The sequence below is a fragment of the Chiloscyllium plagiosum genome, unplaced genomic scaffold, assembly GCF_037043375.1.
Source record: "Chiloscyllium plagiosum isolate Xiang-an unplaced genomic scaffold, Cpla_swu_hap1 HiC_scaffold_53X, whole genome shotgun sequence".
Taxonomy (NCBI): domain Eukaryota; kingdom Metazoa; phylum Chordata; class Chondrichthyes; order Orectolobiformes; family Hemiscylliidae; genus Chiloscyllium; species Chiloscyllium plagiosum.
This window is the reverse complement of record NW_028270191.1, coordinates 20,823,529-20,883,083: the sequence shown is the minus strand read 5'-3', so window position 1 is coordinate 20,883,083 and position 59,555 is coordinate 20,823,529. Positions and strand designations below refer to the sequence as shown.

Below are 59,555 nucleotides of genomic sequence, written 5' to 3'. Positions count from 1 at the left end.
GGTGTTATCCAGGAGAATGGCAGTGCAGGAGTCAGGGATGATAGTGACCTATTGTTCATGGGGGGAATTCATAGAAGGAATCCTTCCTATTCCTTTTCTCCAAATTTCATTCCGTCATCAGTGCCCAGCCCAAAACTGGGTCCTTCACTCGTGGTCTGCTGACGTCTCATCCTGAACCATTTTCTTGACAGTGAGTCAGTGGTGGTTTGCCACTGGCTTACATTGTCAGGGGCAGGATGAGTAGACAGGTGCAAACCCACCCCCAGCCCAAATGAAGTTGTGCTGTTGCTATTACTTGGCAGCACACAGTAGCCATCTCGCCAACTAGCACCCTGTCCCTTTGGAATTTCACCTTCTGCCAAAGTAACTTTGTCAGAAGAACTGCACGACATACTCGGGAAGAAATGTTCTGGAAAGTTCATCCCAATCTGCTCCAGCGCTGTCCAGGAAATCACATGCACGAAGTGGAAACCCATTCTGTATCATGCAATTTGGGTCCCGATTTCACAGGAAGGTCGGGAAAAGGAGAGCAGCCCAGCATTCAATCTTTTCTTCCTCTTTTCATGTTTAAACCTGTGCTCCTCTCCTCTGCCTCCCAATGACCCGTTCAAGTAGAATAAAGTCTGAACCTTTCAGTTCAGTTTCTATCTTTAGTGAGTCACTTGTGAGTCTTCTACCTCTGCAGGCCACCAAGGAAGTGTCAGTCTGCCAGCCGGAAATGAACGAACTCGCCGTTTTTATCAATCAATGAGATTGGAGCGCACTTGGTCGCTGAGTGCAGCTTGCAACAGAATCTGAACCGAGGAGTTTGGTGAACAACGGAGTTTATTGAGGGGTGAGGTGTTGCTTTGTGTCTGACTTGGTCAGCCTCTATGAGAATGAGCAGTGCAAAGTGCATGAGAGGGAACAGAGAGGCCGTGGTAATTGTGCGCTGTGAAACGTTGCACGCTCCCTCTCCCCCACCGCCAATCCCCCATGCAGCCTGAGTAAAATAAAAAGTGACATTGCAGTGAAATGGGTAAGTGATTCATTGTTGAGTATTTTGCTCACAGCTTTTTAAATACAAGAAGTACGATTTTGCAGATGAGACTAAAATAGGCGGGATGGTGGACACTGAGGAAGGTTATCAGAAATTGCAGCAGGACCTTGATCAGCTGGGGAAGTGGGCCCAGGTTAATGCAGATAAGTGTGAGTCTTGCATCTTAGAAAGTCAGATCAAGGTAGGAGTTTCGTGCTGAATGCTGGGGCCTTAAGGAGTGTAGTGGAAAAGAGGGACCTTGGAGTTCAGCTGCATGGTTCTCTGAAAGTGGAGACGTAGACTCATAGAGATGTACAGCACGGAAACAGACCCTTCGGTCCAACTCGGCCATGCCGGCCAGATATCCTAACCTCATCTGGGCCCATTTGCCAGCACTTGGCCCATATCCCTCTGAACCCTTCCTATTCATATACCCATCCAGATACCTTTTAAATGCTGTAATTATACCAGCCTCGACCACTTCCTGTGGCAGCTCGTTCCATACACGCACAACCCTCTGCATGAAAAAGCTGCCTCAGCCTGTTCAGCCTCTCCCTATAGCTCAAACTCTCCAACCCTGGCAACATCCTTCTTTTCTGAAGCCGTTCAAGTTTCACAACATCTTTCCGATAGGAGGAGACCAGAATTGGACACAGTATTCCAACAATGGCCTAACCACAGTCCTGCGCAGCTGCAACATGATCTCCCAACTCCTGTACTCAATACTCTGACCAATAAAGGAAAGCATACCAAACGCCTCCTTCACTATCCTATCTACCTGTGACTCTAATTTCAAGGAGCTATGAACCTGTACTCCAAGGTCTCTTTGCTCAGCTACTCTCCCCAGGACCTTACCATTAAGTGTATAAGTCCTGTTCTGATTTGCTTTCCAAAATGCAGCACCTCGCATTTATCTGAATTAATCTCCATCTGCCACTCCTCAGCCCATTGGCCCATCTGATCAAGATCCCATTGTGCTCCGAGATAACCTTCTTCACTGTCCACTGCACCTCCAATTTTGGTGTCATCTGCAAACTTACTAACTATAACACCAGTGTTAACATCCAAATCATTGCTATAAATGACAAAATGTAGTGGACCCAGCACCGATCTTTGTGGCACTCCACTGGTCACAGGCCTCCAGTATGAAAAGCAACCTTCCACCACCACCCTCTAACTACTACGTTTGAGCCAGTTCTGTATCCAAATGGCTAGTTCTCCCTGTATTTCATGAGATCTAACCTTGCTGACCAGTCTCCCATGGGGAACCTTATCGAGCGCCATATTGGAGTACATAGAGATCACATCCACCGCTCTTTCAATCCTCTTTGGAGTCACAGGCAGACAGATCAGTGAAGAAGGTCTTTGGTACACCGGTCTTCATCAGACATGGCTTTGAGTGTAGAAGTCGGGAGGTTAAGTTGCAGTTGTACAGGACGTCGGTGAGGACACACTTGGAGTATTATGTTCAGGTTTGGTCACCTTGCTATAGAAAGGATGTTATTAAACATTAAAGAGTGCAGAAGAATTTACAAGGATGTTGCCAGAACTCGGCAATCTGATTTATAGGGAGAGGTGGACAAGCTAGGACTCGCCTGTTCCTCGGATGCTGCCTGACAGGCTGTGCTTTTCCAGCACCACACTTTGTGACTGTGATCTGCAGCATCTGCAGTCCTCAGTTTCTCTCACCTGGCATGAGCTGCCAGCGGAAGTGCTCGAGGCAGGTACATTAACAACATTTAAAAGGCATTTGGACAAATACATGAATAGGAAAGGATTAGAAGGATATGGGCCAAGTGCAGGGAAATGGGGTCAGAGTGCATGCGCACTTTGGTCAGCATGGACCAGTTTGGGCCAAATGGCCTGTCTCCGCGCTGCACAACTCGATGAAGCTCTATAACTCTCAATGTGTCAGCAGTTGTAAGGCTTCAACAATGTTAGAGCACCTCGCTTCACAGTGGGCAGGAGTTTATTGGGAACAGTAGGGCTTATTATTTACAATAAAAATAAATAAATAAGATGTAATGAAGCTTGTGGGACTTCCTGGCTACCAGTGTGATTCAAGACAAGCACTTTCCCAAGAACAAAATTGTCTAATTGGAAGGTGTGTAATCTGGCTAAAATAATATCACCTTTGGAATTTGGCAAGTTCTGGGCAGTCTCTGATATCAGCCCAGGGGCTTGGGCAAGGTCTGAGCTGCTCAGAGTGGTCACGGTTTGGTTGACCATACTACTGCAGCCTGGAGAGTTGGCCATGGTCAGCCCTGTGAATCCATTGCCATCAATCCAGTGAGAGACAGGAACACGGGAGCAGAGTTGTACAGTACCAGTCACGATGCTGGTTACTCATTGTTCGGGGCTACCCAGCCACGTTGCTGAAGTGGTGCACCATGGTCAATGTGAGGTGTCCACCTACAGACAGTCAAGTGTGGGTGCGGGTATCCAGGGTCCAGTGCTGCAGGAAAAAGGCTCCGGAACATAATCATGGTGAGTCCAAACAGAAGAAAAGTGAAAAGGTAATGTGGGACAGCTCACGGTGTAAGTGGGGCGGAGATAGACCACGAAAGGGCTCAGGTCGAATTATCGATGGTGAGCAACAGCCTGACTTCCGAAGAAAATACCCTCGAAGCTGTCACCTACCAACTGGCTTCATTCCTCCCATTGACCAATCAGACCGTACCCTCTACCTGTGTTCACCTATCACTGCCTCACTACTGCCCCACTCTCTCCACCCAAACCCTCCACCACACAGACCCTCCCCTTGACCTGCAGCTCCCATTACCCTCACCCCCAGCTACATACCACTGCTGGCATGTTGACCAGATGGGCTTGATGCTAGCAGGCTCAGTGTGCAGATGAAGACTCAGATCGACTCACAGAACTCACGGCCCAAAGAGCTTCCACTCTCCTGAAAACCACAAGTGCTCAATGGAAATGAAAATGGATGTGGCCAGGGCCAATGTAGTTGGAGTAAGTACATTGTGCTGTGAGGGAGATTTCTCTGTGTCCAGGCCATGTGTGACTGTCCAAAGCATTGCACACACACACCCAGACATTGAAGGTGTCATGCAACTGTAACCTCACCTTACATTGTGACCCTGGGCATTTGCCCACTGGGTGCAGCCCAACGACTTACCACAAGCACTCTTGACCATTTCATGGCCGATGAGAAGTGAGCCCTAAAACACCCCATGATGTAAAAGCAACGTCAGTGCAGCAGGAGAGAAGCAGCAGAGCTGCCAAAGTGGCATGCAGCAGCAATTTCCCTATTGCCTGTATGTGATGCAGCAGTTCCTCACTGCACACCATTCAATATCATGTTGGGATAAGGATGGGTGCTTTCAGGTAGAGACAAAAATTACTGCAGATGTTGGAACCCAAGGTAGACAAGCAGGAGGCTGGAAGTGCACACAAAGCCAGGCAGCATCGGGAGGTGGAGAAATGAATGTTTTGGGTCTAACCCTCCCTCAGGACTGAGGGTGGGGATAATGGGAGCTGCAGGTAAAGGGGAGGGGGTGTGTGGGGGAAGGTTTGGGTGGAGAGAGGGGCTGAGTGGTGAGGCAGTGATAGGTGAACACAGGTAGAGGGTACGGCCTGATTGGTCAATGGGAGGAATGAACCCAGTTGGTAGCCTACAGCCTGGAGGACTCAACATTAAGTTCCTCAATTTCAAATAACCTCTCTCCCCATCCCCCGACTCCGTTCCCAGCCCCTCGCACTTCCTTCCAGTCCTCTGACCGACCCTTCCTTCCAGCTACCAACCGGACTCATTCCTCCCATTGACCAATCAGGGCATACCCTCTACCTGTCTTCACCTATCCTGACCTCGCCACTCTGTTCCTCACTCCACCCAAACCCTCCTCCACAGCCCTCTCTTTATCTGCAGCTCCCCTCACCCTCATGCCCACCCCTGAACAAGGCTTATACCCGAAATGTTGTCTTCTCCACCTCCTGATGCTGTCTGGCTTGCTGTGTTCTTCCAGCCTCCTAACTGTCTGCCTTGGCTGTTTTCAGCAGCAAACAGTTTCCTTTTCTGCCGCGACAGAGACTCGCACCAACAGGGAATTGTAAACATTGAATATGTCATTTCAAATCTGACCCAATGTGCGCTCAAAAGGTATTCTACATTCTTCCCCTCAAACTAGGTCTCACTGCAGTCTGTGTTTACACAGTTGGGATGGAGGCGACCTACCTACAGTGGAGCCCGTCAGCATCAGAGATTTGATCGAGAACATGTCTGGGACATGGTCCTGATCTGCCCTTTTGCCTTTCCTCCTTGTCGCACATTTCGCATGGTAACAGTACCATGTAAAAGTCATAGCCCCCTGATTCATCCGAGAAAAAGCTGGTTGTCAGCTTAACCACAGGGTCACCAAGCCCCAGGCAAGGCTTGAGAAGACAGCATCTTCATGGTAACTGCAGCCAGTGCGAGTCGTCGATGCGTGTTGTTGACATCAGTCCACATCACAAACTAAGTGCCCAATCGACTGAGCTAATTGACGCCCAAGTACTTTCAATAATGATATATTAAGTACCGTCAGTGATGGTGCACTGATTAGTGAATGCGTACTGAGTGGTTTCAGTGAGTGTGTACTGAGTGGTTTCAGTGATTGTGTACTGAGTGGTGTCAGTGAGAGTGTACTGCGCGGTGTCAGTCAGTGTGTACTGCATGGTGTCAGTGAGTGTGTACTGAGTGGTGTCAGTGACTGTGTACTGAGTGGTGTCAGTGATTGTGTACTAAGTGGTGTGAGTGAGTGTGTACTGAGTGGTGTGAGTGAGTGTGTGCTGAGTGGTGCCAGTGAGTGTGTACTGAGTAGTGTCAGTGAGTGCGCACTGAGTGGTGTCAGTGAGTGTGTACTGAGTGGTGTCGGTGATTGTGTACTGCATAGTGTCAGTGAGTGTATACTGAGTGGTGTCAGTGAGAGTGTACTGCGTGGTGTCAGTGAGTGTGTACTGAGTGGTGTCAGTGAGAGTGTACTGCATGGTGTCAGCCAGCATGGACTGAATGGTGTCAGTGAGTGTGTACTGAGTGGTGTCAGTGAGAGTGTACTGCGTGGTGTCAGCCAGCATGTACTGAATGGTGTCAGTGAGTGTGTACTGAATGGTGTCAGTGAGTGTGTACTGAGTGGTGTCAGTGACTGTGTACTGAGTGGTGTCAGTGATTGTGTACTAAGTGGTGTGAGTGAGTGTGTACTGAGTGGTGTGAGTGAGTGTGTACTGAGTGGTGCCAGTGAGTGTGTACTGAGTAGTGTCAGTGAGTGCGCACTGAGTGGTGTCAGTGAGTGTGTACTGAGTGGTGTCGGTGATTGTGTACTGCATAGTGTCAGTGAGTGTATACTGAGTGGTGTCAGTGAGAGTGTACTGCGTGGTGTCAGTGAGTGTGTACTGAGTGGTGTCAGTGAGAGTGTACTGCATGGTGTCAGCCAGCATGGACTGAATGGTGTCAGTGAGTGTGTACTGAATGGTGACAGCCAGCATGGACTGAATGGTGTCAGTGAGTGTGTACTGAGTGGTGTCAGTGAGAGTGTACTGCGTGGTGTCAGCCAGCATGTACTGAATGGTGTCAGTGAGTGTGTACTGAATGGTGTCAGTGAGTGTGTACTGAGTGGTGTCAGTGACTGTGTACTGAGTGGTGTCAGTGATTGTGTACTAAGTGGTGTGAGTGAGTGTGTACTGAGTGGTGTGAGTGAGTGTGTACTGAGTGGTGCCAGTGAGTGTGTACTGAGTAGTGTCAGTGAGTGCGCACTGAGTGGTGTCAGTGAGTGTGTACTGAGTGGTGTCGGTGATTGTGTACTGCATAGTGTCAGTGAGTGTATACTGAGTGGTGTCAGTGAGAGTGTACTGCGTGGTGTCAGTGAGTGTATACTGAGTGGTGTCAGTGAGAGTGTACTGCGTGGTGTCAGTGAGTGTGTACTGAGTACTGTCTGTGAGTGTGTACTGGGTGGCGTCAGTGAGTGTGTACTGAGTGGTGTCAGTGAGAGTGTACTGCATGGTGACAGCCAGCATGGACTGAATGGTGTCAGTGAGTGTGTACTGAGTGGTGTCAGTGAGAGTGTACTGCGTGGTGTCAGCCAGCATGTACTGAATGGTGTCAGTGAGTGTGTACTGAATGGTGTCAGTGAGTGTGTACTGAGTGGTGTCAGTGAGAAGGTGCTGACTGGTGTCAGTGATTGTGTACTGTGTGGTGTTCGTGAGTGTGTACTGAATGGTGTCAGTGAGCGTGTACTGAGTGGTGTCAGTGGGAGGGTGCTGACTGGTGTCAGTGATTGTGGACTGTGTGGTGTTCATGAGTGCGTACTGAATAGTGTCAGTGAGCGTGTACTGAGTGGTGTCAGTGAGAGGGTGCTGAGTGGTGTCAGTGAGTGTGTACTGAGTGGTGTCAGTGATTGTGTACTGCGTGGTCTCTGTGATTGTGTACTGAGTGGTGTCAGTGATTGTGTACTGAGTGGTGTCAGTGAGTGTGTACTGAGTGGTGTCAGTGAGAGTGTACTGCGCGGTGTCAGTCAGTGTGTACTGCATGGTGTCAGTGAGTGTGTACTGAGTGGTGTCAGTGACTGTGTACTGAGTGGTGTCAGTGATTGTGTTCGAAGTGGTGTGAGTGAGTGTGTACTGAGTGGTGTCAGTGAGTGTGTACTGAGTGGTGCCAGTGAGTGTGTACTGAGTGGTGTGAGTGAGTGTGTACTGAGTGGTGCCAGTGAGTGTGTACTGAGTAGTGTCAGTGAGTGCGCACTGAGTGGTGTCAGTGAGTGTGTACTGAGTGGTGTCGGTGATTGTGTACTGCGTGGTGTCAGTGAGTGTGTACTGAGTGGTGTCAGTGAGAGTGTACTGCGTGGTGTCAGTGAGTGTGTACTGAGTAGTGTCAGTGAGTGTGTACTGGGTGGTGTCAGTGAGTGTGTACTGAGTGGTGTCAGTGAGTGTGTACTGGGTGGTGCCTGAGTGTGTACTGTGTGGTGTCAGTGAATGTGTACTGAGTGGTGTCAGTGAGTGTGCACTGGGTGTTGTCAGTGAATGTGTACTGTGGTGTCAGTGAGTGTGCACTGAGTGGTGCCAGTGAATGTGTACTGTGGTGTCAGTGAGTGTGTACTAAATGGTGCCCATGAGTGTCTACTGAGTGGTTTCAGTGATTGTGCACTGCGTGGTCATTTTAAGAATTTATTTTGTTCTGTTTCATTTTGGCAAGGTGGGAAGGCAGAGGTTTCGAGCTGAGTATTGAAGATCACTTGAGTAATCAGCTTGGGAGGTTTTTTTTTCTGAAGAAAAGCCTGACTAGGTGTGTCCTGCTCTCACAGGTCCAGATATCTGGGTTATCGATTTTTTTTCAGTAATATCGGAACCTATTGTGTCCTGAACATAGTTGGAAGCTTCAGTGAATGTCTCCTGGCTGCCACTCTCTCTGAATTTCCCATTAATGTTTCTCTTCCTCCTGAGTTGCAGAAGTGCATGCGTGAATCAGTGTCTGATTTTTTCTATTTGCCAGGGAGTGCTGTTTGTGGGATGTTGCTATACCTGAACAGTTAATTAGTAATAGTTACTGTACCTATTATCCTATTAAGTTTTCCAATCAAGTTAAATCATTCTAAGTTTGTCTTTCTTTGATTGTATTTTAACTACAGCTTAACATTAAGTCGTTTGACAATTCGCATTGCATCTGGAACAGATGTTTTACATTCACCGTTATAATAAGAACAAGTTCGAGTCTAGGCTACCTTCTTCAAATATTTTGAGGGGAGCGGGTCGAGTCCATAACAATGGTTTCAGTGATGTTGTACTGAATAGTTTCAGTGATGATGTATTTGTGCTGTCAGTTGATGTACAAAATACAGTGTCATCTTTCTAAATATCGTAATATTTCTTGAAAGTTAATGGTATAGGAATGGATAGTTCTTGAATTTCACAACTAAGGATGAAAATTGTTCTTTTTGTGAACTTAATAATGTGCTGTTCAAAAAGCAATCCAGATGTGCTGATTAGACGTTTATTGAGTAGGACAGAAAAAGTAAATCCCCAATACAATGTTGTACATAATATCGAAACAGAGTTCAACAGCAAAAGCCTGGCTTTAGTTCCCCATTTTAAAGATACCAACAAAGATAGCATGAGTTACTTGACTGCTTTTCCCACAAACCCAAACCTTTACAAAGTTTACTTTCTTTGGTGCACTGGTTAAGATGTCAATGTTAACTTCATGTCAAAAAACTATGAAATGTGAACAGATGAACTAAGATGTTCTGAAGAGCAGACATGAAGTGAATCCAAACATATTAACCACTGCACTAAATGCAGTACTTAGGGGATGTATAACCTCTGACAATGAACTGCTTTGAGAGACTGTTGGTTTTAAATGAACCCTTGTTGACTCAGTCCTGTGCTCTTCATTTGATATGAAGTTTGTCCACTCGACATCGATCTGTTACTCACACCTAAATTCAGCGAGGTCTGAAAGGCAGATGATCCACCTCCAAAGCCCATGCCCTGCTGCATACCGCCTGGAAAAGGGGACAGAGTAAAAATAAACTTGTCGTATTATCTGGGTGTTACAATTTAAAAGAACAATTGCAACACGAAAGATGACTACAATTCACAGCGTATCTTTAGTGAAGTACGATAGCCCAAGATGTTTTGCAGGAGCTTAATCAAAGAAACAATTTCCACCTTGAAATCTACCAGGACAATGAGAAAAAGGTGGCGGAAAATCTAGTTTGTGGAGAAGGAGACAGAGAAGGGAGAGAGAAGGGAGGAGTGATGGAAGCTAGTCCTAAACATTGAAAGCTGGTGTGGTGATGTAAATCAGGGATGTTAAATAGGATGGCAAAGGGTGGAGATTCGGCACCATTTTGCAAAGTCAAATGGTGAAAGCATCAGGTTTGTGAGGTGGGGAGTGATGATGGCTGATTGGAATGGAGCTGGGCAGATACTGAGGAGAAAGAATCATCGACCTTCACTCAGAACAGACATTCTCTTACCTTGGCTCTGTACTTGCTGGATGTTGAGGGTTTTTACCCCACTTGCCATCCTGTTGAGAAAGGAAACATTCTCAGATTATAGCGGACAATGACAGGAAATCACAGTCAGACTTCCCTCTGTTTCCTCAGGTATCTCCCTCTCCCAGGGACACTGACATCTCCTGGGCTACACTTCTGAATGGGCACAGTCAGGCTCCTTGCCCTCGGGCAAAGTGCCCAGTCGTTACTGTTGCCACAGGTAGTAGGTGACAGCAAGCTATTGGAGGGTGAGGAGTGGGGGTCCTGACCTTTCAGTGGGACCTGGAGGTCAGTCACTGATTACAGAACCACCTTCACATTCACACTGCCTGTATTCCATCCCATTCCATTCTCAGGGATCACAGCTACCAGTCAACTGCAAGTGCAGACTGGAATTTGCCTGCACAGCACTCAATGTGATGGCTGCGATTAGCAACTAGCCCTTATCTTACCTCGTCTCTTCTGTCTCCAGTAGTTTCATGTAGGTGCCAATTTCAATGTCCAGTGCAAGCTTGATGCTCATCAGCCGTTCGTATTCCTTGCATTGTGCGGAAAGCTCTTGCTGAGCTTGGAGGAGGGCGTTTTCCAGATCCGAAATCCGACATTTACATTCTTTCAGAGACATCTCACCGCGGTCCTCCGCTTCCCGGATCGCTTCCTCCAGTCTCACACGCTGAGGAACATCAACATTCATTTGGTCAGTTCCTTCAGTGTTTGAGGCTCAGCCCCAGTGCTCCGAGCGAGACTTTGGCAAAACAAAAAGGCTCGCCCTCCTCCCCATGATTTGGGAAAAGCGGGACGGTGTGGATTGCAGACTGACCAGCAACACATTCCCATCGGGAAAGACAACAGGGAGCCCCCCAGGCGGTTAGAAATGGACCGCATTCAGCCGACCCTTCAATCGCTTCTGAACGAATTATTGCTTTTTGGATCGTGTGAGACAGGGAGAGAAGCCAGAAAAGACGGAGAGACAGACAGGGAGAGAGAGAGAGAGGTGTTTAAAAGTGTTTTTCAGTGTTCAGTTTGATTTTAGACTTGTGCGTACCTCTTTTTTCAGGTTATCAATGTCTGCATTCATTCTCCGGATCTGATCTGTTGTCTGCTTTATCTCTACCTTCAGCGCATTGATATCATCGCCACCTTGTCCAGCCGCCATGGACAGTTCCTGCATCTGCAAACAGATATTGAGAACGAGTTAGTCCCACAGTTCACGCTCCTGCCCGAGTCAGAAAGATGGGCCAAAGAATAGGAACCTTCACCTTGGTCCGTTTCCAAACTTCCGCATCTTCGCGGCTTTGCTGGGCACAAGCTTCATACTGTTTCCTGGCGATGTCCAACAGCTCCTGCACATTGAGCTTCGGCCCACCCTCCAATTGCACGTTGACACATGTATTCTGAATCTGGGCCTGGAGCTCCCGGAGTTCCTACAGGGCACGGGGAGAAAGATTGGAAGGTGATTGGAAACCATTCGGGCTACATTGCATGAGACTTGAATGGACAAAAGATTGGCAAAAGGACAGCTGGTGAGGCAAGGCACATATTTACCTCGTCATAGATAGTCCGCAGGAATTCAATTTCATCGGTCAGGGCTTCCAGCTTCGCTTCCAGCTCCACCTTGCTCATGTACGAGTCATCGACATCCTAAAGAGCACAGGGAGAAAATACTTGGATCAAACTGACCAAAGGTGCCCGCAAACGGAGAACTGGAGCGTGTGGCTTTGTAACATTCACCTTCTTGACCAGGACAAACTCATTTTCCATTTCTGTGCGCTTGTTGATTTCATCTTCGTATCTGGAATGAAAGAGATTGTTTTACCGAGGCTCAAGTCTTTCTGGCCCGTCCCTATCACAGTCCCTGTTTGTCTCAGTCTCCGTTATTCTTCGCCTCCCCCCTCCCGCCACCAACTAGACCCTGTCAAACCAGGTTCTGAGCTGGATCAGTCCCTCTGCCGGTGTTTCCCAGACAGTAACAGCCCGGCCGTGTGCAGTTCAGTGGCGCCGACAGAGCAACGCTGCGGCCCGTTCCCTCAGCTCACATTGTGGCCGTTTGTCAAAGTGATCTCATTCTGCAGCTGGGATTTGGTTTCGTTCCGATAGGAAACCGCCTCCGAAGCGATACGGGACCAAGTCCGGCAGCAGCTCACTGACCTGCCCTTGTAGTCCTCGACCAGCCCTTGCATTTGGAGCAGTTCAGCATCGAACCTCTCCTTCTCCTTGCGAAGCGTGTCCAGTTGGTTCCTCAGATTCTCAATGTAGGACTGGAACATGCTCTCGATGTTGGATTTGTATTCGCCTTGATCCTGCAGAAGTTTCAGTTTGATACTCAGCTGAGTATTGACCTGTTCCAAGTGCCGAACCTGGCGGGGTGAGATGGACAGACAGTTAAGACAAGAGAGGAAAGACACAGAGAACCCAGTTTAGAGACCCACCTGCCTGGACCCCACTGAGCATTACCCTGGGAAGGAAATCAACGAATTGGTCGTTGAGTCCCTGGAGCTGCTGGCTCTCCTGCAGGCGGACAACGTTCTGACTGGTGTCGATTTGGGGTAAAGGTGCGTTCAGGTCCAGGGCAGCGGTTCTCTGGATCAGCCCCTGAGAACTCATTCCCCCGAAGCCCATCCTGCCGGAGCCCCCTCCTATTAGACTCATTCTGCTGCTGCCGATGCCGGACATCCGAGAGCCAGTGGAGAATCTGGAGGCTGACATCCTCTGGGTTGGTCCCAGGACGACACTTTGGGCGCGCCGGGATGTCTGAAAACTACCTCCGCCTCCCAACCGATTGAAGCCGGCGGAAAACCCGGATCCATGCATGCTCCCTCTAGTTCCTATCCCTCCGCTCTTCCTGCTGCTGCTGCTGCTGGTGATGATGGTTTGCGATGTCATTTCGAGGTTGTTCAGGGGGTGGACACAAACAGAGACCCACACTCAGAGAGAGAGAGAGAGAGACAAAGACAGAGAGAGAGAGAGCGCACTCCGAAACTGAACGGCTCGGTGGGGCTGAGGGCTGACTCGGCTGCTTTTATGTCCCAGTGGATGTGTGAGGGGGCTGGCCAAGGGACTGACAGCTGACAAGGAGCCGCCCACAATAGAGCAGCCGACAGAGGGAAGGAACAAGCCTCCACCCTGTGCCCCCGGGGCTGGGAAGGGGGAGGGGGAACGGGTCCGCTTGGGGGGAGCCCAGCCCCTCTCACTCTCTCTCCTCCCAGACACGACGCCCACTCTGTGTCATCAGCTGTCTCAGGCCTTTCCTCAACTCGGCAGTGTGTGCTGCTAGCCCAGTCCCCTCCTGAACCGTCACCCATTCTCCCCCCGCCCCCCATTGCCCACATCCAACAGTCCGTGTTCACTCAATGCCCGGGACCACCCAGATCCAAGGGGGGCTCGCACTCCTCTCCATGTTATGACACTCCTTCTGGCCCAATACCCACTTTGGCCTCTCCCTGTCTGGGCTCCCTCCAACCCTCAGAGACTCTGTGCATCCCTCCACCTCCGCCCGCTTTGAACATTTGCAAGTTGATCCGCCCAACCAGTGGCTGCCTTTTAGCGACAAATGTGTCTTTATTGCTTAAAAAGTTGCCTCTTTGAGCGGATTTCTGATGTTATGTTGAAAGTATGAATTGAAGTTGAAGGTGAGCCTTGCTGACAAAGTTCTAGGACTGAGCTGTTTTGGTGCTTGTTCGGGTTGACAGGATGCAGAGAGAGCAGAGTGTGACAGGCGTTTGGAAGAATCCTCTTTCCACAGACACACAGTTCCTGAGGATTGTGTTCTAGAGGCTCCACCAACTGGTCAAATGGGCGAATTGACGAGAGCTTCCAGCGCCCATTGTTCCCCAACCAGCATCAATTGTAAACGTTGCAGTTCAGTGGTAATGTCCCTACCTCTGAGCCAGTCTCACTTGCTCTAGAGTTGCGTCACAATGTCTGCTAGAAGCTCGATTGATAGATTTGGGGAGCCAATACTTTCGAAAGGGTTCAAATGAAAACAAAAGCCTCCATTTTTGGTGATTCATTCACGAGGGAACGGAATCACCAGCAAGGCCAGCAGTTACTGGGTGCTGAGCTACTCCCTTGTAGTGCTTCAGACACCCCAGGTCGGAATGTATTTCTGGGTGATCTATTTACATTTCTAGACAATGGTGTTATCCAGGAGAATGGCAGTGCAGGAGTCAGGGATGATGGTGACCTATTGTTCATGGGGGGAATTCATAGAAGGAATCCTTCCTATTCTTTCTTTTCCAAATTTCATTCCGTCATCAGTGCCCAGCCCAAAACTGGGTCCTTCACTCGTGGTCTGCTGATGTCTCATCCTGAACCATTTTCTTGACAGTGAGTCAGTGGTGGTTTGCCACTGGCTTACATTGTCAGGGGCAGGATGAGTAGACAGGTGCAAACCCACCCCCAGCCCAAATGAAGTTGTGCTGTTGCTATTATTTTGCAGCACACAGTAGCCATCTCGCCAACTAGCACCCTGTCCCTTTGGGATTTCACCTTCAGCCAAAGTAACTTTGTCAGAAGAACTGCATGACATACTCGGGAAGAAATGTTCTGGAAAGTTCATCCCAATCTGCTCCAGCGCTGTCCAGGAAATCACATGCACGAAGTGGAAACCCATTCTGTATCATGCAATTTGGGTCCCGATTTCACAGGAAGGTCGGGAAAAGGCGAGCAGCCCAGCAATCAATCTTTTCTTCCTCTTTTCATGTTTAAACCTGTGCTCCTCTCCTCTGCCTCCCAATGACCCGTTCAAGTAGAATAAAGTCTGAACCTTTCAGTACAGTTTCTATCTTTAGTGAGTCACTTGTGAGTCTTCTACCTCTGCAGGCCACCAAGGAAGTGTCAGTCTGCCAGCCGGAAATGAACGAACTCGCCGTTTTTATCAATCAATGAGATTGGAGCGCACTTGGTCGCTGAGTGCAGCTTGCAACAGAATCTGAACCGAGGAGTTTGGTGAATAACGGAGTTTATTGAGGGGTGAGGTGTTGCTTTTTGTCTGATTTGGTCAGCCTCTATGAGAATGAGCAGTGCAAAGTGCATGAGAGGGAACAGAGAGGCAGTGGTAATTGTGCGCTGTGAAACGTTGCACGCTCCCTCTCCCCCACCGCCAATCCCCCATGCAGCCTGAGTAAAATAAAAAGTGACATTGCAGTGAAATGGGTAAGTGATTCATTGTTGAGTATTTTGCTCACAGCTTTTTAAATACAATAAGTACAATTTTGCAGATGAGACTAAAATAGGCGGGATGGTGGACACTGAGGAAGGTTATCAGAAATTGCAGCAGGACCTTGATCAGCTGGGGAAGTGGGCCCAGGTTAATGCAGATAAGTGTGAGTCTTGCATCTTGGAAAGTCAGATCAAGGTAGGAGTTTCGTGCTGAATGCTGGGGCCTTAAGGAGTGGAGTGGAACAGAGGGACCTTGGAGTTCAGCTGCATGGTTCTCTGAAAGTGGAGACGTAGACTCATAGAGATGTACAGCACGGAAACAGACCCTTCGGTCCAACTCGGCCATGCTGGCCAGATATCCTAACCTCATCTGGGCCCATTTGCCGGCACTTGGCCCATATCCCTCTGAACCCTTCCAATTCATATACCCATCCAGATACCTTTTAAATGCTGTAATTATACCAGCCTCGACCACTTCCTCTGGCAGCTCGTTCCATACACGCACAACCCTCTGCATGAAAAAGCTGCCTCAGCCTGTTCAGCCTCTCCCTATAGCTCAAACTCTCCAACCCTGGCAACATCCTTCTGTTCTGAAGCCGTTCAAGTTTCACAACATCTTTCCGATAGGAGGAGACCAGAATTGGACACAGTATTCCAACAATGGCCTAACCACAGTCCTGCGCAGCTGCAACATGATCTCCCAAATCCTGTACTCAATACTCTGACCAATACAGGAAGGCATACCAAACGCCTTCTTCACTATCCTATCTACCTGTGACTCTAATTTCAAGGAGCTATGAACCTGTACTCCAAGGTCTCTTTGCTCAGCTACTCTCCCCAGGTCCTTATCATTAAGTGTATAAGTCCTGCTCTGATTTGCTTTCCAAAATGCAGCACCTCGCATTTATCTGAATTAATCTCCATCTGCCACTCCTCAGCCCATTGGCCCATCTGATCAAGATCCCATTGTGCTCCGAGATAACCTGCTTAACTGTCCACTGCACCTCCAATTTTGGTGTCATCAGCAAACTTACTAACTATAACACCAGGGTTAACATCCAAATCATTGCTGTAAATGACAAAATGTAGTGGACCCAGCACCGATCCTTGTGGCACTCCACTGGTCACAGGCCTCCAGTATGAAAAGCAACCTTCCACCACCACCCTCTAACTACTACGTTTGAGCCAGTTCTGTATCCAAATGGCTAGTTCTCCCTGTATTCCATGAGATCTAACCTTGCTGACCAGTCTCCCATGGGGAACCTTATCGAGCGCCGTATTGGAGTACATAGAGATCACATCCACCGCTCTATCAATCCTCTTTGGAGCCACAGGCAGACAGGTCAGTGAAGAAGGTCTTTGGTACACCGGTCTTCATCAGACATGGCTTTGAGTGTAGAAGTCGGGAGGTTAAGTTGCAGTTGTACAGGACGTCGGTGAGGACACACTTGGAGTATTATGTTCAGGTTTGGTCACCTTGCTATAGAAAGGATGTTATTAAACTTTAAAGAGTGCAGAAGAATTTACAAGGATGTTGCCAGAACTCAGCAATCCGATTTATAGGGAGAGGTGGACAAGCTAGGACTCGCCTGTTCCTCGGATGCTGCCTGACAAGCTGTGCTTTTCCAGCACCACACTTTGTGACTGTGATCTCCAGCATCTGCAGTCCTCAGTTTCTCTCACCTGGCATGAGCTGCCAGCGGAAGTGGTTGAGGTAGGTACATTAACAACATTTCAAAGGCATTTGGACAAATACATGAATAGGAAAGGATTAGAAGGATATGGGCCAAGTGCAGGGAAATGGGGTAAGAGTGCATGCGCATTTTGGTCAGCATGGACCAGTTTGGGCCAAATGGCCTGACTCCGCGCTGCACGACCCGATGAAGCTCTATAACTCTCAATGTGTCAGCAGTTGTAAGGCTTCAACAATGTTAGAGTACCTCGCTTCACAGTAGGCAGGAGTTTATTGGGAACAGTAGGGCTTATTATTTACAATAAAAATAAATAAATAAGATGTAATGAAGCTTGTGGGACTTCCTGGCTACCAGTGTGATTCAAGACAAGCACTTTCCCAAGAACAAAATTGTCTAATTGGAAGGTGTGTAATCTGGCTAAAATAATATCACCTTTGGAATTTGGCAAGTTCTGGGCAGTCTCTGATACCAGCCCAGGGGCTTGGGCAAGGTCTGAGCTGCTCAGAGTGGTCACGGTTTGGTTGACCATACTACTGCAGCCTGGAGAGTTGGCCATGGTCAGCCCTGTGAATCCATTGCCATCAATCCAGTGAGAGACAGGAACACAGGAGCAGAGTTGTACAGTATCAGTCACGATGCTGGTTACTCATTGTTCGGGGCTACCCAGCCACGTTGCTGAAGTGGTGCACCATGGTCAATGTGAGGTGTCCATCTACAGACAGTCAAGGGTGGGTGCGGGTATCCAGGGTCCAGTGCTGCAGGAAAAAGGCTCTGGAACATAATCATGGTGAGTGCAAACAGAAGAAAAGTGAAAAGGTTATGTGGGACAGCTCACGGTGTAAGTGGGGCGGAGATAGACCACGAAAGGGCTCAGGTCGAATTATCGATGGTGAGCAACAGCCTGACTTCCAAAGAAAGTACCCTTGAAGCTGTCACCTACCAACTGGCTTCATTCCTCCCATTGACCAATCATACCGTACCCTCTACCTGTGTTCACCTATCACTGCCTCACTACTGCCCCACTCTCTCCACCCAAACCCTCCACCACACAGACCCTCCCCTTGACCTGCAGCTCCCATTACCCTCACCCCCAGCTACATACCACTGCTGGCATGTTGACCAGATGGGTTTGATGCTAGCAGGCTCAGTGTGCAGATGAAGACTCAGATCGACTCACAGAACCCACGGCCCAAAGAGCTTCCACTCTCCTGAAAACCACAAGTGCTCAATGGAAATGAAAATGGTTGTGGCCAGGGCCAATGTAGTTGGAGTAAGTACATTGTGCTGTGAGGGAGATTTCTCTGTGTCCAGGCCATGTGTGACTGTCCAAAGCATTGCACACACACACCCAGACAATGAAGGTGTCATGCAACTGTAACCTCACCTTACATTGTGACCCTGGGCATTTGCCCACTGGGTGCAGCCCAATGACTTACCACAAGCACTCTTGACCATTTCATGGCCGATGAGAAGTGAGCCCTAAAACACCCCATGATGTAAAAGCAACGTCAGTGCAGCAGGGGAGAAGCAGCAGAGCTGCCAAAGTGGCATGCAGCAGCGATTTCCCTATTGCCTGTATATGATGCAGCAGTTCCTCACTGCACACCATTCAATATCATGTCGGGATAAGGATGGGTGCTTTCAGGTAGAGACAAAAATACTGCAGATGCTGGAACCCAAGGTAGACAAGCAGGAGGCTGGAAGTGCACACCAAGCCAGGCAGCATCGGGAGGTGGAGAAATGAATGTTTTGGGTCTCACCCTCCCTCAGGACTGAGGGTGGGGATAATGGGAGCTGCAGGTAAAGGGGTGGGGGTGTTTGGGGGAAGGTTTGGGTGGAGAGAGGGGCTGAGTGGTGAGGCAGTGATAGGTGAACACAGGTAGTGGGTACGGCCTGATTGATCAATGGGAGGAATGAACCCAGTTGGTAGCCTACAGCCTGAAGGACTCAACATTAAGTTCCTCAATTTCAAATAACCTCCCTCCCCATCCCCCGACTCCGTTCCCAGCCCCTCGCACTTCCTTCCAGTCCTCTAACCGACCTTTCCTTTCAGCTACCAACCGGACTCATTCCTCCCATTGACCAATCAGGGCATACCCTCTACCTGTCTTCACCTATCCTGACCTCACCACTCTGTTCCTCACTCCACCCAAACCCTCCTCCACAGCCCCCTCTTTATCTGCAGCTCCCCTCACCCTCAGGCCCACCCCTGAAGAAGGCTTACACCCGAAATGTTGTCTTCTCCACCTCCTGATGCTGCCTGGCTTGCTGTGTTCTTCCAGCCTCCTAACTGTCTGCCTTGGCTGTTTTCAGCAGCAAACAGTTTCCTTTTCTGCCGCGACAGAGACTCGTACCAACAGAGAATTGTAAACATTGAATAGGTCATTTCAAATCTGACCCAATGTGCGCTCAAAAGATATTCTACATTCTTCCCCTCAAACTAGGTCTCACTGCAGTCCGTGTTTGCACAGTTGGGATGGAGGGGACAGTGAGTGTGTACTGAGTGGTGAGAGTGAGTGTGTTCTGAGTAGTGCCAGTGAGTGTGTACTGAGTAGTGTCAGCGAGTGCGCACTGAGTGGTGTCAGTGAGTGTGTCCTGAGTGGTGTCGGTGATTGTGTACTGCGTGGTGTCAGTGAGCGTGTACTGAGTGGTGTTCGTGAGAGTGTACTGAGTGGTGTCAGTGAGCGTGTACTGAGTAGTGTCAGTGAGTGTGTACTGGGTGGTGTCAGTGAGTTTGTACTGAGTGGTGTCAGTGATTGTGAACTGCGTGGTGTCATTGATTGTGTACTGAGTGATGTCAGTGAGTGTATACTGAATTGTCTCAGTGACTGTGTACTGAGTGGTTTGAGTGAGTGTGTACTGTGTTGTGCCAGTGATTGTGTACTGAGTGGTGTCCGTGAGCGTATACTGAGTGGTGTCAGTGAGTGTGTACTGCGTGGTTTTCAGTGAGAGTGTACTGTATGGTGTCAGTGATCGTGTACTGGGTGGTGTCAGTGAGTATGTACTGAGTGGTGTCAGTGAGGGTGTATTGCGTGGTGTCAGCCAGCATGTACTGAATGGTGTCAGTGAGTGTGTACTGAATGGTGTCAGTGAGTGTGTACTGAGTGGTGTCAGTGAGAAGGTGCTGACTGGTGTCAGTGATTGTGTACTGTGTGGTGTTAGTGAGTGTGTACTGAATGGTGTCAGTGAGCGTGTACTGAGTGGTGTCAGTGGGAGGGTGCTGACTGGTGTCAGTGATTGTGTACTGTGTGGTGTTCATGAGTGTGTACTGAATGGTGTCAGTGAGTGTGTACTGACTGGTGTCAGTGATTGTGTACTGAGTGGTGTCAGTGAGAGGGTGCAGAGTGGTGTCAGTGAGTGTGTACTGGGTGGTGTCAGTGAGTGTGTACTGAGTGGTGTCAGTGAGTGTGTACTGGGTGGTGCCTGTGAGTGTGTACTGTGTGGTGTCAGTGAATGTGTACTGAGTGGTGTCAATGAGTGTGCACTGGGTGTTGTCAGTGAATGTGCACTGTGGTGTCAGTGAGTGTGTACTAAATGGTGCCCGTGAGTGTGTACTGAGTGGTTTCAGTGATTGTGCACTGCGTGGTCATTTTAAGAATTTATTTTGTTCTGTTTCATTTTGGCGAGGTGGGAAGGCAGAGGTCTCGAGCTGAGTATTGAAGATCACTTGAGTAATCAGCTTGGGAGGTTTTTTTTTCTGAAGAAAAGCCTGAATAGGTGTGTCCTGCTCTCACAGGTCCAGATATCTGGGTTATCGATTTTTTTTCAGTAATATCGGAACCTATTGTGTCCTGAACATAGTTGGAAGCTTCAGTGAATGTCTCCTGGCTGCCACTCTCTCTGAATTTCCCATTAATGTTTCTCTTCCTCCTGAGTTGCAGAAGTGCATGCGTGAATCAGTGTCTGATTTTCTCTTTTTGCCAGGGAGTGCTGTGTGTGGGATGTTGCTATACCTGAACAGTTAATTAGTAATAGTTACTGTACCTATTATCCTATTAAGTTTTCCAATCAAGTTAAATCATTCTAAGTTTGTCTTTCTTTGATTGTATTTTAACTACAGCTTAACATTAAGTCGTTTGACAATTCGCATTGCATCTGGAACAGATGTTTTACATTCACCGTTATAATAAGAACAAGTTCGAGTCTAGGCTACCTTCTTAAAATATTTTGAGGGGAGCGGGTCGAGTCCATAACAATAGTTTCAGTGATGATGTATTTGTGCTGTCAGTTGATGTACAAAATACAGTGTCATCTTTCTAAATATCGTAATATTTCTTGAAAGTTAATGGTATAGGAATGGATAGTTCTTGAATTTCACAACTAAGGATGAAAATTGTTCTTTTTGTGAACTTAATAATGTGCTGTTCAAAAAGCAATCCAGATGTGCTGATTAGACGTTTATTGAGTAGGACAGAAAAAGTAAATCCCCAATACAATGTTGTACATAATATCGAAACAGAGTTCAACAGCAAAAGCCTGGCTTTAGTTCCCCATTTTAAAGATACCAACAAAGATAGCATGAGTTACTTGACTGCTTTTCCCACAAACCCAAACCTTTACAAAGTTTACTTTCTTTGGTGCACTGGTTAAGATGTCAATGTTAACTTCATGTCAAAAAACTATGAAATGTGAACAGATGAACTAAGATGTTCTGAAGAGCAGACATGAAGTGAATCCAAACATATTAACCACTGCACTAAATGCAGTACTTAGGGGATGTATAACCTCTGACAATGAACTGCTTTGAGAGACTGTTGGTTTTAAATGAACCCTTGTTGACTCAGTCCTGTGCTCTTCATTTGATATGAAGTTTGTCCACTCGACATCGATCTGTTACTCACACCTAAATTCAGCGAGGTCTGAAAGGCAGATGATCCACCTCCAAAGCCCATGCCCTGCTGCATACCGCCTGGAAAAGGGGACAGAGTAAAAATAAACTTGTCGTATTATCTGGGTGTTACAATTTAAAAGAACAATTGCAACACGAAAGATGACTACAATTCACAGCGTATCTTTAGTGAAGTACGATAGCCCAAGATGTTTTGCAGGAGCTTAATCAAAGAAACAATTTCCACCTTGAAATCTACCAGGACGATGAGAAAAAGGTGGCGGAAAATCTAGTTTGTGGAGAAGGAGACAGAGAAGGGAGAGAGAAGGGAGGAGTGATGGAAGCTAGTCCTACACATTGAAAGCTGGTGTGGTGATGTAAATCAGGGATGTTAAATAGGATGGCAAAGGGTGGAGATTCGGCACCATTTTGCAAAGTCAAATGGTGAAAGCATCAGGTTTGTGAGGTGGGGAGTGATGATGGCTGATTGGAATGGAGCTGGGCAGATACTGAGGAGAAAGAATCATCGACCTTCACTCAGAACAGACATTCTCTTACCTTGGCTCTGTACTTGCTGGATGTTGAGGGTTTTTACCCCACTTGCCATCCTGTTGAGAAAGGAAACATTCTCAGATTATAGCGGACAATGACATGAAATCACAGTCAGACTTCCCTCTGTTTCCTCAGGTATCTCCCTCTCCCAGGGACACTGACATCTCCAGGGCTACACTTCTGAATGGGCACAGTCAGGCTCCTTGCCCTCGGGCAAAGTGCCCAGTCGTTACTGTTGCCACAGGTAGTAGGTGACAGCAAGCTATTGGAGGGTGAGGAGTGGGGGTCCTGACCTTTCAGTGGGACCTGGAGGTCAGTCACTGATTGCAGAACCACCTTCACATTCACACTGCCTGTATTCCATCCCATTCCATTCTCAGGGATCACAGCTACCAGTCAACTGCAAGTGCAGACTGGAATTTGCCTGCACAGCACTCAATGTGATGGCTGCGATTAGCAACTAGCCCTTATCTTACCTCGTCTCTTCTGTCTCCAGTAGTTTCATGTAGGTGCCAATTTCAATGTCCAGTGCAAGCTTGATGCTCATCAGCCGTTCGTATTCCTTGCATTGTGCGGAAAGCTCTTGCTGAGCTTGGAGGATGGCGTTTTCCAGATCCGAAATCCGACATTTACATTCTTTCAGAGACATCTCACCGCGGTCCTCCGCTTCCCGGATCGCTTCCTCCAGTCTCACACGCTGAGGAACATCAACATTCATTTGGTCAGTTCCTTCAGTGTTTGAGGCTCAGCCCCAGTGCTCCGAGCGAGACTTTGGCAAAAAAAAAAGGCTCACCCTCCTCCCCATGATTTGGGAAAAGCGGGACGGTGTGGATTGCAGACTGACCAGCAACACATTCCCATCGGGAAAGACAACAGGGAGCCCCCCAGGCGGTTAGAAATGGACCGCATTCAGCCGACCCTTCAATCGCTTCTGAACGAATTATTGCTTTTTGGATCGTGTGAGACAGGGAGAGAAGCCAGAAAAGACGGAGAGACAGACAGGGAGAGAGAGAGAGAGAGAGGTGTTTAAAAGTGTTTTTCAGTGTTCAGTTTGATTTTAGACTTGTGCGTACCTCTTTTTTCAGGTTATCAATGTCTGCATTCATTCTCCGGATCTGATCTGTTGTCTGCTTTATCTCTACCTTCAGCGCATTGATATCATCGCCACCTTGTCCAGCCGCCATGGACAGTTCCTGCATCTGCAAACAGATATTGAGAACGAGTTAGTCCCACAGTTCACGCTCCTGCCCGAGTCAGAAAGATGGGCCAAAGAATAGGAACCTTCACCTTGGTCCGTTTCCAAACTTCCGCATCTTCGCGGCTTTGCTGGGCACAAGCTTCATACTGTTTCCTGGCGATGTCCAACAGCTCCTGCACATTGAGCTTCGGCCCACCCTCCAATTGCACGTTGACACATGTATTCTGAATCTGGGCCTGGAGCTCCCGGAGTTCCTACAGGGCACGGGGAGAAAGATTGGAAGGTGATTGGAAACCATTCGGGCTACATTGCATGAGACTTGAATGGACAAAAGATTGGCAAAAGGACAGCTGGTGAGGCAAGGCACATATTTACCTCGTCATAGATAGTCCGCAGGAATTCAATTTCATCGGTCAGGGCTTCCAGCTTCGCTTCCAGCTCCACCTTGCTCATGTACGAGTCATCGACATCCTAAAGAGCACAGGGAGAAAATACTTGGATCAAACTGACCAAAGGTGCCCGCAAACGGAGAACTGGAGCGTGTGGCTTTGTAACATTCACCTTCTTGACCAGGACAAACTCATTTTCCATTTCTGTGCGCTTGTTGATTTCATCTTCGTATCTGGAATGAAAGAGATTGTTTTACCGAGGCTCAAGTCTTTCTGGCCCGTCCCTATCACAGTCCCTGTTTGTCTCAGTCTCCGTTATTCTTCGCCTCCCCCCTCCCGCCACCAACTAGACCCTGTCAAACCAGGTTCTGAGCTGGATCAGTCCCTCTGCCGGTGTTTCCCAGACAGTAACAGCCCGGCCGTGTGCAGTTCAGTGGCGCCGACAGAGCAACGCTGCGGCCCGTTCCCTCAGCTCACATTGTGGCCGTTTGTCAAAGTGATCTCATTCTGCAGCTGGGATTTGGTTTCGTTCCGATAGGAAACCGCCTCCGAACCGATACGGGACCAAGTCCGGCAGCAGCTCACTGACCTGCCCTTGTAGTCCTCGACCAGCCCTTGCATTTGGAGCAGTTCAGCATCGAACATCTCCTTCTCCTTGCGAAGCGTGTCCAGTTGGTTCCTCAGATTCTCAATGTAGGACTGGAACATGCTCTCGATGTTGGATTTGTATTCGCCTTGATCCTGCAGAAGTTTCAGTTTGATACTCAGCTGAGTATTGACCTGTTCCAAGTGCCGAACCTGGCGGGGTGAGATGGAGAGACAGTTAAGACAAGAGAGGAAAGACACAGAGAACCCAGTTTAGAGACCCACCTGCCTGGACCCCACTGAGCATTACCCTGGGAAGGAAATCAACGAATTGGTCGTTGAGTCCCTGGAGCTGCTGGCTCTCCTGCAGGCGGACAACGTTCTGACTGGTGTCGATTTGGGGTAAAGGCGCGTTCAGGTCCAGGGCAGCGGTTCTCTGGATCAGCCCCTGAGAACTCATTCCCCCGAAGCCCATCCTGCCGGAGCCCCCTCCTATTAGACTCATTCTGCTGCTGCCGATGCCGGACATCCGAGAGCCAGTGGAGAATCTGGAGGCTGACATCCTCTGGGTTGGTCCCAGGACGACACTTTGGGCGCGCCGGGATGTCTGAAAACTCCCTCCGCCTCCCAACCGATTGAAGCCGGCGGAAAACCCGGATCCATGCATGCTCCCTCTAGTTCCTATCCCTCCGCTCTTCCTGCTGCTGCTGCTGGTGGTGGTGATGATGGTTTGCGATGTCATTTCGAGGTTGTTCAGGGGGTGGACAGAAACAGAGACCCACACTCAGAGAGAGAGAGACAGAGAGAGAGAGAGAGAGAGCACTCCGAAACTGAACGGCTCGGTGGGGCTGAGGGCTGACTCGGCTGCTTTTATGTCCCAGTGGATGTGTGAGGGGGCTGGCCAAGGGACTGACAGCTGACAAGGAGCCGCCCACAATGGAGCAGCCGACAGAGGGGAGGAACAAGCCGCCACCCTGTGCCCCCGGGGCTGGGAAGGGGGAGGGGGAACGGGTCCGCTTGGGGAGAGCCCAGCCCCTCTCTCTCTCTCTCTCTCCTCCCAGACACGACGCCCACTCTGTGTCTTCAGCTGTCTCAGGCCTTTCCTCAACTCGGCAGTGTGTGCTGCTAGCCCACTCCCCTCCTGAACGGTCACCCATTCTCCCCCCGCCCCCCATTGCCCACATCCACCAGTCCGTGTTCACTCAATGCCCGGGACCACCCAGATCCAAGGGGGGCTCGCACTCCTCTCCATGTTATGACACTCCTTCTGGCCCAATACCCACTTTGGCCTCTCCCTGTCTGGGCTCCCTCCAACCCTCAGAGACTCTGTGCATCCCTCCACCTCCGCCCGCTTTGAACATTTGCAAGTTGATCCGCCCAACCAGTGGCTGCCTTTTAGCGACAAATGTGTCTTTATTGCTTAAAAAGTTGCGTCTTTGAGCGGATTTCTGATGTTGAAAGTATGAATTGAAGTTGAAGGTGAGCCTTGCTGACAAAGTTCGAGGACTGAGCTGTTTTGGTGCTTGTTCGGGTGGACAGGATGCAGAGAGAGCAGAGTGTGACAGGCGTTTGGAAGAATCCTCTTTCCACAGACACACAGTTCCTGAGGATTGTGTTCTAGAGGCTCCACCAACTGGTCAAATGGGCGAATTGACGAGAGCTTCCAGCGCCCATTGTTCCCCAACCAGCATCAATTGTAAACGTTGCAGTTCAGTGGTAATGTCCCTACCTCTGAGCCAGTCTCACTTGCTCTAGAGTTGCGTCACAATGTCTGCTAGAAGCTCGATTGATAGATTTGGGGAACCAATACTTTCGAAAGGGTTCAAATGAAAACAAAAGCCTCCATTTTTGGTGATTCATTCACGAGGGAACGGAATCACCAGCAAGGCCAGCAGTTACTGGGTGCTGAGCTACTCCCTTGTAGTGCTTCAGACACCCCAGGTCGGAATGTATTTCTGGGTGATCTATTTACATTTCTAGACAATGGTGTTATCCAGGAGAATGGCAGTGCAGGAGTCAGGGATGATAGTGACCTATTGTTCATGGGGGGAATTCATAGAAGGAATCCTTCCTATTCCTTTTCTCCAAATTTCATTCCGTCATCAGTGCCCAGCCCAAAACTGGGTCCTTCACTCGTGGTCTGTTGACGTCTCATCCTGAACCATTTTCTTGACAGTGAGTCAGTGGTGGTTTGCCACTGGCTTATATTGTCAGGGGCAGGATGAGTAGACAGGTGCAAACCCACCCCCAGCCCAAATGAAGTTGTGCTGTTGCTATTACTTGGCAGCACACAGTAGCCATCTCGCCAACTAGCACCCTGTCCCTTTGGAATTTCACCTTCTGCCAAAGTAACTTTGTCAGAAGAACTGCACGACATACTCGGGAAGAAATGTTCTGGAAAGTTCATCCCAATCTGCTCCAGCGCTGTCCAGGAAATCACATGCACGAAGTGGAAACCCATTCTGTATCATGCAATTTGGGTCCCGATTTCACAGGAAGGTCGGGAAAAGGAGAGCAGCCCAGCATTCAATCTTTTCTTCCTCTTTTCATGTTTAAACCCCTGCTCCTCTCCTCTGCCTCCCAATGACCCGTTCAAGTAGAATAAAGTCTGAACCTTTCAGTACAGTTTCTATCTTTAGTGAGTCACTTGTGAGTCTTCTACCTCTGCAGGCCACCAAGGAAGTGTCAGTCTGCCAGCCGGAAATGAACGAACTCGCCGTTTTTATCAATCAATGAGATTGGAGCGCACTTGGTCGCTGAGTGCAGCTTGCAACAGAATCTGAACCGAGGAGTTTGGTGAATAACGGAGTTTATTGAGGGGTGAGGTGTTGCTTTGTGTCTGACTTGGTCAGCCTCTATGAGAATGAGCAGTGCAAAGTGCATGAGAGGGAACAGAGAGGCCGTGGTAATTGTGCGCTGTGAAACGTTGCACGCTCCCTCTCCCCACCGCCAATCCCCCATGCAGCCTGAGTAAAATAAAAAGTGACATTGCAGTGAAATGGGTAAGTGATTCATTGTTGAGTATTTTGCTCACAGCTTTTTAAATACAAGAAGTACGATTTTGCAGATGAGACTAAAATAGGCGGGATGGTGGACACTGAGGAAGGTTATCAGAAATTGCAGCAGGACCTTGATCAGCTGGGGAAGTGGGCCCAGGTTAATGCAGATAAGTGTGAGTCTTGCATCTTAGAAAGTCAGATCAAGGTAGGAGTTTCGTGCTGAATGCTGGGGCCTTAAGGAGTGTAGTGGAAAAGAGGGACCTTGGAGTTCAGCTGCATGGTTCTCTGAAAGTGGAGACGTAGACTCATAGAGATGTACAGCACGGAAACAGACCCTTCGGTCCAACTCGGCCATGCCGGCCAGATATCCTAACCTCATCTGGGCCCATTTGCCAGCACTTGGCCCATATCCCTCTGCACCCTTCCTATTCATATACCCATCCAGATACCTTTTAAATGCTGTAATTATACCAGCCTCGACCACTTCCTGTGGCAGCTCGTTCCATACACGCACAACCCTCTGCATGAAAAAGCTGCCTCAGCCTGTTCAGCCTCTCCCTATAGCTCAAACTCTCCAACCCTGGCAACATCCTTCTTTTCTGAAGCCGTTCAAGTTTCACAACATCTTTCCGATAGGAGGAGACCAGAATTGGACACAGTATTCCAACAATGGCCTAACCACAGTCCTGCGCAGCTGCAACATGATCTCCCAACTCCTGTACTCAATACTCTGACCAATAAAGGAAAGCATACCAAACGCCTCCTTCACTATCCTATCTACCTGTGACTCTAATTTCAAGGAGCTATGAACCTGTACTCCAAGGTCTCTTTGCTCAGCTACTCTCCCCAGGACCTTACCATTAAGTGTATAAGTCCTGCTCTGATTTGCTTTCCAAAATGCAGCACCTCGCATTTATCTGAATTAATCTCCATCTGCCACTCCTCAGCCCATTGGCCCATCTGATCAAGATCCCATTGTGCTCCGAGATAACCTTCTTCACTGTCCACTGCACCTCCAATTTTGGTGTCATCTGCAAACTTACTAACTATAACACCAGTGTTAACATCCAAATCATTGCTATAAATGACAAAATGTAGTGGACCCAGCACCGATCTTTGTGGCACTCCACTGGTCACAGGCCTCCAGTATGAAAAGCAACCTTCCACCACCACCCTCTAACTACTACGTTTGAGCCAGTTCTGTATCCAAATGGCTAGTTCTCCCTGTATTTCATGAGATCTAACCTTGCTGACCAGTCTCCCATGGGGAACCTTATCGAGCGCCATATTGGAGTACATAGAGATCACATCCACCGCTCTATCAATCCTGTTTGGAGTCACAGGCAGACAGATCAGTGAAGAAGGTCTTTGGTACACCGGTCTTCATCAGACATGGCTTTGAGTGTAGAAGTCAGGAGGTTAAGTTGCAGTTGTACAGGACGTCGGTGAGGACACACTTGGAGTATTATGTTCAGGTTTGGTCACCTTGCTATAGAAAGGATGTTATTAAACTTTAAAGAGTGCAGAAGAATTTACAAGGATGTTGCCAGAACTCGGCAATCTGATTTATAGGGAGAGGTGGACAAGCTAGGACTCGCCTGTTCCTCGGATGCTGCCTGACAGGCTGTGCTTTTCCAGCACCACACTTTGTGACTGTGATCTGCAGCATCTGCAGTCCTCAGTTTCTCTCACCTGGCATGAGCTGCCAGCGGAAGTGCTCGAGGCAGGTACATTAACAACATTTAAAAGGCATTTGGACAAATACATGAATAGGAAAGGATTAGAAGGATATGGGCCAAGTGCAGGGAAATGGGGTCAGAGTGCATGCGCACTTTGGTCAGCATGGACCAGTTTGGGCCAAATGGCCTGTCTCCGCGCTGCACAACTCGATGAAGCTCTATAACTCTCAATGTGTCAGCAGTTGTAAGGCTTCAACAATGTTAGAGCACCTCGCTTCACAGTGGGCAGGAGTTTATTGGGAACAGTAGGGCTTATTATTTACAATAAAAATAAATAAATAAGATGTAATGAAGCTTGTGGGACTTCCTGGCTACCAGTGTGATTCAAGACAAGCACTTTCCCAAGAACAAAATTGTCTAATTGGAAGGTGTGTAATCTGGCTAAAATAATATCACCTTTGGAATTTGGCAAGTTCTGGGCAGTCTCTGATATCAGCCCAGGGGCTTGGGCAAGGTCTGAGCTGCTCAGAGTGGTCACGGTTTGGTTGACCATACTACTGCAGCCTGGAGAGTTGGCCATGGTCAGCCCTGTGAATCCATTGCCATCAATCCAGTGAGAGACAGGAACACGGGAGCAGAGTTGTACAGTACCAGTCACGATGCTGGTTACTCATTGTTCGGGGCTACCCAGCCACGTTGCTGAAGTGGTGCACCATGGTCAATGTGAGGTGTCCATCTACAGACAGTCAAGGGTGGGTGCGGGTATCCAGGGTCCAGTGCTGCAGGAAAAAGGCTCTGGAACATAATCATGGTGAGTCCAAACAGAAGAAAAGTGAAAAGGTAATGTGGGACAGCTCACGGTGTAAGTGGGGCGGAGATAGACCACGAAAGGGCTCAGGTCGAATTATCGATGGTGAGCAACAGCCTGACTTCCGAAGAAAATACCCTCGAAGCTGTCACCTACCAACTGGCTTCATTCCTCCCATTGACCAATCAGACCGTACCCTCTACCTGTGTTCACCTATCACTGCCTCACTACTGCCCCACTCTCTCCACCCAAACCCTCCACCACACAGACCCTCCCCTTGACCTGCAGCTCCCATTACCCTCACCCCCAGCTACATACCACTGCTGGCATGTTGACCAGATGGGCTTGATGCTATCAGGCTCAGTGTGCAGATGAAGACTCAGATCGACTCACAGAACTCACGGCCCAAAGAGCTTCCACTCTCCTGAAAACCACAAGTGCTCAATGGAAATGAAAATGGTTGTGGCCAGGGCCAATGTAGTTGGAGTAAGTACATTGTGCTGTGAGGGAGATTTCTCTGTGTCCAGGCCATGTGTGACTGTCCAAAGCATTGCACACACACACCCAGACATTGAAGGTGTCATGCAACTGTAACCTCACCTTACATTGTGACCCTGGGCATTTGCCCACTGGGTGCAGCCCAACGACTTACCACAAGCACTCTTGACCATTTCATGACCGATGAGAAGTGAGCCCTAAAACACCCCATGATGTAAAAGCAACGTCAGTGCAGCAGGAGAGAAGCAGCAGAGCTGCCAAAGTGGCATGCAGCAGCGATTTCCCTATTGCCTGTATGTGATGCAGCAGTTCCTCACTGCACACCATTCAATATCATGTTGGGATAAGGATGGGTGCTTTCAGGTAGAGACAAAAATTACTGCAGATGTTGGAACCCAAGGTGGACAAGCAGGAGGCTGGAAGTGCACACCAAGCCAGGCAGCATCGGGAGGTGGAGAAATGAATGTTTTGGGTCTAACCCTCCCTCAGGACTGAGGGTGGGGATAATGGGAGCTGCAGGTAAAGGGGAGGGGGTGTGTGGGGGAAGGTTTGGGTGGAGAGAGGGGCTGAGTGGTGAGGCAGTGATAGGTGAACACAGGTAGAGGGTACGGCCTGATTGGTCAATGGGAGGAATGAACCCAGTTGGTAGCCTACAGCCTGGAGGACTCAACATTAAGTTCCTCAATTTCAAATAACCTCTCTCCCCATCCCCCGACTCCGTTCCCAGCCCCTCGCACTTCCTTCCAGTCCTCTGACCGACCCTTCCTTCCAGCTACCAACCGGACTCATTCCTCCCATTGACCAATCAGGGCATACCCTCTACCTGTCTTCACCTATCCTGACCTCGCCACTCTGTTCCTCACTCCACCCAAACCCTCCTCCACAGCCCTCTCTTTATCTGCAGCTCCCCTCACCCTCATGCCCACCCCTGAACAAGGCTTATACCCGAAATGTTGTCTTCTCCACCTCCTGATGCTGTCTGGCTTGCTGTGTTCTTCCAGCCTCCTAACTGTCTGCCTTGGCTGTTTTCAGCAGCAAACAGTTTCCTTTTCTGCCGCGACAGAGACTCGCACCAACAGGGAATTGTAAACATTGAATATGTCATTTCAAATCTGACCCAATGTGCGCTCAAAAGGTATTCTACATTCTTCCCCTCAAACTAGGTCTCACTGCAGTCCATGTTTACACAGTTGGGATGGAGGCGACCTACCTACAGTGGAGCCCGTCAGCATCAGAGATTTGATCGAGAACATGTCTGGGACATGGTCCTGATCTGCCCTTTTGCCTTTCCTCCTTGTCGCACATTTCGCATGGTAACAGTACCATGTAAAAGTCATAGCCCCCTGATTCATCCGAGAAAAAGCTGGTTGTCAGCTTAACCACAGGGTCACCAAGCCCCAGGCAAGGCTTGAGAAGACAGCATCTTCATGGTAACTGCAGCCAGTGCGAGTAGTCGATGCGTGTTGTTGACATCAGTCCACATCACAAACTAAGTGCCCAATCGACTGAGCTAATTGACGCCCAAGTACTTTCAATAATGATATATTAAGTACCGTCAGTGATGGTGCACTGATTAGTGAATGCGTACTGAGTGGTTTCAGTGATTGTGTACTGAGTGGTGTCAGTGACTATGTACTGAGTGGTGTCAGTGATTGTGTACTAAGTGGTGTGAGTGAGTGTGTACTGAGTGGTGTGAGTGAGTGTGTGCTGAGTGGTGCCAGTGAGTGTGTACTGAGTAGTGTCAGTGAGTGCGCACTGAGTGGTGTCAGTGAGTGTGTACTGAGTGGTGTCGGTGATTGTGTACTGCATAGTGTCAGTGAGTGTATACTGAGTGGTGTCAGTGAGAGTGTACTGCGTGGTGTCAGTGAGTGTGTACTGAGTACTGTCTGTGAGTGTGTACTGGGTGGTGTCAGTGAGTGTGTACTGAGTGGTGTCAGTGAGAGTGTACTGCATGGTGTCAGCCAGCATGGACTGAATGGTGTCAGTGAGTGTGTACTGAGTGGTGTCAGTGAGAGTGTACTGCGTGGTGTCAGTGAGTGTGTACTGAGTGGTGTCAGTGATTGTGTACTAAGTGGTGTGAGTGAGTGTGTACTGAGTGGTGTGAGTGAGTATGTACTGAGTGGTGTCAGTGAGAGTGTACTGCGTGGTGTCAGCCAGCATGGACTGAATGGTGTCAGTGAGTGTGTACTGAATGGTGTCAGTGAGTGTGTACTGAGTGGTGTCAGTGACTGTGTACTGAGTGGTGTCAGTGATTGTGTACTAAGTGGTGTGAGTGAGTGTGTACTGAGTGGTGTGAGTGAGTGTGTACTGAGTGGTGCCAGTGAGTGTGTACTGAGTAGTGTCAGTGAGTGCGCACTGAGTGGTGTCAGTGAGTGTGTACTGAGTGGTGTCGGTGATTGTGTACTGCATAGTGTCAGTGAGTGTATACTGAGTGGTGTCAGTGAGAGTGTACTGCGTGGTGTCAGTGAGTGTGTACTGAGTACTGTCTGTGAGTGTGTACTGGGTGGTGTCAGTGAGTGTGTACTGAGTGGTGTCAGTGAGAGTGTACTGCATGGTGTCAGCCAGCATGGACTGAATGGTGTCAGTGAGTGTGTACTGAGTGGTGTCAGTGAGTGTGTACTGAGTGGTGTCAGTGAGAGTGTACTGCGTGGTGTCAGCCAGCATGTACTGAATGGTGTCAGTGAGTGTGTACTGAATGGTGTCAGTGAGTGTGTACTGAGTGGTGTCAGTGAGAAGGTGCTGACTGGTGTCAGTGATTGTGTACTGTGTGGTGTTCGTGAGTGTGTACTGAATGGTGTCAGTGAGCGTGTACTGAGTGGTGTCAGTGGGAGGGTGCTGACTGGTGTCAGTGATTGTGTTCTGTGTGGTGTTCATGAGTGCGTACTGAATAGTGTCAGTGAGCGTGTACTGAGTGGTGTCAGTGAGAGGGTGCTGAGTGGTGTCAGTGAGTGTGTACTGAGTGGTGTCAGTGATTGTGTACTGCGTGGTCTCTGTGATTGTGTACTGAGTGGTGTCAGTGATTGTGTACTGAGTGGTGTCAGTGAGTGTGTACTGAGTGGTGTCAGTGAGAGTGTACTGCGCGGTGTCAGTCAGTGTGTACTGCATGGTGTCAGTGAGTGTGTACTGAGTGGTGTCAGTGACTGTGTACTGAGTGGTGTCAGTGATTGTGTTCGAAGTGGTGTGAGTGAGTGTGTACTGAGTGGTGTCAGTGAGTGTGTACTGAGTGGTGCCAGTGAGTGTGTACTGAGTGGTGTCAGTGAGTGTGTACTGAGTGGTGCCAGTGAGTGTGTACTGAGTAGTGTCAGTGAGTGCGCACTGAGTGGTGTCAGTGAGTGTGTACTGAGTGGTGTCGGTGATTGTGTACTGCGTGGTGTCAGTGAGTGTGTACTGAGTGGTGTCAGTGAGAGTGTACTGCGTGGTGTCAGTGAGTGTGTACTGAGTAGTGTCAGTGAGTGTGTACTGGGTGGTGTCAGTGAGTGTGTACTGAGTGGTGTCAGTGAGTGTGTACTGGGTGGTGCCTGTGAGTGTGTACTGTGTGGTGTCAGTGAATGTGTACTGAGTGGTGTCAGTGAGTGTGCACTGGGTGTTGTCAGTGAATGTGTACTGTGGTGTCAGTGAGTGTGCACTGAGTGGTGCCAGTGAATGTGCACTGTGGTGTCAGTGAGTGTGTACTAAATGGTGCCCGTGAGTGTCTACTGAGTGGTTTCAGTGATTGTGCACTGCGTGGTCATTTTAAGAATTTATTTTGTTCTGTTTCATTTTGGCAAGGTGGGAAGGCAGAGGTTTCGAGCTGAGTATTGAAGATCACTTGAGTAATCAGCTTGGGAGGTTTTTTTTTCTGAAGAAAAGCCTGAATAGGTGTGTCCTGCTCTCACAGGTCCAGATATCTGGGTTATCGATTTTTTTTCAGTAATATCGGAACCTATTGTGTCCTGAACATAGTTGGAAGCTTCAGTGAATGTCTCCTGGCTGCCACTCTCTCTGAATTTCCCATTAATGTTTCTCTTCCTCCTGAGTTGCAGAAGTGCATGCGTGAATCAGTGTCTGATTTTTTCTATTTGCCAGGGAGTGCTGTTTGTGGGATGTTGCTATACCTGAACAGTTAATTAGTAATAGTTACTGTACCTATTATCCTATCAAGTTTTCCAATCAAGTTAAATCATTCTAAGTTTGTCTTTCTTTGATTGTATTTTAACTACAGCTTAACATTAAGTCGTTTGACAATTCGCATTGCATCTGGAACAGATGTTTTACATTCACCGTTATAATAAGAACAAGTTCGAGTCTAGGCTACCTTCTTCAAATATTTTGAGGGGAGCGGGTCGAGTCCATAACAATGGTTTCAGTGATGTTGTACTGAATAGTTTCAGTGATGATGTATTTGTGCTGTCAGTTGATGTACAAAATACAGTGTCATCTTTCTAAATATCGTAATATTTCTTGAAAGTTAATGGTATAGGAATGGATAGTTCTTGAATTTCACAACTAAGAATGAAAATTGTTCTTTTTGTGAACTTAATAATGTGCTGTTCAAAAAGCAATCCAGATGTGCTGATTAGACGTTTATTGAGTAGGACAGAAAAAGTAAATCCCCAATACAATGTTGTACATAATATCGAAAGAGTGTTCAACAGCAAAAGCCTGGCTTTAGTTCCCCATTTTAAAGATACCAACAAAGATAGCATGAGTTACTTGACTGCTTTTCCCACAAACCCAAACCTTTACAAAGTTTACTTTCTTTGGTGCACTGGTTAAGATGTCAATGTTAACTTCATGTCAAAAAACTATGAAATGTGAACAGATGAACTAAGATGTTCTGAAGAGCAGACATGAAGTGAATCCAAACATATTAACCACTGCACTAAATGCAGTACTTAGGGGATGTATAACCTCTGACAATGAACTGCTTCGAGAGACTGTTGGTTTTAAATGAACCCTTGTTGACTCAGTCCTGTGCTCTTCATTTGATATGAAGTTTGTCCACTCGACATCGATCTGTTACTCACACCTAAATTCAGCGAGGTCTGAAAGGCAGATGATCCACCTCCAAAGCCCATGCCCTGCTGCATACCGCCTGGAAAAGGGGACAGAGTAAAAATAAACTTGTCGTATTATCTGGGTGTTACAATTTAAAAGAACAATTGCAACATGAAAGATGACTACAATTCACAGCGTATCTTTAGTGAAGTACGATAGCCCAAGATGTTTTGCAGGAGCTTAATCAAAGAAACAATTTCCACCTTGAAATCTACCAGGACGATGAGAAAAAGGTGGCGGAAAATCTAGTTTGTGGAGAAGGAGACAGAGAAGGGAGAGAGAAGGGAGGAGTGATGGAAGCTAGTCCTAAACATTGAAAGCTGGTGTGGTGATGTAAATCAGGGATGTTAAATAGGATGGCAAAGGGTGGAGATTCGGCACCATTTTGCAAAGTCAAATGGTGAAAGCATCAGGTTTGTGAGGTGGGGAGTGATGATGGCTGATTGGAATGGAGCTGGGCAGATACTGAGGAGAAAGAATCATCGACCTTCACTCAGAACAGACATTCTCTTACCTTGGCTCTGTACTTGCTGGATGTTGAGGGTTTTTACCCCACTTGCCATCCTGTTGAGAAAGGAAACATTCTCAGATTATAGCGGACAATGACAGGAAATCACAGTCAGACTTCCCTCTGTTTCCTCAGGTATCTCCCTCTCCCAGGGACACTGACATCTCCAGGGCTACACTTCTGAATGGGCACAGTCAGGCTCCTTGCCCTCGGGCAAAGTGCCCAGTCGTTACTGTTGCCACAGGTAGTAGGTGACAGCAAGCTATTGGAGGGTGAGGAGTGGGGGTCCTGACCTTTCAGTGGGACCTGGAGGTCAGTCACTGATTACAGAACCACCTTCACATTCACACTGCCTGTATTCCATCCCATTCCATTCTCAGGGATCACAGCTACCAGTCAACTGCAAGTGCAGACTGGAATTTGCCTGCACAGCACTCAATGTGATGGCTGCGTTTAGCAACTAGCCCTTATCTTACCTCGTCTCTTCTGTCTCCAGTAGTTTCATGTAGGTGCCAATTTCAATGTCCAGTGCAAGCTTGATGCTCATCAGCCGTTCGTATTCCTTGCATTGTGCGGAAAGCTCTTGCTGAGCTTGGAGGAGGGCGTTTTCCAGATCCGAAATCCGACATTTACATTCTTTCAGAGACATCTCACCGCGGTCCTCCGCTTCCCGGATCGCTTCCTCCAGTCTCACACGCTGAGGAACATCAATATTCATTTGGTCAGTTCCTTCAGTGTTTGAGGCTCAGCCCCAGTGCTCCGAGCGAGACTTTGGCAAAAAAAAACAGGCTTGCCCTCCTCCCCATGATTTGGGAAAAGCGGGACGGTGTGGATTGCAGACTGACCAGCAACACATTCCCATCGGGAAAGACAACAGGGAGCCCCCCAGGCGGTTAGAAATGGACCGCATTCAGCCGACCCTTCAATCGCTTCTGAACGAATTATTGCTTTTTGGATCGTGTGAGACAGGGAGAGAAGCCAGAAAAGACGGAGAGACAGACAGGGAGAGAGAGAGAGAGGTGTTTAAAAGTGTTTTTCAGTGTTCAGTTTGATTTTAGACTTGTGCGTACCTCTTTTTTCAGGTTATCAATGTCTGCATTCATTCTCCGGATCTGATCTGTTGTCTGCTTTATCTCTACCTTCAGCGCATTGATATCATCGCCACCTTGTCCAGCCGCCATGGACAGTTCCTGCATCTGCAAACAGATATTGAGAACGAGTTAGTCCCACAGTTCACGCTCCTGCCCGAGTCAGAAAGATGGGCCAAAGAATAGGAACCTTCACCTTGGTCCGTTTCCAAACTTCCGCATCTTCGCGGCTTTGCTGGGCACAAGCTTCATACTGTTTCCTGGCGATGTCCAACAGCTCCTGCACATTGAGCTTCGGCCCACCCTCCAATTGCACGTTGACACATGTATTCTGAATCTGGGCCTGGAGCTCCCGGAGTTCCTACAGGGCACGGGGAGAAAGATTGGAAGGTGATTGGAAACCATTCGGGCTACATTGCATGAGACTTGAATGGACAAAAGATTGGCAAAAGGACAGCTGGTGAGGCAAGGCACATATTTACCTCGTCATAGATAGTCCGCAGGAATTCAATTTCATCGGTCAGGGCTTCCAGCTTCGCTTCCAGCTCCACCTTGCTCATGTACGAGTCATCGACATCCTAAAGAGCACAGGGAGAAAATACTTGGATCAAACTGACCAAAGGTGCCCGCAAACGGAGAACTGGAGCGTGTGGCTTTGTAACATTCACCTTCTTGACCAGGACAAACTCATTTTCCATTTCTGTGCGCTTGTTGATTTCATCTTCGTATCTGGAATGAAAGAGATTGTTTTACCGAGGCTCAAGTCTTTCTGGCCCGTCCCTATCACAGTCCCTGTTTGTCTCAGTCTCCGTTATTCTTCGCCTCCCCCCTCCCGCCACCAACTAGACCCTGTCAAACCAGGTTCTGAGCTGGATCAGTCCCTCTGCCGGTGTTTCCCAGACAGTAACAGCCCGGCCGTGTGCAGTTCAGTGGCGCCGACAGAGCAACGCTGCGGCCCGTTCCCTCAGCTCACATTGTGGCCGTTTGTCAAAGTGATCTCATTCTGCAGCTGGGATTTGGTTTCGTTCCGATAGGAAACCGCCTCCGAAGCGATACGGGACCAAGTCCGGCAGCAGCTCACTGACCTGCCCTTGTAGTCCTCGACCAGCCCTTGCATTTGGAGCAGTTCAGCATCGAACCTCTCCTTCTCCTTGCGAAGCGTGTCCAGTTGGTTCCTCAGATTCTCAATGTAGGACTGGAACATGCTCTCGATGTTGGATTTGTATTCGCCTTGATCCTGCAGAAGTTTCAGTTTGATACTCAGCTGAGTATTGACCTGTTCCAAGTGCCGAACCTGGCGGGGTGAGATGGAGAGACAGTTAAGACAAGAGAGGAAAGACACAGAGAACCCAGTTTAGAGACCCACCTGCCTGGACCCCACTGAGCATTACCCTGGGAAGGAAATCAACGAATTGGTCGTTGAGTCCCTGGAGCTGCTGGCTCTCCTGCAGGCGGACAACGTTCTGACTGGTGTCGATTTGGGGTAAAGGCGCGTTCAGGTCCAGGGCAGCGGTTCTCTGGATCAGCCCCTGAGAACTCATTCCCCCGAAGCCCATCCTGCCGGAGCCCCCTCCTATTAGACTCATTCTGCTGCTGCCGATGCCGGACATCCGAGAGCCAGTGGAGAATCTGGAGGCTGACATCCTCTGGGTTGGTCCCAGGACGACACTTTGGGCGCGCCGGGATGTCTGAAAACTCCCTCCGCCTCCCAACCGATTGAAGCCGGCGGAAAACCCGGATCCATGCATGCTCCCTCTAGTTCCTATCCCTCCGCTCTTCCTGCTGCTGCTGCTGCTGGTGGTGATGATGGTTTGCGATGTCATTTCGAGGTTGTTCAGGGGGTGGACAGAAACAGAGACCCACACTCAGAGAGAGATAGACAGAGAGAGAGAGAGAGCACTCCGAAACTGAACGGCTCGGTGGGGCTGAGGGCTGACTCGGCTGCTTTTATGTCCCAGTGGATGTGTGAGGGGGCTGGCCAAGGGACTGACAGCTGACAAGGAGCCGCCCACAATGGAGCAGCCGACAGAGGGGAGGAACAAGCCGCCACCCTGTGCCCCCGGGGCTGGGAAGGGGGAGGGGGAACGGGTCCGCTTGGGGAGAGCCCAGCCCCTCTCTCTCTCTCTCTCTCTCCTCCCAGACACGACGCCCACTCTGTGTCTTCAGCTGTCTCAGGCCTTTCCTCAACTCGGCAGTGTGTGCTGCTAGCCCAGTCCCCTCCTGAACGGTCACCCATTCTCCCCCCGCCCCCCATTGCCCACATCCAACAGTCCGTGTTCACTCAATGCCCGGGACCACCCAGATCCAAGGGGGGCTCGCACTCCTCTCCATGTTATGACACTCCTTCTGGCCCAATACCCACTTTGGCCTCTCCCTGTCTGGGCTCCCTCCAACCCTCAGAGACTCTGTGCATCCCTCCACCTCCGCCCGCTTTGAACATTTGCAAGTTGATCCGCCCAACCAGTGGCTGCCTTTTAGCGACAAATGTGTCTTTATTGCTTAAAAAGTTGCCTGTTTGAGCGGATTTCTGATGTTGAAAGTATGAATTGAAGTTGAAGGTGAGCCTTGCTGACAAAGTTCGAGGACTGAGCTGTTTTGGTGCTTGTTCGGGTTGACAGGATGCAGAGAGAGCAGAGTGTGACAGGCGTTTGGAAGAATCCTCTTTCCACAGACACACAGTTCCTGAGGATTGTGTTCTAGAGGCTCCACCAACTGGTCAAATGGGCGAATTGACGAGAGCTTCCAGCGCCCATTGTTCCCCAACCAGCATCAATTGTAAACGTTGCAGTTCAGTGGTAATGTCCCTACCTCTGAGCCAGTCTCACTTGCTCTAGAGTTGCGTCACAATGTCTGCTAGAAGCTCGATTGATAGATTTGGGGAACCAATACTTTCGAAAGGGTTCAAATGAAAACAAAAGCGTCCATTTTTGGTGATTCATTCACGAGGGAACGGAATCACCAGCAAGGCCAGCAGTTACTGGGTGCTGAGCTACTCCCTTGTAGTGCTTCAGACACCCCAGGTCGGAATGTATTTCTGGGTGCTCTATTTACATTTCTAGACAATGGTGTTATCCAGGAGAATGGCAGTGCAGGAGTCAGGGATGATAGTGACCTATTGTTCATGGGGGGAATTCATAGAAGGAATCCTTCCTATTCCTTTTCTCCAAATTTCATTCCGTCATCAGTGCCCAGCCCAAAACTGGGTCCTTCACTCGTGGTCTGCTGACGTCTCATCCTGAACCATTTTCTTGACAGTGAGTCAGTGGTGGTTTGCCACTGGCTTACATTGTCAGGGGCAGGATGAGTAGACAGGTGCAAACCCACCCCCAGCCCAAATGAAGTTGTGCTGTTGCTATTACTTGGCAGCACACAGTAGCCATCTCGCCAACTAGCACCCTGTCCCTTTGGAATTTCACCTTCTGCCAAAGTAACTTTGTCAGAAGAACTGCACGACATACTCGGGAAGAAATGTTCTGGAAAGTTCATCCCAATCTGCTCCAGCGCTGTCCAGGAAATCACATGCACGAAGTGGAAACCCATTCTGTATCATGCAATTTGGGTCCCGATTTCACAGGAAGGTCGGGAAAAGGAGAGCAGCCCAGCATTCAATCTTTTCTTCCTCTATTCATGTTTAAACCTGTGCTCCTCTCCTCTGCCTCCCAATGACCCGTTCAAGTAGAATAAAGTCTGAACCTTTCAGTACAGATTCTATCTTTAGTGAGTCACTTGTGAGTCTTCTACCTCTGCAGGCCACCAAGGAAGTGTCAGTCTGCCAGCCGGAAATGAACGAACTCGCCGTTTTTATCAATCAATGAGATTGGAGCGCACTTGGTCGCTGAGTGCAGCTTGCAACAGAATCTGAACCGAGGAGTTTGGTGAATAACGGAGTTTATTGAGGGGTGAGGTGTTGCTTTTTGTCTGACTTGGTCAGCCTCTATGAGAATGAGCAGTGCAAAGTGCATGAGAGGGAACAGAGAGGCCGTGGTAATTGTGCGCTGTGAAACGTTGCACGCTCCCTCTCCCCCACCGCCAATCCCCCATGCAGCCTGAGTAAAATAAAAAGTGACATTGCAGTGAAATGGGTAAGTGATTCATTGTTGAGTATTTTGCTCACAGCTTTTTAAATACAAGAAGTACGATTTTGCAGATGAGACTAAAATAGGCGGGATGGTGGACACTGAGGAAGGTTATCAGAAATTGCAGCAGGACCTTGATCAGCTGGGGAAGTGGGCCCAGGTTAATGCAGATAAGTGTGAGTCTTGCATCTTAGAAAGTCAGATCAAGGTAGGAGTTTCGTGCTGAATGCTGGGGCCTTAAGGAGTGTAGTGGAACAGAGGGACCTTGGAGTTCAGCTGCATGGTTCTCTGAAAGTGGAGACGTAGACTCATAGAGATGTACAACACGGAAACAGACCCTTCGGTCCAACTCGGCCATGCCGGCCAGATATCCTAACCTCATCTGGGCCCATTTGCCAGCACTTGGCCCATATCCCTCTGAACCCTTCCTATTCATATACCCATCCAGATACCTTTTAAATGCTGTAATTATACCAGCCTCGACCACTTCCTCTGGCAGCTCGTTCCATACACGCACAACCCTCTGCATGAAAAAGCTGCCTCAGCCTGTTCAGCCTCTCCCTATAGTTCAAACTCTCCAACCCAGGCAACATCCTTCTTTTCTGAAGCCGTTCAAGTTTCACAACATCTTTCCGATAGGAGGAGACCAGAATTGGACACAGTATTCCAACAATGGCCTAACCACAGTCCTGTGCAGCTGCAACATGATCTCCCAACTCCTGTACTCAATACTCTGACCAATAAAGGAAAGCATACCAAACGCCTTCTTCACTATCCTATCTACCTGTGACTCTAATTTCAAGGAGCTATGAGCCTGTACTCCAAGGTCTCTTTGCTCAGCTACTCTCCCCAGGACCTTACCATTAAGTGTATAAGTCCTGCTCTGATTTGCTTTCCAAAATGCAGCACCTCACATTTATCTGAATTGATCTCCATCTGCCACTCCTCAGCCCATTGGCCCATCTGATCAAGATCCCATTGTGCTCTGAGATAACCTGCTTAACTGTCCACTGCACCTCCAATTTTGGTGTCATCAGCAAACTTACTAACTATAACACCAGGGTTAACATCCAAATCATTGCTTTAAATGACAAAATGTAGTGGACCCACCACCGATCCTTGTGGCACTCCACTGGTCACAGGCCTCCAGTATGAAAAGCAACCTTCCACCACCACCCTCTAACTACTACGTTTGAGCCAGTTCTGTATCCAAATGGCTAGTTCTCCCTGTATTCCATGAGATCTAACCTTGCTGACCAGTCTCCCATGGGGAACCTTATCGAGCGCCGTATTGGAGTACATAGAGATCACATCCACCGCTCTATCAATCCTCTTTGGAGTCACAGGCAGACAGGTCAGTGAAGAAGGTCTTTGGTACACCGGTCTTCATCAGACATGGCTTTGAGTGTAGAAGTCGGGAGGTTAAGTTGCAGTTGTACAGGACGTCGGTGAGGACACACTTGGAGTATTATGTTCAGGTTTGGTCACCTTGCTATAGAAAGGATGTTATTAAACTTTAAAGAGTGCAGAAGAATTTACAAGGATGTTGCCAGAACTCGGCAATTTGATTTCTAGGGAGAGGTGGACAAGCTAGGACTCGCCTGTTCCTCGGATGCTGCCTGACAAGCTGTGCTTTTCCAGCACCACACTTTGTGACTGTGATCTCCAGCATCTGCAGTCCTCAGTTTCTCTCACCTGGCATGAGCTGCCAGCGGAAGTGGTTGAGGTAGGTACATTAACAACATTTAAAAGGCATTTGGACAAATACTTGAATAGGAAAGGATTAGAAGGATATGGGCCAAGTGCAGGGAAATGGGGTAAGAGTGCATGCGCATTTTGGTCAGCATGGACCAGTTTGGGCCAAATGGCCTGTCTCCGCGCTGCACGACTCGATGAAGCTCTATAACTCTCAATGTGTCAGCAGTTGTAAGGCTTCAACAATGTTAGAGTACCTCGCTTCACAGTGGGCAAGAGTTTATTGGGAACAGTAGGGCTTATTATTTACAATAAAAATAAATAAATAAGATGTAATGAAGCCTGTGGGACTTCCTGGCTACCAGTGTGATTCAAGACAAGCACTTTCCTAAAAACAAAATTGTCTAATTGGAAGGTGTGTAATCTGGCTAAAATAATATCACCTTTGGAATTTGGCTTGTTCTGGGCAGTCTCTGATATCAGCCCAGGGGCTTGGGCAAGGTCTGAGCTGCTCAGAGTGGTCACGGTTTGGTTGACCATACTACTGCAGCCTGGAGAGTTGGCCATGGTCAGCCCTGTGAATCCATTGTCATCAATCCAGTGAGAGACAGGAACACGGGAGCAGAGTTGTACAGTATCAGTCACGATGCTGGTTACTCATTGTTCGGGGCTACGCAGCCACGTTGCTGAAGTGGTGCACCATGGTCAATGTGAGGTGTCCATCCACAGACAGTCAAGTGTAGTTGCGGGTATCCAGGGTCCAGTGCCGCAGGAAAAAGGCTCTGGAACATAATCATGATGAGTCCAAACAGAAGAAAAGTGAAAAGGTAATGTGGGACAGCTCACGGTGAAAGTGGGGCGGAGATAGACCACGAAAGGGCTCAGGTCGAATTATCGATGGTGAGCAACAGCCTGACTTCCGAAGAAAGTACCCTCGAAGCTGTCACCTACCAACTGGCTTCATTCCTCCCATTGACCAATCAGACCGTACCCTCTACCTGTGTTCACCTATCACTGCCTCACTACTGCCCCACTCTCTCCACCCAAACCCTCCACCACACAGACCCTCCCCTTGACCTGCAGCTCCCATTACCCTCACCCCAAGCTACATACCACTGCTGGCATGTTGACCAGATGGGCTTGATGCTAGCAGGCTCAGTGTGCAGATGAAGACTCAGATCGACTCACAGAACTCACGGCCCAAAGAGCTTCCACTCTCCTGAAAACCACAAGTGCTCAATGGAAATGAAAATGGTTGTGGCCAGGGCCAATGTAGTTGGAGTAAGTACATTGTGCTGTGAGGGAGATTTCTCTGTGTCCAGGCCATGTGTGACTGTCCAAAGCATTGCACACACACACCCAGACATTGAAGGTGTCATGCAACTGTAACCTCACCTTACATTGTGACCCTGGGCATTTGCCCACTGGGTGCAGCCCAACGACTTACCACAAGCACTCTTGACCATTTCATGACCGATGAGAAGTGAGCCCTAAAACACCCCATGATGTAAAAGCAACGTTAGTGCGGCAGGAGAGAAGCAGCAGAGCTGCCAAAGTGGCATGCAGCAGCGATTTCCCTATTGCCTGTATATGATGCAGCAGTTCCTCACTGCACACCATTCAATATCATGTCGGGATAAGGATGGGTGCTTTCAGGTAGAGACAAAAAATACTGCAGATGCTGGAACCCAAGGTAGACAAGCAGGAGGCTGGAAGTGCACACCAAGCCAGGCAGCATCGGGAGGTGGAGAAATGAATGTTTTGGGTCTCACCCTCCCTCAGGACTGAGGGTGGGGATAATGGGAGCTGCAGGTAAAGGGGTGGGGGTGTTTGGGGGAAGGTTTGGGTGGAGAGAGGGGCTGAGTGGTGAGGCAGTGATAGGTGAACACAGGTAGAGGGTACGGCCTGATTGATCAATGGGAGGAATGAACCCAGTTGGTAGCCTACAGCCTGGAGGACTCAACATTAAGTTCCTCAATTTCAAATAACCTCCCTCCCCATCCCCCGACTCCGTTCCCAGCCCCTCGCACTTCCTTCCAGTCCTCTAACCGACCTTTCCTTTCAGCTACCAACCGGACTCATTCCTCCCATTGACCAATCAGGGCATACCCTCTACCTGTCTTCACCTATCCTGACCTCACCACTCTGTTCCTCACTCCACCCAAACCCTCCTCCACAGCCCCCTCTTTATCTGCAGCTCCCCTCACCCTCAGGCCCACCCCTGAAGAAGGCTTACACCCGAAATGTTGTCTTCTCCAACTCCTGATGCTGCCTGGCTTGCTGTGTTCTTCCAGCCTCCTAACTGTCTGCCTTGGCTGTTTTCAGCAGCAAACAGTTTCCTTTTCTGCCGCGACAGAGACTCGCACCAACAGAGAATTGTAAACATTGAATATGTCATTTCAAATCTGACCCAATGTGCGCTCAAAAGATATTCTACATTCTTCCCCTCAAACTAGGTCTCACTGCAGTCCGTGTTTACACAGTTGGGATGGAGGGGACCTACCTACAGTGGAGCCCGTCAGCATCAGAGATTTGATCGAGAACATGTCTGGGACATGGTCCTGATCTGCCCTTTTGCCTTTCCTCCTTGTCGCACATTTCGCATGGTAACAGTACCATGTAAAAGTCATAGCCCCCTGATTCATCCGAGAAAAAGCTGGTTGTCAGCTTAACCACAGGGTCACCAAGCCCCAGGCAAGGCTTGAGAAGACAGCATCTTCATTGTAACTGCAGCCAGTGCGAGTAGTCGATGCGTGTTGTTGACATCAGTCCACATCACAAACTAAGTGCCCAATCGACTGAGCCAACTGACGCCCAAGTACTTTCAATATTGATATTTTAAGTACCGTCAGTGATGGTGCACTGATTAGTGAATGCGTACTGAGTGGTTTCAGTGATTGTGTACTGAATGGTGTCAGTGAGTGTGTACTGAGTGGTGTCAGTGAGAGTGTACTGCGTGGTGTCAGTCAGTGTGTACTGCATGGTGTCAGTGAGTGTGTACTGAGTGGTGTCAGTGAGTGTGTACTGAGTGGTGTCAGTGATTGTGTACGAAGTGGTGTGAGTGAGTGTGTACTGAGTGGTGTCAGTGAGTGTGTACTGAGTGGTGCCAGTGAGTGTGTACTGAGTGGTGTGAGTGAGTGTGTACTGAGTGGTGCCAGTGAGTGTGTACTGAGTAGTGTCAGCGAGTGCGCACTGCGTGGTTTTCAGTGAGAGTGTACTGTATGGTGTCAGTGATTGTGTACTGGGTGGTGTCAGTGAGTATGTACTGAGTGGTGTCAGTGAGGGTGTATTGCGTGGTGTCAGCCAGCATGTACTGAATGGTGTCAGTGAGTGTGTACTGAATGGTGTCAGTGAGTGTGTACTGAGTGGTGTCAGTGAGTGTGTACTGAGTGGTGTCAGTGAGAAGGTGCTGACTGGTGTCAGTGATTGCGTACTGTGTGGTGTTAGTGAGTGTGTACTGAATGGTGTCAGTGAGCGTGTACTGAGTGGTGTCAGTGGGAGGGTGCTGACTGGTGTCAGTGATTGTGTACTGTGTGGTGTTCATGAGTGTGTACTGAATGGTGTCAGTGAGTGTGTACTGACTGGTGTCAGTGATTGTGTACTGAGTGGTGTCAGTGAGAGGGTGCTGAGTGGTGTCAGTGAGTGTGTACTGAGTGGTGTCAGTGAATGTGTACTGAGTGGTGTCAGTGATTGTGTACTGCGTGGTGTCAGTAAGTGTGTTCTGAATGGTGTCAGTGATTGTGTACTGAGTGGTGTCAGTGAGCGTACACTGTGTGGTGTCAGTGAGTGTGTACTGGGTGGTGTTAGTGAGTGTGTACTGAGTGGTGTCAGTGAGAGTGTACTGTGTTGTGTCAGTGAGTGTGTACTGCGTGGTGTCAGTGAGAGTGTACTGCGCGGTGTCAGTCAGTGTGTACTGCATGGTGTCAGTGAGTGTGTACTGAGTGGTGTCAGTGAGTGTGTACTGAGTGGTGTCAGTGATTGTGTACGAAGTGGTGTGAGTGAGTCTGTACTGAGTGGTGTCAGTGAGTGTGTACTGAGTGGTGCCAGTGAGTGTGTACTGAGTGGTGTGAGTGAGTGTGTACTAAGTGGTGCCAGTGAGTGTGTACTGAGTAGTGTCAGCGAGTGCGCACTGAGTGGTGTCAGTGAGTGTGTCCTGAGTGGTGTCGGTGATTGTGTACTGCATGGTGTCAGTGAGCGTGTACTGAGTGGTGTTCGTGAGAGTGTACTGCGTGGTGTCAGTGAATGTGTACTGAGTAGTGTCAGTGAGTGTGTACTGAGTGGTGTCAGTGAGTTTGTACTGAGTGGTGTCAGTGATTGTGAACTGCGTGGTGTCATTGATTGTGTACTGAGTGATGTCAGTGAGTGTATACTGAATTGTGTCAGTAACTGTGTACTGAGTGGTGTGAGTGAGTGTGTACTGTGTTGTGCCAGTGAGTGTGTACTGAGTGGTTTCAGTGATTGTGTACTGAATGGTGTCCGTGAGCGTATACTGAGTGGTGTCAGTGAGTGTGTACTGCGTGGTTTTCAGTGAGAGTGTACTGTATGGTGTCAGTGATTGTGTACTGGGTGGTGTCAGTGAGTATGTACTGAGTGGTGTCAGTGAGGGTGTATTGCGTGGTGTCAGCCAGCATGTACTGAATGGCGTCAGTGAGTGTGTACTGAATGGTGTCAGTGAGTGTGTACTGAATGGTGTCAGTGAGTGTGTACTGAGTGGTGTCAGTGAGAAGGTGCTGACTGGTGTCAGTGATTGTGTACTGTGTGGTGTTAGTGAGTGTGTACTGAATGGTGTCAGTGAGCGTGTACTGAGTGGTGTCAGTGGGAGGGTGCTGACTGGTGTCAGTGATTGTGTACTGTGTGGTGTTCATGAGTGTGTACTGAATGGTGTCAGTGAGTGTGTACTGACTGGTGTCAGTGATTGTGTACTGAGTGGTGTCAGTGAGAGGGTGCTGAGTGGTGTCAGTGAGTGTGTACTGGGTGGTGTCAGTGAGTGTGTACTGCGTGGTGTCAGTGAGTGTGTACTGTGTGGTGTCAGTGATTGTGTACTGAGTGGTGTCAGTGAATGTGTACTGAGTGGTGTCAGTGAGAGGGTACTGCGCGGTGTCAGTCAGTGTGTACTGAGTGGTGTCAGTGAGTGTGTACTGGGTGGTGTCAGTGATTGTGTACTGCGTGGTGTCAGTGAGTGTGTACTGAGTGGTGTCAGTGAGTGTGTACTGGGTGGTGTCAGTGAGCGTGTACTGAGTGGTGTCAGTGATTGTGTACTGAGTGGTGTCAGTGATTGTGTACTGAGTGGTGTTTTTGAGTGTGTACTGCGCGGTGTCAGTCAGTGTGTACTGAGTGGTGTCAGTGAGTGTGTACTGAATGATGTCAGTGATTGTGTACTGAGTGGTGACAGTGAGTGTGCACTGAGTGGTGTCAGTGAGTGTGTACTGAGTGGTGTCGGTGATTGTGTACTGCGTGGTGTCAGTGAGTGTGTACTGAGTGGTGTCAGTGAGAGGGTGCTGAGTGGTGTCAGTGAGCGTGTTCTGTGTGGTGTCAGTGAGTGTGTACTGTGTGGTGTCAGTGAGTGTGTACTGAGTGGTGTCAGTGAGTGTATACTGCGTGGTATCAGTGAGTGTGTACTGTCTGGTGTCAGTTATTGTGTATGGAATGGTGTCAGTGAGTGTGTACTGCGCGGTGTCAGTGAGTGTGTACTGTGTGGTGTCAGTGATTGTGTACTGAGTGGTGTCAGTGAGTGTCTACAGGGTGGTGTCAGTGATTGTGTACAGGGTGGTGTCAGTGAGTGTGTACTGAGTGGTGTCAGTGAATGTGTACTGAGTAGTGTCAGTGAGAGGGTGCTGAGTGGTGTCAGTGAGTGTGTACTGTGTGGTGTTAGTGATTGTGTACTGAGTGGTGTCAGTGAGTGTGTACTGCGTGGTGTCAGTCAGTGTGTACTGAGTGGTTTCAGTGAGTGTGTACTGAATGGTGTCAGTGATTGTGGACTGAGTGGTGCCAGTGAGTGTGTGCTGAGTAGTGTCAGTGAGTGTGCACTGAGCGGTGTCTGTGAGTGTGTACTGAGTGGTGTCGGTGAGAGGGTGCTGAGTGGTGTCAGTGAGAGGGTGCTGAGTGGTGTCAGTGAGCGTGTACTGAGTGGTGTCAGTGAGTGTGTACTGAGTGGTGTCAGTGATTGTGTACTGCGTGGTGTCAGTGAGTGTGTCCTGAATGGTGTCAGTGATTGTGTACTGTGTGGTGTCAGTGAGTGTGTACTGGGTGGTGTCAGTGAGTGTGTACTGAGTGGTGTCAGTGATTGTGTACTGAGTGGTGTCAGTGAGTGTGTACTGAGTGGTGTCAGTGTGTGTGTACTGGGTGGTGTCAGTGAGTGAGTACTGTATGGTGTCAGTGAGTGTGTACTGTGTGGTGTCAGTGATCGTGTACTGAGTGGTGTCAGTGAGTGAGTACTGTATGGTGTCAGTGAGTGTGTACTGAGTGGTGTCAGTGAGTGTGTACTGGGTGGTATCAGTGATTGTGTACTGAGTGGTGTCAGTGAGTGTGCACTGGGTGGTGTCAGTGAGCGTGTACTGAGTGGTGTCAGGGAGTGGGTGCTGAGTGGTGCCAGTCAGTGTGTACTGGGTGGTGCCTGTGAGTGTGTACTGTGTGGTGTCAGTGAATGTGTACTGAGTGGTGTCAGTGAGTGTGCACTGCGTGGTACCAGTGAATGTGTACTGTGGTGTCAGTGAGTGTGTACTGAGTGGTGTCAGTGAATGTGCACTGTGGTGCCAGTGAGTGTGTGCTAAATGGTGCCCGTGAGTGTGTACTGAGTGGTTTTAGTGATTGTGCACTGCGTGGTCATTTTAAGAATTTATTTTGTTCTGTTTCATTTTGGCGAGGTGGGAAGGCAGAGGTCTCGAGCTGAGTATTGAAGATCACTTGAGGAATCAGCTTGGGAGGTTTTTTTTTCTGAAGAAAAGCCTGAATAGGTGTGTCCAGCTCTCACAGGACCAGATATCTGGGTTTTCGATTTTTTTTCAGTAATATCGGAACCGATTGTGTCCTGAACATAGTTGGAAGCTTCAGTGAATGTCTCCTGGCTGCCACTCTCTCTGAATTTCCCATTAATGTTTCTCTTCCTCCTGAGTTGCAGAAGTGCGTGCGTGAATCAGTGTCTGATTTTTTCTATTTGCCAGGGAGTGCTGTTTGTGGGATGTTGCTATAACTGAACAGTTAATTAGTAATAGTTACTGTACCTATTATCCTATTAAGTTTTCCAATCAAGTTAAGTCATTCTAAGTTTGTCTTTCTTTGATTGTATTTTAACTACAGCTTAACATTAAGTCGTTCGACAATTCGCATTGCATCTGGAACAGATGTTTTACATTCACCGTTATAATAAGAACAAGTTCGAGTCTAGGCTACCTTCTTAAAATATTTTAAGGGGAGCGGGTCGAGTCCATAACAATGGTTTCAGTGATGTTGTACTGAATAGTTTCAGTGATGATGTATTTGTGCTGTCAGTTGATGTACAAAATACAGTGTCATCTTTCTAAATATTGTAGTATTTCTTGAAAGTTAATGGTATAGGAATGGATAGTTCTTGAATTTCACAACTAAGGACGAAAATTGTTCTTTTTGTGAACTTAATAATGTGCTGTTCAAAAAGCAATCCAGATGTGCTGATTAGACGTTTATTGAGTAGGACAGAAAAAGTAAATCCCCAATACAATGTTGTACATAATATCGAAACAGAGTTCAACAGCAAAAGACTGGCTTTAGTTCCCCATTTTAAAGATACCAACAAAGATAGCATGAGTTACTTGACTGCTTTTCCCACAAACCCAAACCTTTACAAAGTTTACTTTCTTTGGTGCACTGGTTAAGATGTCAATGTTAACTTCATGTCAAAAAACTATGAAATGTGAACAGATGAAATAAGATGTTCTGAAGAGCAGACATGAAGTGAATCCAAACATATTAACCACTGCACTAAATGCAGTACTTAGGGGATGTATAACCTCTGACAATGAACTGCTTTGAGAGACTGTTGGTTTTAAATGAACCCTTGTTGACTCAGTCCTGTGCTCTTCATTTGATATGAAGTTTGTCCACTCGACATCGATCTGTTACTCACACCTAAATTCAGCGAGGTCTGAAAGGCAGATGATCCACCTCCAAAGCCCATGCCCTGCTGCATACCGCCTGGAAAAGGGGACAGAGTAAAAATAAACTTGACGTATTATCTGGGTGTTACAATTTAAAAGAACAATTGCAACATGAAAGATGACTACAATTCACAGCGTATCTTTAGTGAAGTACGATAGCCCAAGATGTTTTGCAGGAGCTTAATCAAAGAAACAATTTCCACCTTGAAATCTACCAGGACGATGAGAAAAAGGTGGCGGAAAATCTAGTTTGTGGAGAAGGAGACAGAGAAGGGAGAGAGAAGGGAGGAGTGATGGAAGCTAGTCCTAAACATTGAAAGCTGGTGTGGTGATGTAAATCAGGGATGTTAAATAGGATGGCAAAGGGTGGAGATTCGGCACCATTTTGCAAAGTCAAATGGTGAAAGCATCAGGTTTGTGAGGTGGGGAGTGATGATGGCTGATTGGAATGGAGCTGGGCAGATACTGAGGAGAAAGAATCATCGACCTTCACTCAGAACAGACATTCTCTTACCTTGGCTCTGTACTTGCTGGATGTTGAGGGTTTTTACCCCACTTGCCATCCTGTTGAGAAAGGAAACATTCTCAGATTATAGCGGACAATGACAGGAAATCACAGTCAGACTTCCCTCTGTTTCCTCAGGTATCTCCCTCTCCCAGGGACACTGACATCTCCTGGGCTACACTTCTGAATGGGCACAGTCAGGCTCCTTGCCCTCGGGCAAAGTGCCCAGTCGTTACTGTTGCCACAGGTAGTAGGTGACAGCAAGCTATTGGAGGGTGAGGAGTGGGGGTCCTGACCTTTCAGTGGGACCTGGAGGTCAGTCACTGATTACAGAACCACCTTCACATTCACACTGCCTGTATTCCATCCCATTCCATTCTCAGGGATCACAGCTACCAGTCAACTGCAAGTGCAGACTGGAATTTGCCTGCACAGCACTCAATGTGATGGCTGCGATTAGCAACTAGCCCTTATCTTACCTCGTCTCTTCTGTCTCCAGTAGTTTCATGTAGGTGCCAATTTCAATGTCCAGTGCAAGCTTGATGCTCATCAGCCGTTCGTATTCCTTGCATTGTGCGGAAAGCTCTTGCTGAGCTTGGAGGATGGCGTTTTCCAGATCCGAAATCCGACATTTACATTCTTTCAGAGACATCTCACCGCGGTCCTCCGCTTCCCGGATCGCTTCCTCCAGTCTCACACGCTGAGGAACATCAATATTCATTTGGTCAGTTCCTTCAGTGTTTGAGGCTCAGCCCCAGTGCTCCGAGCGAGACTTTGGCAAAAAAAAAAGGCTCACCCTCCTCCCCATGATTTGGGAAAAGCGGGACGGTGTGGATTGCAGACTGACCAGCAACACATTCCCATCGGGAAAGACAACAGGGAGCCCCCCAGGCGGTTAGAAATGGACCGCATTCAGCCGACCCTTCAATCGCTTCTGAACGAATTATTGCTTTTTGGATCGTGTGAGACAGGGAGAGAAGCCAGAAAAGACGGAGAGACAGACAGGGAGAGAGAGAGAGAGGTGTTTAAAAGTGTTTTACAGTGTTCAGTTTGATTTTAGACTTGTGCGTACCTCTTTTTTCAGGTTATCAATGTCTGCATTCATTCTCCGGATCTGATCTGTTGTCTGCTTTATCTCTACCTTCAGCGCATTGATATCATCGCCACCTTGTCCAGCCGCCATGGACAGTTCCTGCATCTGCAAACAGATATTGAGAACGAGTTAGTCCCACAGTTCACGCTCCTGCCCGAGTCAGAAAGATGGGCCAAAGAATAGGAACCTTCACCTTGGTCCGTTTCCAAACTTCCGCATCTTCGCGGCTTTGCTGGGCACAAGCTTCATACTGTTTCCTGGCGATGTCCAACAGCTCCTGCACATTGAGCTTCGGCCCACCCTCCAATTGCACGTTGACACATGTATTCTGAATCTGGGCCTGGAGCTCCCGGAGTTCCTACAGGGCACGGGGAGAAAGATTGGAAGGTGATTGGAAACCATTCGGGCTACATTGCATGAGACTTGAATGGACAAAAGATTGGCAAAAGGACAGCTGGTGAGGCAAGGCACATATTTACCTCGTCATAGATAGTCCGCAGGAATTCAATTTCATCGGTCAGGGCTTCCAGCTTCGCTTCCAGCTCCACCTTGCTCATGTACGAGTCATCGACATCCTAAAGAGCACAGGGAGAAAATACTTGGATCAAACTGACCAAAGGTGCCCGCAAACGGAGAACTGGAGCGTGTGGCTTTGTAACATTCACCTTCTTGACCAGGACAAACTCATTTTCCATTTCTGTGCGCTTGTTGATTTCATCTTCGTATCTGGAATGAAAGAGATTGTTTTACCGAGGCTCAAGTCTTTCTGGCCCGTCCCTATCACAGTCCCTGTTTGTCTCAGTCTCCGTTATTCTTCGCCTCCCCCTCCCGCCACCAACTAGACCCTGTCAAACCAGGTTCTGAGCTGGATCAGTCCCTCTGCCGGTGTTTCCCAGACAGTAACAGCCCGGCCGTGTGCAGTTCAGTGGCGCCGACAGAGCAACGCTGCGGCCCGTTCCCTCAGCTCACATTGTGGCCGTTTGTCAAAGTGATCTCATTCTGCAGCTGGGATTTGGTTTCGTTCCGATAGGAAACCGCCTCCGAAGCGATACGGGACCAAGTCCGGCAGCAGCTCACTGACCTGCCCTTGTAGTCCTCGACCAGCCCTTGCATTTGGAGCAGTTCAGCATCGAACCTCTCCTTCTCCTTGCGAAGCGTGTCCAGTTGGTTCCTCAGATTCTCAATGTAGGACTGGAACATGCTCTCGATGTTGGATTTGTATTCGCCTTGATCCTGCAGAAGTTTCAGTTTGATACTCAGCTGAGTATTGACCTGTTCCAAGTGCCGAACCTGGCGGGGTGAGATGGAGAGACAGTTAAGACAAGAGAGGAAAGACACAGAGAACCCAGTTTAGAGACCCACCTGCCTGGACCCCACTGAGCATTACCCTGGGAAGGAAATCAACGAATTGGTCGTTGAGTCCCTGGAGCTGCTGGCTCTCCTGCAGGCGGACAACGTTCTGACTGGTGTCGATTTGGGGTAAAGGCGCGTTCAGGTCCAGGGCAGCGGTTCTCTGGATCAGCCCCTGAGAACTCATTCCCCCGAAGCCCATCCTGCCGGAGCCCCCTCCTATTAGACTCATTCTGCTGCTGCCGATGCCGGACATCCGAGAGCCAGTGGAGAATCTGGAGGCTGACATCCTCTGGGTTGGTCCCAGGACGACACTTTGGGCGCGCCGGGATGTCTGAAAACTCCCTCCGCCTCCCAACCGATTGAAGCCGGCGGAAAACCCGGATCCATGCATGCTCCCTCTAGTTCCTATCCCTCCGCTCTTCCTGCTGCTGCTGGTGGTGGTGATGATGGTTTGCGATGTCATTTCGAGGTTGTTCAGGGGGTGGACAGAAACAGAGACCCACACTCAGAGTGAGAGAGAGAGAGAGAGAGCACACTCCGAAACTGAACGGCTCGGTGGGGCTGAGGGTTGACTCGGCTGCTTTTATGTCCCAGTGGATGTGTGAGGGGGCTGGCCAAGGGACTGACAGCTGACAAGGAGCCGCCCACAATGGAGCAGCCGACAGAGGGGAGGAACAAGCCGCCACCCTGTGCCCCCGGGGGCTGGGAAGGGGGAGGGGGAACGGGTCCGCTTGTGGGGAGCCCAGCCCCTCTCTCTCTCTCTCTCTCTCCTCCCAGACACGACGCCCACTCTGTGTCATCAGCTGTCTCAGGCCTTTCCTCAACTCGGCAGTGTGTGCTGCTAGCCCAGTCCCCTCCTGAACGGTCACCCATTCTCCCCCCGCCCCCCATTGCCCACATCCAACAGTCCGTGTTCACTCAATGCCCGGGACCACCCAGATCCAAGGCGGGGCTCGCACTCCTCTCCATGTTATGACACTCCTTCTGGCCCAATACCCACTTTGGCCTCTCCCTGTCTGGGCTCCCTCCAACCCTCAGAGACTCTGTGCATCCCTCCACCTCCGCCCGCTTTGAACATTTGCAAGTTGATCCGCCCAACCAGAGGCTGCCTTTTCGCGACAAATGTGTCTTTATTGCTTAAAAAGTTGCCTCTTTGAGCGGATTTCTGATGTTGAAAGTATGAATTGAAGTTGAAGAGCCTTGCTGACAAAGTTCGAGGACTGAGCTGTTTTGGTGCTTGTTCGGGTTGACAGGATGCAGAGAGAGAGCAGAGTGTGACAGGCGTTTGGAAGAACCCTCTTTCCACAGACACACAGTTCCTGAGGATTGTGTTCTAGAGGCTCCACCAACTGGTCAAATGGGCGAATTGACGAGAGCTTCCAGCGCCCATTGTTCCCCAACCAGCATCAATTGTAAACGTTGCAGTTCAGTGGTAATGTCCCTACCTCTGAGCCAGTCTCACTTGCTCTGGAGTTGCGTCACAATGTCTGCTAGAAGCTCGATTGATAGAATTGGGGAACCAATACTTTCGAAAGGGTTCAAATGAAAACAAAAGCGTCCATTTTTGGTGATTCATTCACGAGGGAACGGAATCACCAGCAGTTACTGGGTGCTGAGCTACTCCCTTGTAGTGCTTCAGACACCCCAGGTCGGAATGTATTTCTGGGTGCTCTATTTACATTTCTAGACAATGGTGTTATCCAGGAGAATGACAGTGCAGGAGTCAGGGATGATGGTGACCTGTTGTTCATGGCGGGAATTCATAGAAGGAATCCTTCCTATTCCTTCTTTTCCAAATTTCATTCCGTCATCAGTGCCCAGCCCAAAACTGGGTCCTTCACTCGTGGTCTGCTGATGTCTCATCCTGAACCATTTTCTTGACAGTGAGTCAGTGGTGGTTTGCCACTGGCTTACATTGTCAGGGGCAGGATGAGTAGACAGGTGCAAACCCACCCCCAGCCCAAATGAAGTTGTGCTGTTGCTATTATTTTGCAGCACACAGCAGCCATCTCGCCAACTAGCACCCTGTCCCTTTGGGATTTCACCTTCTGCCAAAGTAACTTTGTCAGAAGAACTGCATGATTTACTCGGGAAGAAATGTTCTGGAAAGTTCATCCCAATCTGCTCCAGCGCTGTCCAGGAAATCACATGCACGAAGTGGAAACCCATTCTGTATCATGCAATTTGGGTCCCGATTTCACAGGAAGGTCGGGAAAAGGAGAGCAGCCCAGCATTCAATCTTTTCTTCCTCTTTTCATGTTTAAGCCTGTGCTCCTCTCCTCTGCCTCCCAATGACCCGTTCAAGTAGAATAAAGTCTGAACCTTTCAGTTCAGTTTCTATCTTTAGTGAGTCACTTGTGAGTCTTCTCCCTCTGCAGGCCACCAAGGAAGTGTCAGTCTGCCAGCCGGAAATGAACGAACTCGCCGTTTTTATCAATCAATGAGATTGGAGCGCACTTGGTCGCTGAGTGCAGCTTGCAACAGAATCTGAACCGAGGAGTTTGGTGAATAACGGAGTTTATTGAGGGGTGAGGTGTTGCTTTTTGTCTGACTTGGTCAGCCTCTATGAGAATTGGCAGTGCAAAGTGCATGAGAGGGAACAGAGAGGCCGTGGTAATTGTGCGCTGTGAAACGTTGCACGCTCCCTCTCCCCCACCGCCAATCCCCCATGCAGCCTGAGTAAAATAAAAAGTGACATTGCAGTGAAATGGGGAAGTGATTCATTGTTGAGTATTTTGCTCACAGCTTTTTAAATACAAGAAGTACAATTTTGCCGATGAGACTAAAATAGGCGGGATGGTGGACACTGAGGAAGGTTATCAGAAATTGCAGCAGGACCTTGATCAGCTGGGGAAGTGGGCCCAGGTTAATGCAGATAAGTGTGAGTCTTGCATCTTAGAAAGTCAGATCAAGGTAGGAGTTTCGTGCTGAATGCTGGGGCCTTAAAGAGTGTAGTGGAACAGAGGGACCTTGGAGTTTAGCTGCATGGTTCTCTGAAAGTGGAGACGTAGACTCATAGAGATGTACAGCACGGAAACAGACCCTTCGGTCCAACTCGGCCATGCCGGCCAGATATCCTAACCTCATCTGGGCCCATTTGCCAGCACTTGGCCCATATCCCTCTGAACCCTTCCTATTCATATACCCATCCAGATACCTTTTAAATGCTGTAATTATACCAGCCTCGACCACTTCCTGTGGCAGCTCGTTCCATACACGCACAACCCTCTGCATGAAAAAGCTGCCTCAGCCTGTTCAGCCTCTCCCTATAGCTCAAACTCTCCAACCCTGGCAACATCCTTCTTTTCTGAAGCCGTTCAAGTTTCACAACATCTTTCCGATAGGAGGAGACCAGAATTGGACACAGTATTCCAACAATGGCCTAACCACAGTCCTGCGCAGCTGCAACATGATCTCCCAACTCCTGTACTCAATACTCTGACCAATAAAGGAAAGCATACCAAACGCCTTCTTCACTATCCTATCTACCTATGACTCTAATTTCAAGGAGCTATGAACCTGTACTCCAAGGTCTCTTTGCTCAGCTACTCTCCCCAGGACCTTACCATTAAGTGTATAAGTCCTGCTCTGATTTGCTTTCCAAAATGCAGCACCTCACATTTATCTGAATTAATCTCCATCTGCCGCTCCTCAGCCCATTGGCCCATCTGATCAAGATCCCATTGTGCTCCGACGTAACCTTCTTCACTGTCCACTGCACCTCCAATTTTGGTGTCATCTGCAAACTTACTAACTATAACACCAGGGTTAACATCCAAATCATTGCTATAAATGGCAAAATGTAGTGGACCCACCACCGATCCTTGTGGCACTCCACTGGTCACAGGCCTCCAGTATGAAAAGCAACCTTCCACCACCACCCTCTAACTACTACGTTTGAGCCAGTTCTGTATCCAAATGGCTAGTTCTCTCTGTATTCCATGAGATCTAACCTTGCTGACCAGTCTCCCATGGGGAACCTTATCGAGCGCCGTATTGGAGTACATAGAGATCACATCCACCGCTCTATCAATCCTCTTTGGAGTCACAGGCAGACAGGTCAGTGAAGAAGGTCTTTGGTACACCGGTCTTCATCAGACATGGCTTTGAGTGTAGAAGTCAGGAGGCTAAGTTGCAGTTGTACAGGACGTCGGTGAGGACACACTTGAAGTATTATGTTCAGGTTTGGTCACCTTGCTATAGAAAGGATGTTATTAAACTTTAAAGAGTGCAGAAGAATTTACAAGGATGTTGCCAGAACACGGCAATCTGATTTATAGGGAGAGGTGGACAAGCTAGGACTCGCCTGTTCCTCGGATGCTGCCTGCCAAGCTGTGCTTTTCCAGCACCACACTTTGTGACTGTGATCTCCAGCATCTGCAGTCCTCAGTTTCTCTCACCTGGCATGAGCTGCCAGCGGAAGTGGTTGAGGTAGGTACATTAACAACATTTAAAAGGCATTTGGACAAATACATGAATAGGAAAGGATTAGAAGGATATGGGCCAAGTGCAGGGAAATGGGGTCAGAGTGCATGCGCATTTTGGTCAGCATGGATCAGTTTGGGCCAAATGGCCTGACTCCGCGCTGCACGACTCGATGAAGCTCTATAACTCTCAATGTGTCAGCAGTTGTAAGGCTTCAACAATGTTAGAGTACCTCGCTTCACAGTGGGCAGGAGTTTATTGGGAACAGTAGGGCTTATTATTTACAATAAAAATAAATAAATAAGATGTAATGAAGCCTGTGGGACTTCCTGGCTACCAGTGTGATTCAAGACAAGCACTTTCCCAAGAACAAAATTGTCTAATTGGAAGGTGTGTAATCTGGCTAAAATAATATCACCTTTGGAATTTGGCAAGTTCTGGGCAGTCTCTGATATCAGCCCAGGGGCTTGGGCAAGGTCTGAGCTGCTCAGAGTGGTCACGGTTTGGTTGACCATACTACTGCAGCCTGGAGAGTTGGCCATGGTCAGCCCTGTGAATCCATTGCCATCAATCCAGTGAGAGACAGGAACACAGGAGCAGAGTTGTACAGTATCAGTCACGATGCTGGTTACTCATTGTTCGGGGCTACCCAGCCACGTTGCTGAAGTGGTGCACCATAGTCAATGTGAGGTGTCCATCCACAGACAGTCAAGTGTGGGTGCAGGTATCCAGGGTCCAGTGCTGCAGGAAAAACGCTCTGGAACATAATCATGGTGAGTGCAAACAGAAGAAAAGTGAAAAGGTAATGTGGGACAGCTCACGGTGTAAGTGGGGCGGAGATAGACCACGAAAGGGCTCAGGTCGAATTATCGATGGTGAGCAACAGCCTGACTTCCAAAGAAAGTACCCTCGAAGCTGTCACCTACCAACTGGCTTCATTCCTCCCATTGACCAATCAGACCGTACCCTCTACCTGTGTTCACCTATCACTGCCTCACTACTGCCCCACTCTCTCCACCCAAACCCTCCACCACACAGACCCTCCCCTTGACCTGCAGCTCCCATTACCCTCACCCCCCGCTACATACCACTGCTGGCATGTTGACCAGATGGGTTTGATGCTATCAGGCTCAGTGTGCAGATGAAGACTCAGATCGACTCACAGAACTCACGGCCCAAAGAGCTTCCACTCTCCTGAAAACCACAAGTGCTCAATGGAAATGAAAATGGTTGTGGCCAGGGCCAATGTAGTTG

At 48.8% G+C, this 59,555-nt stretch overlaps 3 protein-coding genes and 1 pseudogene across 3 annotated transcripts; all 4 read right to left on the bottom strand.

The window, feature by feature from the left end:
• Positions 1-24,450: 24,450 nt before the first annotated feature.
• LOC148134677 (uncharacterized) lies at positions 24,451-25,562 on the bottom strand. Its single transcript, XM_087985489.1, is given in 2 exon segments — positions 24,451-25,204; positions 25,206-25,562. Coding segments are annotated over 2 exon segments (918 nt in total). The 3' UTR covers positions 24,451-24,643.
• A 9,752-nt stretch (positions 25,563-35,314) lies between these two features.
• LOC148134676 (keratin, type II cytoskeletal 8-like) lies at positions 35,315-38,226 on the bottom strand. The gene is made up of 8 exons (XM_087985488.1): positions 38,108-38,226; positions 37,691-37,751; positions 37,505-37,600; positions 37,219-37,383; positions 37,005-37,130; positions 36,411-36,631; positions 35,941-35,990; positions 35,315-35,463 (listed from the first exon to the last, which is right to left on the bottom strand). The coding sequence occupies exons 1-8, from the start codon at positions 38,224-38,226 to the stop codon at positions 35,315-35,317; spliced, it is 987 nt and encodes a 328-aa protein (XP_087841614.1).
• Positions 38,083-40,478, bottom strand: LOC148134675 (uncharacterized; annotated as a pseudogene).
• A 10,029-nt stretch (positions 40,479-50,507) lies between these two features.
• Positions 50,508-54,354, bottom strand: LOC148134674 (keratin, type II cytoskeletal 8-like). The gene is made up of 9 exons (XM_087985473.1): positions 53,911-54,354; positions 53,605-53,813; positions 53,189-53,249; positions 53,003-53,098; positions 52,717-52,881; positions 52,503-52,628; positions 51,910-52,130; positions 51,440-51,489; positions 50,508-50,962 (listed from the first exon to the last, which is right to left on the bottom strand). The coding sequence occupies exons 1-9, from the start codon at positions 54,337-54,339 to the stop codon at positions 50,814-50,816; spliced, it is 1,506 nt and encodes a 501-aa protein (XP_087841599.1). The 5' UTR covers positions 54,340-54,354; the 3' UTR covers positions 50,508-50,813.
• Positions 54,355-59,555: the final 5,201 nt, after the last annotated feature.

What these genes read in the sequence shown, in the direction of transcription:
- LOC148134676 (XM_087985488.1), bottom strand. Translation starts at nt 38,226, where the DNA reads ATGTTCCAGTCCTACATTGAGAATCTGAGGAACCAACTGGACACGCTT. An exon ending in AGTTTGTCCTGGTCAAGAAG is followed by an intron (nt 37,601 to 37,690) that starts GTGAATGTTACA and finishes TGTGCTCTTTAG; the next exon opens with GATGTCGATGACTCGTACAT. An exon ending in CCAGCAAGTACAGAGCCAAG is followed by an intron (nt 35,464 to 35,940) that starts GTAAGAGAATGT and finishes CCCCTTTTCCAG; the next exon opens with GCGGTATGCAGCAGGGCATG.
- LOC148134674 (XM_087985473.1), bottom strand. Translation starts at nt 54,339, where the DNA reads ATGACATCGCAAACCATCATCACCACCACCAGCAGCAGCAGGAAGAGC. An exon ending in GTCGAGGACTACAAGGGCAG is followed by an intron (nt 53,250 to 53,604) that starts GTCAGTGAGCTG and finishes CTTTCATTCCAG; the next exon opens with ATACGAAGATGAAATCAACA. An exon ending in AGTTTGTCCTGGTCAAGAAG is followed by an intron (nt 53,099 to 53,188) that starts GTGAATGTTACA and finishes TGTGCTCTTTAG; the next exon opens with GATGTCGATGACTCGTACAT.